The sequence below is a fragment of the Sipha flava genome, unplaced genomic scaffold (assembly GCF_003268045.1).
Source record: "Sipha flava isolate LNK unplaced genomic scaffold, YSA_version1 181_pilon_pilon, whole genome shotgun sequence".
In the NCBI taxonomy this organism is placed as follows: Eukaryota; Metazoa; Arthropoda; class Insecta; order Hemiptera; family Aphididae; genus Sipha; species Sipha flava.
Genome location: NW_020272220.1, coordinates 942,900 through 1,014,988, shown reverse-complemented (window position 1 = coordinate 1,014,988; position 72,089 = coordinate 942,900). Strand labels below are relative to the sequence as shown.

Genomic DNA, 72,089 nt, shown 5'->3' with positions numbered 1-72,089 from the left:
TATATTGTAAAATGTTGATTGTTTAGAATATACTAAAATAATATAATTGTATACCTAAGATAATGTTACTTAATTACAGACGAATTGTATGGACTGTGAATAATACATACTGCATTATGTGTTGTATTGTAATATAATACAACTGTATAGTCACTTAAGACTTTACCAATACTGTCAGAAATTTTGGCCACTCAAATATATATTTTAACAACAGTAACAGAACAGAAATAAAATAAAAATCTATAAAAAAAATCAACTCTATAATAAAGATTAAAACCATAAATATAAGTTCCTTTGATGATAACAATTGCATACCAATTAGAATAATGACTTGACACAAAAAAAAAGTCTAAATCAGTCATAGAAAATCTTGTACATACAGTATTAGAGTCCTAGAGACCAAGATCAATAAGAGAATAGTTATTTGTTTCGCGAGAGAATACATTTGTAACGATTCCTTAGTCTCCCACCTAACTCGTTGGACTTGTATAAGCTTTTAACAGACTTGGCATGCCCATGTAAACAAGTGAAAATGTCAAATGTATTGCACTAAATATGTTGAAAACGGTATCATCGTTCACAGCATAATAATCACTAACATATTTCATTGTATGTACACGCCATATTGTAAGTAAACAATACACATATGTGACCTTTTGTTTATACGTAAATGTATGCCGGAGCTTGATTATACATTGAAACGCAAAAGCCACGACGCAGCAAATAACCTATAACGCCTAGATTATGCCTCTTCACAATGTCCCAGGATCCTAGGATTTAACGTTACAGTGGAAGGCTTAAGTTTCCAAAGCCGTGGAAAAAATGAATAGAGACTCGACTTATTAATACAACTGTGCAACACACACGACAATTACGCGATGGTACAGGCATAGGAAAAGGGATTTTGGAGCTCCACCAGGTTAGAATAACGAATAATTGAAATATTGAAATCTCGAAAGATGGATTGGAGAGAACGTGAGTTCCCAGACCACCATCGGGCCTGGCGATGTCGTTCAAGTGAACGCGTATCGAGCCCATAGCCGGAGGAGAACAAGATTCGACCGCAAATCTGGTACGAGTCCGACCGATACAACGATAAAGATATATTACCTATCGCGGCGGCATGCGAACGCCAACAAAAAACACTGGGCGCACACTTACCGTGGTGTTGTGTTCGGTTGCGCGCGCGACTGGATGACTCAACAATCGGACGACGATGACGAGAACTGTAACATTCGGAACGACGACGGCAAAATATTGGATTTGCGCGAAAGAACAAACGGTGACGATAAGGCGCACACGACTGCAGCGGGAAGCGTCTACCTGGGACGCGAAGTATTGATTGATAAAAGAGCGGGACGACGGATAAGGGTGCGCGGGTCGGCGTGTTAAGTGGTGGTTGATGGGCGGGCACCAGTGGTGCGGTGGTGTCCTTGAAAGCGGCGAGCGAGAGTGACCGTGTGGGAGAGTACGACGAAAACAGATGACGGTCGCGCTAATTGTGCACAAGCTATTCGAACGACCGTGCTAGCCGGTCAAAAAAACATATCGTTCGGTTGGTGACGTTTTGTCGCTAAACTTCCCAACGACCAGGCTACTATTCTTCGGCGGCGACAGGTCGTCGAATCGACGAGAATACCTTTCACCCGCCGCGAATACAAGCTCTGGGCGACGTTAACAATTATGATCGGTTTCGCAGCATTCCGTTTAAGCCGATTAACGAAACCTATTATTATTATTGATATTGATAAAATTACTTTTACTTACTACACCGAGTATCGTTTTTTGAAATCCCTGGTACAATAGTTCTTCGTTTGCGAACTTGCGTGACCACCGAAAACACCCTTCCTCACGATTCATCCCGTGGGAACTGGAAACTGTCAGAATGTGGGTATACAGCTAACTTGTGTGAAATGAAACAAAATTATTATGGCCCAACTGCAGTACCAACGAAATGATAATGAATGTTAAAATGTTTTAAAAGGTATTATTGACGGAGAATTCGATTATTTTTCGAAACCGCGGAATAATGTTAAGCGATAACAAGTTGTAGATTAATTACGTCTCGGACTATAACCATAAAACATGTAATTTACGCTATAACTGTGGCTGTAGAATTTAGATAATCTACAGTCGTAATTATTTCGCGGAGTTGATTTCTTAATATCTGTACTCCGATAGCTTTCGTTTAAAATTAAAATTTCGTTTTTGAGCAACACAATTTAAAATATCTAAATTACACGCAGACATCATTACGTCTGCTGGACACTGACAACTTCAAAGTCCATTGAAATATCCTAATATCGAAAATTGCTCGGATATAATATTTATTATTCGTTAAATCGTCTCATATAATGGTAATCACTAAACTACATTCTAAAATTATATTTTTTTTCTCAAAACTATAAGTATGTATACAGAAGTGTATAGAATACTAAATTGAAATAAATGTATACATATACCTATTATTACAATTGATTTGTGTTCTAGTAATTTATATATGCATATATTTTTATTTCATAATGTTGTAAATGAAAATTCCAAAATTTTTAACACATTTTCTTGCATATATCAATATTTTACCATTTTACTATTATGATTATTGGTACTAAATTATTGTATAATATATAAATATGTATGTATTATTCTATAATATAGATGAGCAACTGGCGGCTCATGTACTTTTTTTTATCTGGCCCGTGCTACATTTTAAAATTACTTCATAACATTTCAGTGTTTATCGATATTTCAATTTATCACTTTGATCGTAAAATATAAATAGGTACTTATCGGTTATCGTCAAATTATCATAAAATAAGTATTACAAGTAATTAATCATATTTAAAAAAATAAAATTATACAATCTATTTACAGATTATATAAAAACATATTTATTATCATGGGCGTAGCTAAAATTTGAATCAGGGAGGGGCAAAAACATAAAATGATTAGTGTTAAACTCGTAATACAAATAATCTACAGATAGACCATTGGATAACACATAAAACGTCAAAACGATTACACGTGTAGATATCACTCGGTCCCACTAAACTATTTTTAAAATTATATCTTATTTATTTTTTGATTTTAATGTAAGACGCACGTTTGGTATAAACAAATATAATTCAGTTTGAGGCACAGGGGTGGGCAAGTGCCCCCCTTCCCCACCCTCGCAACACCCATGTTTATTATTATTAATAAAAACAGATAAAATTGTCAACTGTCGAAAAAAAAGAAAATTTGATTAATTATAAAACTATTAACTACTTATTTAAAATAATAAAATTTGAGTGAAACGTTTTTTAAATATATAAAAGCAGAATTTATTTTTTCATTGAATTTTTTTCTATAATCTTTTTTGAGTGTATTTACGCTATTCAATGAATAGTATTCATTAACACATAAGTATTAATTTGAAATTATTTTAAAACATTGATAAATTTATGTATGTTTGGCTTCAGTAAAAAAGATGAATTAAATTTGGAATGAAATACTAAACATGCGTTTGTTGTTCGTTATACACTAGACGAATATTGTGTCCACATACTTGGAGGAAATTGAGTATTTTCAGATATATAACTGTCTATTATGTTGTTAAGGCAAACACAAAATTAACGATATGAACGCTTTATTAAAAATGCAATGAGCGTCATGCTCGTTAAGTTTTTTAAGCCGTAATAAATATTATACTTAGTATATAATATGCAAGTTAATAATATTCTCGAACAAATTCACAATAATACTGAAATTGTTTTATTTAATTTCGGGGGTGTTTGAACACCCAAAACCCGCCTCCCTTACCTACGCTCATGATTGTAACACAAAATATTTATGGACGTATCTCGGTCATGGCTATTATAGCAGGTAAGAAGAATAATATGGTCATAGACCTAAATGAATTAATCATTTAAAATTAATATTTTGTATGCAATTTTTTATGTGAATGAATCAAAGCCCCAGTGCCGCAAAAACCGGGTGTGCAATGTGCCGCGCACATGGGCCCCAAGGCTTACATACATTTGGGGATCCCCTAGTCCCAGCCTAAAATAAACTACACTTTACAAATACACAATTATTTGATAATATTATATTATTATTATTATTATTATTGTTTTTTATTATTTAATATTTTATATTTTAGAGTTATAATATTTATTTAACAATGAGTCCATTGAGTATTTGAGTAGGCATACAACATACCTACCTAAACTACTTAAACAAATTTACTACATAAATATGTAGTGAAGTATAATATACAACAGTTGTAGGTATTTAATTTGATATATATATATATATACATATATCATACACTAACCGATGTGAAACGTGTTTTAAAACCTAAAAAAATTGATACTTATAAATAAGACGTACAACAAAAATAAATCTTAGGAAGTGGCCTAATATAATTTCTGCACACGGGCCTCCTATTTTGTAGTTGTGGCACTGCACAACCCTTCAAGATTTTCTCGATCACTCGACTATCTTATAAGGTCTCAGACTCTTGAAATACGAAGTGTTCTAGTGTTTACACTGAAATATCTCAAATATAGTACCAAATCGAAGAAATTTGACGCTCGAAGCTAATAAAAATGGAGTGCCCTTACGTAAATGAATATTCAGAGCGTGTTCATAACTTTTTTATTTTTCATAAACTTATGAGTGCCTTTATCAGTGGCGCACGCGGGGGGGTTAAGAGGTTTTACCCCTCCCCCCTGAAATTTTCTCTGATGTCTAGGTTAAAATTTACAAATTTTACAAGTTTGAAATATGAAGAGCTAGTATTGAATACCTACTAATATCATTGATTATAAAATAGTCTATTCTATTATCAATGCTATTATTTAAGTCAAAATATATTAAGAATTTGCATAATTATGTTAATTGTAAAATGTGTTATATTTTAATCTTGACCCCCCCCCCCCTTCCCCGAAAAAAATCCTGTGTGCGCCACTGGATTTATACTAATAGCCCCTTGGGCAAGCTTACCCACTTGTCCTCCTCTAGATCCAGCACTAAATGGTGTTGCCTGTTCCGACTCAGGTGCGTGATAAACGACAATAATAAATAACCATTATTATTATTATCGATGGATCATACTATAGTTGCAAACGAAATTCGTATAAAATAGACCGTAATCATAACTGAACTAATATCAATAAATTAATCGGCATCTGAACGGAATTTATGTTTTAGAGTGACCGCACACTGGTAAAGCAAAATTGACTGAAGAAATTTATATCATATTTAATCATTTTGCTTTCAATCATAATAAAGCATTACCTACACTAGATCATAGTCGTGCGCAGACATTTGTTGCAGGGTGGGCCAGGCGAATAGTGATTAAGATACTTGAACTTTGAAGGAAGAAACAATTAAAAGTTTCATACTTTAATTTACCTAATCGGTATCACCCAATATTGAAAGAATAAAATATTTAAACATTCATATAATAAAAAAAAATGTATTATTTTTTTTTAAGTTTAAAAGAAAAATATATTAATTGTACACCGTTTTTGTACATAATTGTAAAAATATAATATATATGTACCTATATAAAATAATATAAAAAAAATATTCTTATATTATTGCACATATATGAGGTGTCTCAAAAAAAAAAAAAAACGCAGGATAGAAATCTACTTATAAATTAAATTTATTTATTTTAAAAAAACATATCCAATATATCATTCTCTTCAGGAAAAATTAAGGTTTAACAGTGAAAAACAAAATCGGGCATATGATCCTCTCTATTAGCCCCACATGCATAGGCGGAAATTGGAGGGGGGCTTGAGAGGACTAAACCCTCCAGAAATGTTAAGTACAGGTCTTAGCCCTCCTAACCCTAAAAATTGTTAAGTGACTGAAAATACAATAATTATTATAATTGTAAAATGCATTTTTAATAACTGGATTAAAAAAATAATATTCTGTGATAAAAATTAAATCAAATTCGTAAGGTTTTACAAGCTTATTGTCATGATTTGGAACGATCTTAATTAATGTAATATTAATAATATGTAATAATACGTAGGTTAGCATTTTATTATTTTATAATTCGTAGATTATATGTAATAATACCTATGTTGGTTGTTTAATTTATTTAATTAATAATTTCTGTTTAAAATACCTACTCCAAAAATGTTTAAGAGAAGGCACCTAATTGTTTTTTTTTGGTTGAATTGTTGAATATGTAAAATTGTCAAACTTTGTAAATTGCCTTGTTGAAATAAATAATTGCATACATGGGTACTTATTGGTGTAATAAGCAAATAATGCTCAGTCCCCCACTAATTTCACCAAATTTCCATTTATGCCCACAGGTGATTATTTTTTCCATACAATTTACCATCACTCGATTACACATTGTCCTATGAAGATCGTTGAGGACACGACGAATTTTTTGCCTAAGTTCCAAGATATTTTGAACTTAGTTTTTAACTATAATACTGTTTAACAATGTTTTACTCTTTCAGTGTGCGATCGACCTTGCGGTGTATTTCTCATAACTTGTGTCGCTCTCTAGCGATGGATTCGGTACACACGGTGTGTACTACAATCCTGGGCAAAACATGAAGATATCGCCGGTTTGTGCTACATAGTTCGTAATGTTATCCGCACCGGAGTGCCGAATACTCGAGAATCGCATGACGCACGCTCAGAAACCGAACAGTGATAAAAACAAATGAAAATTTACAGTTAATTATCGGCAACAACACTCGATATTACGACATAAACGAATGATCATTTCCGACGTGTCTGTTCGTCCGCAAACGTCAGGTTGTCGGTCGTCCGCGATATACTTAAGTCTCCCATTGTAGTATTTACGATTTGCGTTTAGTAGCAGTGCAACGACCGCGATCCAATAAACGCAGGATCGTCGTCGTTGAAACATGTCTGATCGTGCATCGTTGAGCTGATATACCGTGGTGTAAGGTGTCCGCCAATATGACCAAGCCGGAGTTCAAGCCTGAGCAGCATAAAAAGTATTTCCGCCGCTCACTGGACCTGTTGCCCGGCGAGTCTGCAGTATTCGATTACTCGCGGCTCACCATTCTATATTTCGCTCTCATTGGCTTGGACATACTAGACGGTCTGGACTCGTTGGGCGACAGTCGCAAAAAAGACATCGTCGAATGGGTGTACAGGCTGCAGCTTGTGCCCAGTGACCACTGTCCAGTACACAAGTGCGGGTTCATGGGATCTACCACAGTTATTCATTTGAAGAACCATCCGAATCGTGACAAGTTCTGTGAAAGCAATGTAGCCATGACGTATATGGCATTGTGTATTCTTGTCACCCTAGGCGATGACTTGAGCCGTGTGGACAAATCGGCTGTTCTCCGAGGTGTTGCATCTCTGCAAAAACCTGATGGCAGTTTTAAGAGCAACTATGAGCACGGTGAAAGTGATTTACGGTTTGTGTACTGTTCACTGGCCATTTGCAATATACTAGATGACTCGTCGACCATTAACGTAAATAATGCCATCAAATTCATTTCAAATTGTTTCAACTACGATGGAGCGTTTGGTCAAAACCCAGGAACTGAATCCCATGGTGGTTCCACTTACTGTGCAATCGCTTCTTTATCTTTATTAGACCAATTAAATTCTGTACTGGATGAAAACAAATCAAAAATATTAGAACGTTGGGCAGTTAATCGACAAACCAATGGTGGTTTCCAAGGAAGACCCAATAAGGATCCAGACACTTGTTATTCTTTCTGGTTAGGTGCTACTCTCAGTATTATGGGATCACTAAATAGGATAAACAAAGACAGGAATAGGGATTTTGTTCTGAATAATGCCAATTTTATAACTGGCGGATTTAGCAAAAATATGGATTCAATACCTGATCCAATGCATACCTGCTTAAGCCTATGTGGATTGAGTTTGATTGGTGAAGAAAAACTAAACCCAATCAATCCATCTCTTAATATTACTGTAAGAGCAGCCAACTACTTAAAACAAATCCAATTGAGAAATATGTAACTGAAGAATAATGTCAAGTACAATTATTGCATATAAGATCAATCATGTGTTTACAAGAGATACTTTATGATTTATTTAATTTTAAATAATCAATTTAAGCAATGACTGATATGCGTATATAATTTACAAATATTTTTTCAATTGAAATTTTTTTTTTTGATATTATCCGAAAAGTTGATTATTGAATATTTTCCATTTATATATTATTTATGTTGTGATTAAATGATATAAAATAAACATCTAAAACATGATAATATATTTAATGTTTATACATTATTTTATGTTTTTTCATTAGTTGTATTGCGATATGATTATTAACTACTAACATTAAATATATTGTATTATTATGAAATTACGACCAGTAGTTATGTACAAACATTAAAAAAAGGCTAAATATTAATAACAGCAAACAATATATTTTTTAAAATAATTATATACATTTTTAATTTAATACAATCTTATCACTAGTACGAGTAATAAGTTGATAATGAACAGCTTATTAAAAATTTCAGATCAGCTGAAATATGAAGTTAGAAACAGTATAGCTGATAACCTATCAATTTTAAAAGATTTGAGAATAATTTTATTTTATTTTAGAAAACTCCTTCAAAAGTTATCATACAATCTTTAATTTTTTTATTTATGCAAAGGGATTTCATATTATTTTGTTTGTTCACGTAACATTTTCAAATTTTTAATTATGAATTTAGCAGCATTAACGAAAGCTAGTAAGTAATATTAACATAATATTTTATACTAAGATAAATTGTATCTAAAAGTAAATATAACATTTCACTTTTTCAAATATTTTTTTGTTCTTGTTCTTATCGATTTATAAGAATTATTTTAGAATTAATACTCTTAGTAATAAAGATATTGGTGTGATAAAATTTTTATTAATCATCAATAACAATGATGTATCAATTACTATGTATGTATTAATTTACATGTTCTACTGTATGATTAATGATGTTATAAAGGTTTCGTTTTAATAATAAGTATTAAGTGATTAATTATATACTTAAATATTTATCTCTACTTTATATTATTATACTCTATTTATATTATTTATAAACTCAGTAAAAAGGAAAATGGTTAGTTTTATTTATACATTTATTTATATAGGTAATACATTGTTGAGATCGTCTACTCGAGTACCCCTACGAGTGGTGGCACGTACAAATTATGTAAATGTGAATAGGGATGCAGAATTTGAAAATTTGAGTTGGGGAGCCATGACTGATCAAGCTATTTCTTATGCGTTTCTTACAGAAATTTATAGAGGTAATTATAAACTATTAAAAATATGAATGTATATTTATTATAATTTATGATACATTTAAATAATATAAATAATGTAATTCATTTTCCAATGTAATCAGATAAAACAAAATATCTAAAATGTTTTAATGAAATATAGTTTTTTAGTTTTGTTATTTATTATAGAAAAAGTTTTTTTAAAATAAATTAAATTTCTTAGGTGCTGCTGTGTCATTGGCTCATTTCTTCAAAGAGCCAGCAACTATAAATTATCCATTCGAGAAAGGCCCTTTGTCACCACGTTTCCGTGGAGAACATGCTCTTAGACGTTATCCATCTGGTGAAGAAAGATGTATTGCGTGTAAACTGTGCGAAGCTATTTGTCCAGCTCAAGTAAAATTATTTCATAATTTACCATTACTATTTGATACATTTATTGATTTATATAGGCAATTACTATTGAAGCTGAAGAAAGAGCTGATGGTAGTCGTCGTACTACACGTTATGATATTGATATGACTAAATGTATCTATTGTGGTTTTTGCCAAGAAGCATGTCCAGTAGATGCTATTGTTGAAGTAATATTTAATTTTAATGTTCAATAAATTCATAGATTAATATATTATAAAATATTTTATTTAGGGTCCAAATTTTGAATACTCAACTGAAACTCATGAAGAACTCTTGTATAATAAAGAGAAGTTATTAAATAATGGTGATAAATGGGAATCAGAAATTGCTGCAAATATACATGCTGATCATCTTTATCGTTAATATTATTAATGAACATAGCAATTATAAGTGTTTTAGAATTTTTTTTTTTTTTTTTCATGAAACAGATGTTTAATAAAAACAATACTTGCTAATATATTAGATTCTGACTATATGCAATATATATTGTACATGGTTTTTATTTTTTATTCTTAAAAAAACATTTACTATTATTATAAATAGAATAATTGACTAAAATAATAATTGAATCATAGAAATACAAAACTTTCATGATTAGAAATTATAATCAGCTTGTTTATTTTTGTACAATAAATTGAAATACATAAATAAATATATGAGAATATATACTAGAATATTCTGTTTTTTTAAAAAGTGCTATGTAATAACTAACCTAGCATATTATACTACTTATAAAAAAAGTTAAAATTGTGTAATTTCATAAATTTGATTATTTGTCATTCTAATAAACAACAGTAGATTTAGGTAGGTATTTAATTTTTATGATTTGTTATGACTTATTATCAAAACTTATAATGTAGTATATTCTTATAAAATTAAAATTAAAATCATGATTTAACTATATACACATTACTTTTATTTATTCAACTATTTAACCCAATAGTAGTGGATTTTAATTCATATTGTGGAAGTATCAAAAATTAAAATATTGGATGCATTTGGTTACAATATAACTTCCCCCAAAATGTCTCTTATTTTGTAAAATATACAATAATTTTAAAACATAGGTTTAATGTTGTATCATGTTACCATTACACAGTTTTCACAGTTTCCATAAATTAAATAATAGCACATTTTATGTTTAAACTTATATTTAATTGATTTATTAAAATTTAAAACCCTCTCAATTATTTTTCTGGTTATGCCACTACATCAACATAAATAGTAAAAACTAATTAAATAAATAATTAATTATCTTAAGAAGGAAAACTAATAGCTGATGAATAAAAAGCGAAAAGAAAAAATGCAGTAACAAATAAACAAATATCTTTAATATCAATATTTATAAATTATTTTTTATACTTATAACTTTTGTAAAAGTAAACCAATCAAAATAAAAAAAATAAAAATTCAAATTAGTGATGATTTTTAAATTCAACAAATACATCTTAGCTTTTTTGTAATGATTTATTAATGATAATAATGATATATATATATATAATAAATAATGATTTGATTTTTAACTTTTTTTCAACATAAAATAATAAAGTAGGTACCATTAGATTGTCTAGCCTCATAGTAGTGCGTAAATATGATTTTACTCTTTTTACCAAAAAAAAAAAAAAATTTAATGGTGTTGTAATTGGTAGGTAAAGTTTTTATCTTTGAAATAATTTTGAATGTTTCAACAAAAGCGATACATTTCTGTCTGTTTTGTTGCTGTAATGTCCAAAATGTTGTTATTAAATAGTGCTACCAATATTAAAAATGTCAATATAAAAATTAAAATACAATCTAATTGTAATCATATTAATAATCTTGTATTATTTCAGCAGGGCACATGCTAATTGGAACTATTTTAAAATAAGGATACATACCCCTTCCTACCTCTGATTAAAACCATTATAAAATTAGAGCCTATATCCATATTAGTTAAGTTCTCACAGAACTATTTAAAGTTTAATATATATATTATCGAATTATCTCTCTGTACCGATATAAACATAGTAACCAAAAACATAATAGACTAAGCAATTTGTATATTAAAGAACTTTAAAAGTTTTATGAAATAAAATAATATTGTTAGTAGTAGCAATATAATTAAAATAACTAATTTAACTTCAACTAATTTTTTGCTCGTGAAAATTCATTAACGTAAACAGGTATGTAGCTTTAGCTGTTGCATCTTCAGGGATTGCTGCTACGCTCCTCAATGATGGAAGGACAGTATATTCTACTTTCAAGTTACCTTTTAATATCAATCCTCAGGAAAAATCGGTTTGCTCCTTTAGAAAAAATAGTGCTATTACAAAGGTGCTTCTAAAAACAGTGATTATTTTTTGAGATAAATGTACAATGTGTAATAGAGGTATTTTAGAAACTGTAAACATAACTTTATAAGATCTGAGATAATTTCCAAAAATTATGGGAGGAGTAACATTTGTATTGTGTGAGGATTTTTGTCAGACCTTACCTAATTCGCGCAGATATTATAAGAGCATTTTTAAGAAAGTCTGTCTTGTCATGTTAAAGTTTTTAATATAAATACAAATATGCGAACCATGTTGTCGTCGAAATCCAGTGATATTAACTTTGCGTCTCTTTTAATAGATGTTGGTAATGGAAATATACAATCTGAAGATAGTTATATCAAATTAAATTATGAACTCGGTACTCAAATTCATACATTAAATCAGGGTGGTCCAACCCGCGGCCCTCGAAGCTTTCTTTTTGCCCTACTCCATAGAAGACTTATAAAAACAGTTATAATAATATTATAATAAAATTTTCATACGATTGTATACTTTTTATGTTTTTTTCAGGGGCGTAATTTCAATGAAAAAACCGGAGGTGCTGAAGCCCTTCTATCTTTTTCATGTTCTTTAATTGTTATAGACACCTGCAACCCGTACAATTCAACAGTTACTAAAATATTTGGTAAATATATGAATATTTCTAGATTTAAATTGTTCACTTTGATTTTATAAATAAATATATTTTTATTGCGTGTATAACAAATTGCCTATTTGTAAACACAAATGTTTCATCACATGATCACTTTTAGATTCTAACTGAAGCGAAGGGTATAATGATTTTATAATGATGTTTGTATCTTATTTTTTTAACACTCTTTAGGATGGAAATACTGGTCCAAAAGTTCTTTCTAGGACCTTTTTTAGATTTTAAATTGGCATGCGGTGGTACTTTAAATAGGTCATTTTTAAAATCTTAAGAGTTTTTCCAGGCGTGAAAAAAAACTATATATAAAAAAATGTATATATTTATACAATAAAAACTCTGTTTTTCTATACATAATGAGTAATGTGTATTTAAATGTAAATTAACATAAACATATTTGGGGATGCTAATTTCGAAAATGGGAGTGCTAAGCAAACCTCCCTCCCCCCCCCGAAATTGCGCCTATGGTTTTTTCTATAAATGCAATGAGTAACGTCCAAAACTACGATTGAATTCAGTTCACTACATACATAAGTAGTTAACGTGTTTATATAGCAGCCATAGCGAATCCGATTTTTAGTGGTGGGAGATCGTGGAAATCATTATTATTATTATAGTCATTTTTAGGCGGTTATTATTGACTGCAGATTTTACTGGATAATAGTATCATTTTTTTTTGCGGCCTTTAGTGTTTTTATAAAAATGGAAATTTGGCCGCCAACTACCATAGGTTGGACCACCCTGCCTTAAATTATCTAATAAATAACGGTTATCCAGATATAAAAAATATACCCTCAAAAAATATTGAGTGGTTGTGTGAAAGAGCGATAATAACACCTATAAATTCAGTTGCAGTCGAAATATAAAAAAAACATTTTAGACCAATGACTCAAACTGGGGGTTACGACCTCTTAAGAATCACCAATATATAATATAATTAGTTAGGTGTTTTTATAAATATCATTATGATAATTATTGTTGAGAATTACAATTGATAATAGTTTAGTATTTTCAATAATAACGTTATATAAATCATATTAATTTATTACTACTTTTTAATGTTATCATAATAAAAGGATCACTCAAAATCTTGGTGATATTATAGTGGGTCACGGCTTCAAAAATATTGAGAACCGCTGTTTTAGACAAATATCAATCTGAATGCAAAATATTCCATTCAATCGATAGTGTAGTAAATTATGATGATAACATACACTATCCTCAAGAGTGTTTAAACAGTTTAAATCCAACAGGTATTCCGCCTTACCAATTAGTTATAAAAATGTTGTGCTCCGATAATACTACTAAAAAAATTTAGATCCTCCAAAGTTTTGTAATAGAACGAGATTACAAATAATAGGCTTTAAAAATAATATAATAGAAACTTTTTCACGGGCGGAGAAAATAAAATAATTTTTAATAATTTAAAAAGTAATTTTAAAAAAATTTAAAAAAAACATAAATAAATTTTAAAAAATCCCAAAAAAATTAAATAAAAAATTAGTTAAATTAAATATATATGATACAATTTCTTTCAAAATTGTTCACGGATGAAGCCGGGTTATTCGGCTACTATATACGAGTATACATATATCGTATATATCGTACATATACGGCGGCTCACCGAAAAAATTAACGCTACGTAATACGTAATCATACGAGTGTAAATAAAATTAAAATAATTATTATTACGTGTCATATTTATTGTTTTTTATTTTATTGTTCATGTATTTTAATAATACAAATCAATAAATATATTGTTGTTTTGGGCACTCATAAGGCAATGAAATCATTGAAAATAAATATCTTTGTACATTAAATCAACATATATAAAATGTAATATGTACAATATAATATTATACATGCATAATAATTATAATTTTATATTGGGAATTATTTTAGTGTTTTAAATACATTATTGTCATAATACTAGAGGTAGATTCCTAACAGGAAACCGGAAATCCGATAGCAGATGGCAGTTGGGCAGCAGTAAATTACTATACCTATTGTGTTACTACAGGCGACAGGTGAGTGCATTCGTGCGTTGACTCTTGAGTGGTTGGATGTGTGTACTAACATCACTAAATTCGTTTTCGATTTTATTCGTCATACACATTTCGAGAGTGCGACGCCAAACTTGATTTTAAATATTTCGTTTAATACCATTAAATTTCTAGTGATTTTTATTATTTATACCGATTCTAGATCATTTAAATTTTTAAGTGATTTAACAAATCTGATGATGGACGAAGACATACGATACCAACGTCTTCCACAATCGTTTTCAGTCAGAGAGCTCGGTTCTTCCGAAGCCAAAGGTTTATGGGGAATAAAACACACGCGGAAACCGGTCGACTTTATGGTGGCTAAAGCAAAAACTTCACCAAATCCATTACCACCTCAAGTTGAGCTTCGAATTACTGAAGGCGGATGCGAGATTATTGGAAACAAATTTAAAAAAAAATTCCCTATACACACAGTTTCTTATGGAGTTCAAGTATGAATAATCTTTTGCAAACATTTTTTCTCTCTTATACATGAATAACCAAGTGCTGTATCTTAAAAATAACATAGGATTTGGTTTATACAAGAGTTTTCTGTATGATTGTCGTTAAAGAACAAATTAGTACAGACAGAAAACCATTTGATTGTGTAGCGTTTGTTTGTGAGAGCCGTCAAGCAGCAAGAAATTTAACTTATGCTCTAGCAACAGCATTTCAAGTAATTTATTTAACATTAATTGTATGCCTAAATTTTAATAGATAAAATATTTGATTTCTGAAGTGGACCTAGAATTGATTCATTTCTTATTTTTCAAATTGACTTATAACATTAAATTCGTTTGTATAAGTACTTGAAATATATGCAATTTTATATTTGTAAACTCATAATTTTTTTTTTTTTACTATTTGATTTTATTTATGTAGGCTTATAGCAGAAAAGTACGTAATACTGGAGCGTCTAAATCTCGTTTTGCAATTGATTTAAGAACATCTGATGAACTAGAAATGGATCTTAAAAAAATCGATTCCGAGGCTTAATGTTTTCCAGTTGTTTATTTTAATTTAAAGTTAACTGTCGTTTGTTAAGAATATTGTTTATAAGAGTTGTATAATTTGCAAATTTATACGTTAAAAATATACATATGTATTTATTAAAGTACACAAAACAGATTTTTAACTTATAATACATAATTAATAAGTATTAATATATTTAAATGAATTTATATTATTGTTATGAATTATATGCAGGCAATAATTATCTTCATTCATGTATGTATTAAATGTATTAATTATTGTTAGGAAACGGATTGATATGTGCAAAAGATCCTCAAAATATGCTTTCAAAAGTGCTGTTATATTCTAAAAAATATGCACTTATAATTAAATAAAAAAAATTTTTTTTTAATCATGTAAACATTTTACAAATATTGTAATACGAAATTGAACCATCGGTTTTTAAAATATCCTTATGCTCGTTAACATATGTCTATAAACGACTCTTAATTATTGTTTTTACTTTGGGCATTTAAAAGCTACGAACGAATAAAAAAAAATCACTTAACACAAAAACTGCTACAGGTTTATTCGTAAAAATATACGCACGAATGCATACACTGACTGGTCGGTTTCCATAATTCCGTCAAGTTCAAGCGTTCAACTTTATCATATGAATTTATTTATATTAATATAATTTGTATATACTTGTACAGTGGCGTTTATAGGTTTTAATTTCGGGGGGGGGGGGGGGGGGGTATCATGTATAATTGAGAAACTCAATTTTTTTATTGATTTATAATTTCAAAAAAATATAAAAACTACAGTTTAATAAACAATTTTTTATTAGTCACTCAAAATTCACCACATATTTTCTTAAAAGAATAAAAATATTTTATGAATATACAATTTTAAATTATCGCATAAGCAATATTCTCAGTGTCGCAACAAATTTTCGAAATAACTCCTAGCCTTAAGACCTATTAATGTCAAAAATAACAATTTTTAACAATGGTGTTTTTCATTTCGGGGGAGGGGCTCGGCCCCTCCACCATAAATACTCCCTTGTACTCGTATGTTACATACGAGTTTGTTATTTTATTTTTGGCTATAACGACAGGTTTACATTTTATCTATATTATGTGGCTGTGAACGTGAAAATATGAGGTAAATCAAATATATGTGCCATAAATAAAAATATGCACTATAAAATTACAAATATGCATGTAATATGCAAAATAAAATTAATGTTATTTCAATAAAAATGATCTGAATCGAAGGCAATTCTCGTCAGATTTCAAAAAACTTAATACAATACATGTAGGTATGCATTTGAATATAAATTCGTTCCCTAATTATTATGTATAAATAAATTGTAAATATTATTATAAATCATATTTTACTATAGATATAAAGTTGGTACATTTAGTAAAAATATAAATACCTAGTGTTGACGCGGAAAGCATATGGGTTCAATTAAAACAATAAAATTATGTAAGCATTAATTATAGAATTTTTGGAGCATTATAATATATGTTGCGAAATTTAGACATTTTAATTAGTATTTTTTGACAACAATAACACTATATACTTTATATTACTGTGTATGTTCGATTTAATTTTCTTCATATTCTCCTATAATGAAAACTGAATACTTGCTTTCCTTTTACATTCTATAAATAATTTACGATAACCGATAGTGTACCTAGAAACAATTAGGTATTTTCCTTTTTGCCCTGTCCCGAATTGTTCTATGATTACGTATATTGACCGATGCAAAAAAAAATGTTAACTTTTAAAATAAATTTACTTAACATCAAACAAAAACTACGTACATGTGCTGTAAATAAAAATTAAATTGCCTACATTTGTCAAATATGCATTTTGCTCAGAAAATATGCAATTACATTTTTTTATATTTCAATCCGTTATGACTTAAAACAAATGTACTTATACCTGTACCTATACTTAGACTATTCTGTTATCATTATTAAACAATAAGCAAATGCAATAAGTCTGAACCCTAGTTATATATAATAATAATGTATTTTTGTATTAGCTAATAAATATTTAAATTACAAAATGCAATTACAAAATACTTAATTTTTTTTTCATATCAAAATAAAAAAAAGGTCATTCAATATAATGTATTAGTATAGGGATTTCAAAATCTGACAACCCTACCTAATACTATTATCCAGTTCGAAGACATAAAAGACGAAGGACGAACTTTCACCACTATTATTTAAATAATGAATTTATAAATTATACAATAACACTCTGTTTTTCTGTACATAATAAGGTAGGTATATTCACATGAAAAAATTTGAAGGTGCTATTTTGAAACTGGGGGTGCAAAGTACACCTAACCCCCTTTCCTCCAAATTGCGTCTATGATTACATGCAAAAAGTAAATAAGTACCAATTATGTCCAATAGAGTAATTGTTATTTTGTATCATAAAACATAATATAATAATATGTCTATGCTGTATATCTATAACCACGTTCTTAGATGGTACCTTATAAAGGTGCGTCTACACGATGGGCCAAACGCAAACGAACGCGAATCTAGACAAACTTGCCGTTCGTTCGCCTTCGTTCTGAATACTACTGTTTGTGTCTAAATTGAACAGCGAATTTACTGTTAGTTAAAATTCGGTTGCATTCGGTTACAGTTTAGTTTACTTGTAGGATTTACTTTTTTCTTAGTGAGTTTTAATTTTTATAAATTATTTTCTATTTTTATCTCCAAATTCGCGCTCGTTCGTGTTCGGTCCATAGTGTGGACGCGCCTTAGACCGTGTCTAAAACTAAGTCTCTTATTCTCTTTTCCATGAGGTACTCTGTGAGATTATAAGAATTATGATAATGATTATCACTTATCAGTTTGTTATTACTTGATTACATGTATTATCCGGCACTCCGGTTTCCTTTTCTACGTATAGAAACGTTATTACAAATATAAACAGTTATTAGTTCCAACACTGTTGTAATATATTTCTTCAATTTAATAATCATTTTAGTGCATTTAAATAAACTAACAATATGGTATGTATTTTTAAATTTATTTTTCATTAGATAATATCCTTTATTTTATTACTTATATTTTAATGTCTCATAATATTTTATCACATTATTTTGTTACAGTTACCTCTATCATTATTAAAAACTGCCCAGAATCATCCGATGGTAAACATTTTATTGTATAAACTATTAATGTATTTGTCATTTTTAGGTTCTAATTCAGTTTTTGAAAAAAGTATTACATAATATGTTTAACAGTGGTTGTGTTTGTTGAAGTTACAATTTAAAATATAAATGCTTTTTCATTTATACGTTGTGAAGTATTTTATTTTAATATATTAGTAACAAGTTTTACATTTTGAACAATATTTTTCAATAAACATAAAAATAATTTTAAAATATTAGAAACAAACAAACTTGGGATTATATTTAAAATAATAATAATAATAACAATAACAATTATGACTAAAACATTATGACATTAATATGATTAAAATACATTTTTTTTCTATTTTATTAGTTGATCTTAAGTAGTAGTATTTATTCCTGTACATTAAGTACCTTTAATGGTATAAAATATAATAATTTAAATTTCATATTATTAAATGTATTATAAAACCATTTTTTTTTTACAGTTGGTTGAATTAAAAAATGGTGAAACATACAATGGGCACTTAGTGACTTGTGATAGTTGGATGAATATCAATTTACGAGAAGTGATCTGCACCTCAAAAGTATGTATAGCTACTAGAAATAATATTTTGAAACTTATTTGTTGACAACAAGATTTACAAATTTTTACTGTAGAGAAATGTTTATCAATGAGTGGTAAAATAAATACTTTTTATATTTTATTCTACTAAAATGTTTAAAAATGTACATCCTAAGAAAAAAAAATTTCAATAATATACAAATTAATTACATTTTTTATCAAACTTATTTCTAGTGTAATACTTAAACTAATTTACTATATTTAGCTTATTTTATATAATTATTTAATTTAATTAATTTAAAAAAATACCAGTTATTTAGATAAATTACACTCCAAAAACAAAAAGTAATGTAGTTAAAGATAAATCGGGAAAAATCTTATTTGAAAATGAAAAAGTTGCAGAAAGATGGAAAAAGTATATTGAAAAATTGTATAAAGGAGATGAGATTGAAGATGAGGAAACATTGAAAGTGAAGAGATGTCAATATATATTAATTGGGGCCACAAATAACCAGAGAAGAGTTATATGAAGCATTGATAGATCTAAGGAATAAAAAAGCAACAGGAATAGATAAAATACCAACAGAAGTACTAAAGAACCTAGAAAATTCAGCAACAAAAAAGATTTTTAATGTCATCACCGATTGTTATGAAAAAGGAAATATCCCTAACGACTTTGTCACAAGTAAATGCATTACATTACCTAAAAAGAGGATTGCAAGTGAATGCTTTAACTACAGGACAATTTCCATCCTATATCATGCATCAAAAATACTTCTAAATGATATAAAACATAGGTTGAAGAATTAAGTAGAAAACCAAATAGGAGATGATCAATTTGGTTTCAAGAAGGAAAGAGGGACAAGATAAGCAATACTAGCACTATGTCAAATTCTTGATAGAAGATTAAATGTAAATAGGAATACATAAGCCACTTTCATAGACCTAGAGAAAGCGTTTGATAAAATAAATTGGATGTGTTTATTTAGAATGCTGAAAAACTGATTGGAGAGATAGAAGACTTATTTTAAAACTGTATAAAGCTCAGACAACTATAATTTATATTTATGGAGCAAAACAAGCAAAAATTAGAAAAGGAGTCAGGCAAGGATGCCCACTATCACCATATTTATTTAATATTTTCATTGAAGCATCATTAAATGAACCGAAAAATAAGACAGGAAGAATAAAGATCAATGGATAAAGGATTTTCTACATCCAATTTCCAGATGACATTGTTCTGCTAGCTAAGTCTCAAAATTATATGATTAAAATGCTCAACACCTTAGCGGATATATTCGATAAGTACCAACTGAAGATCAATGGGCAAAAAACAAAAAAAATGTTGATAAGTAAGATTAATAGCAAAAATAAAGTAAATATAAAACTAAGAAACAACCATATACAACAAGTTAATGAGTTTTGTTTTTTGGGAAGCTTAATTATGAATAGAAACCAAGTAACGGCTGACATAAAGAGGAGGATAGCTCTTGCCAAGCAAGTTTTCCTCAAAAAGTATAATATATTTAGTAACAGACACCTTAAACTAAAAACTCGTAAAAATGTTATTAAAACTTTTGTATGGAGTGTCTTATGTTATAGATGTGAGACATGAGCAACAAATACTTAAAAAGATAAGAACTACCTACAAGCAATGGAAATATGGCTGTGGAGGAAGATGTTAAAGACCAATTGGATGGAATGAAAATCAAACGAAAAAGTTTTAAATGAAATAAGAAAAAAAAGAAGTCTAATAACAAACATAATGGAGAGAAAAATCAAATGAATTGGGTATCTTATTCGACACAATGATTTTCTTAATAACATATTTGAAGGAAAAATAATGGGACGAAGACCAAGAGGAAGACTTAGAGCTAATTATTTTCATGACATAAAAGAGAAGATGGATTGCGTATCTTACAAAAAATTAAAAGAAGCTGCAAAGGACTGACACACATGGCTATTTCGACAAGGCATTGCCTTTAGATCATGATGAAAATAGATTCGAGAACTAGTTATACATAGCATTATGAGTTAATGACTATGGATTTATCTGTAGATAATAACTATGTATTTTTATTTCTTTATTTTATATTTATATTTATATTTATATTTGATTTATATTATGACCTTAATTATGTTTATTTGTATACCAGCCATACAAAATAAAATTGGCACTAGAAGTACAGCAGTCACTCGATAATTCGAAAAACTCCATAAATCGAACTAAAAACTTAGTCCCCTGAGAAAACCTCTATAATTAGAAGAAAATACATGTATTCCAGTCCCCTCAATAATTCGAAATGTCTGTTGGGGGGACTCAATCTTCAATTCGAATTTTTTTTTCTAGAACCTAAAATTCGAATTTCCTTTAACGCGGTTATACGTATGTTCATACGTATAAAGTATATTCATATGTACATATATTTGACGTACTCGTAATGAAATTTATAACGACGGCAATTAAATATCGTAGTTTATACATTTTATCGCACCTTACCTACCTAATCTAGACTTTAATCGTATAATTTATCATTTTTATGTCAACATTACGAAAATTTTTCGAGCATTCTGAAATGGACGAAAAAGGATGCGATACAATTTTCAGTGCTATCAGTAAGTTAGATAACGTTACGGACCAGATTGTGGCCAAAAATTTAACACAAAAAAAAAAGAACAGATTTCTTTAAAATCTAAAATATAATAATATAATAAATAAATGTAAAATATAATATAATATGTATAATAAATAAATGTAATATAAACATATAATTTTTCACCTTTCTTTAATTTGAATTAATTTTTTCCCTTCGATTATACGAATACTCGGTAAATCGAAAACCTCTTTATATCGAATTTTTAGCTCAGTCCCTGAATTTTGAATTATCGAGCGACTACTGTATATTCCTGAATGTAAATGTGTCAATTTGATTATATAGATCAGTGACTCCAATACTGTGAGGCAAGCCTTCCATGAGAGTCATAAGCACTTATTTATATTGTATATTGCACTACCATTTATTTATTTTAAAGATTGATAATGATTTCCTTATATTTAAATAATAAAAAATATTTTATTGGAAGGTGTGATTAATTTATTTTTATTTTGAGGATTTGTGATTAAAAAAAGTTTGAGAACCGCTAATATAGATTGTTAAACATAATATAGTATAAGTGTAAAATCTATGTAATATGAATTAGTTATCAAAACTGAAAAAAATTATTTATTAATAAATATTTTTCACATTATACAATTATAAATAATTAAACAAATGATCATTCATTTTATTTATGTACCTACCTACATATTAATTAATGACTTTTGTTTTATTTTAGGATGGAGATAGATTTTGGAGGCTTCCAGAATGTTATATCAGAGGTAGTATGATTAAGTATTTGAGAATACCAGATGAAATATTTGATATGGTGAAAGAAGATATTGTTGTTAACAAAGCCCGAGGTCGTACTGATAACCAGAAAAATCGTGCTCCAAGAGGTGCTAGACAAGGTAAAATGACTAGCACTTTTTAAGTTTGAATGTATTTTACAAACATTGGTTCATATAGTTTAATTTTTACTTTGATGAGTATTTACTGACTGAAAAAAATTAAAGTTAATTTATTTACATAAATAATTTTTGAATGAACATACTTTTGTTTAGAATCAAATTATGTTTAATTTAGGTTAATACATTTATAATATTTTAGGGTTTGGTGGACGAGGAGCTGGTGGTAACAACCGAGGTGCTGGACAACAAAGAGGTGGACCTAATAAGTTTAGGGGTGCAAAATGAGTTTTATATTTTATATTTAAGTTGTATTTATATAAAATGTGTATATTTATATTCAGTAATGTACTAATGTTTAAAAATTCTCATGTGATTCTTCTAATAAAACTACATCATCTGCATATGATAGTAATCCTATTGATGAATTTTGTAGTTTATAGCCTTGTTGGTTTATATTACTTTCCCTTATTACTTTTTCTAAAACTAGGTTAAATAAGATAGATGATAGGACATCGCTTTATCTTAAACCAGATTTTACTTATACCAGATCCGAAATCGGGCTACTAATCTTAACTTTTACTTTTGTTTCCATTACACTTATCATAATTAGATTTATTAGATTATTGAGGAATTTGAACTCCTAAAGTATTTTCTATATGCTTTTTCTATGTAAATAGAGCCATATGCTTTTTGGAAATTAATGATAAGGACGTGTACTCCCTTATCAAATTCCTAAGTTTTTGAAAGACTATCCTTTATCACACCATCTGTCGATTTTAATAACCTAACTTTTTTTTCAATATATTTAGTTCCAGCCACACTTTTCTGAAAAATACTAAACTCAATTTTTTTATTTAATCTATAAGTTTTGGATCATTTTTGTTGGTGTTTTATTAAAAGAAAGACTAACTATGATTAACTATCATTGTATCAATTAAATTTAAAATTAAATTAACCATTACTTATAAATTATTAGTAACTATAACCTAAATACCATAATGTTCAGTTCTTGACTTGGCAAAATTAAAAGTGGACTCTGTTTACTTTTAAAAAAGAACGTCCCCAAAACTTGTGAAGCGTTATAATTATAACGTAATAATAGTAGGAGATGCTAAAATTTTGGAAAATTAGTTGGGGTAATGCGTCCCTCCTCCCCTCTTCAAGTCAATCACTAATAATATATTGATGCAAGAGAAAATTATATCCTTTATCTTTCTATGAAGTTGAATATCCATTTCCTGCCTTTTTTTTATATAAGCAACCTGTCACTGAAAAATTTAAATTTTGTTTTGTTGGTCAATGTCAATACTCGTATCGAGGATCTCCCTCAAATATGTATTTTTGTGTAGCAGTATAGATAACCTCAATTATGGATTTTTTTTTTATTTACCACAAAGTAACAAAGTATGTTACCATAAACGAAGTAATTTGTTTTTTATTGTAATCTTAATATAATTAGTATTAGATTAAAATAATTTTATTTCAGTCATTAATATCAAATAGCTTTTTTCTTAAATCTATGATTGAATCCCATCATTGTTCTATATATATATATTTCAATCAAAATATTTTATTAAAATTATAAACTTAAAATAAATTTAATAAATTTGAATTATAAAGTTCTCGTTGGGAAGCATGTTTAATCAAGACTTAAACATGCCAATTTGAGAATAATTTTAATAGATAGGTATGTAAAGTTTTTATTTTAATACAATAATATATTATTGTGAATTACTATAAACACACTGTCCACATTTTTACACTCAATGGAAAAATTGTATATCTTAATACACGCATTGCCTGAAAAATGCGTTAAATATCAATTTAGGTGGAATTTAAATGTTAGTCCATATAAGAATTAATGTATTAGGTATTTTATCAATAGGCTAATTACCGATTGAGAAAATTACTATTAGGAAGATTACAAGATGGTGAGTAAATAATAATTAACCTCATTATTATTAAACTATCATAATACTATAAATTTCTTAGCCATCCGATCGAGGCCTGTATAAAGGTCAGATTTTAAGGTAAATACATTTTTAGCCCGGGAAAACATTGTGAAAAACCCGCAGCACCGGAAAAACTGACACATGGCTCATGGAAAATGTAATATTTATATAGAGATTACTGAAAAAAGTTTGCTAAACAGACGGTAATAAGGTCTAACGGAAAAAAAACGAAATCGTTAAACAGCTGCAGCGAATCGACCAAAACGCGAGGTAAACAGATGAGTTTTTTGGTAGATTATAATATTAAAACACAGTTTCGTATCGAAGTGAGCAAATTATCAAAAATGAATAGTTCACAACTGGGTATAGACGTAAAATATTATTTAGTCTTTGGATGTATTATTTATGTATGCTCAGAATATTTACGAAACCGTTAACACTGTCCTTGTCACTTTTTTTTTGGTCAATGATACTGTTAATAATCTGATGGACAACTGACTACTAATTTGCAGTCAGTAATCACATTAGAACTATTATATTTTTAAGGAATCTATAGTGTATATATATATATATGCCGTTTTTTATCTGAATATTATTAATATATGTTTATAGTGGCGACAAATTTAAAAAATATACAAAAAAATAAAATGTAATATTTACTATTGTACCTATAAGGTATTTATATAGTTTTTGTACATTTTTACTACGATTGTAATGAATTAAAATAAAAAAAAACAATATTCTAATTTTTCTAATCCAAATAAAACAAAAATTTTTCTTGCAAGTTATCCGTAGACATATATTGATCGAAATCTGAAACTATGAATCATTTATTAAAGGACATATTTACTTTGTTCAAATTTTGTAAGGACATATTTACTAACGAAATTTGAATATAAAAACCGCTTTTGCATAACTTCCGATTCTATGTAATATGTGTTGACCTTACAAATAAACGTAATATTATACGATAATATTAAATTCATTGAAATAAATTTGATAGTTAAGGCTATTAATTTTAATGTAGTTACTTGCAATTCTATTATCATATGCATAATTTAATTTTACATTTTTGTACCTATAGGTTATACATTAATAATGTATAATATATATATATATAATAATTTTTAATATTTATTATTTACATTATATTTTTATACTGAATTTAGTAAGCAATGTGCATATGTTTAACCAATTGTAGGGATATCGGTACAATATTTCTTACTTAGTTGAAGAATTAACGAATACTTAAAAGTAAATAAATATTTTCAAGGGTATTAATAAGAAAAAAAAAATAGTGTGTATCTACGTCCACTAAGACCAGCAACTGAAAATACGCACTATAACCTTAGATAAAAATATAATTTAATCTGTGACATAACCACAGACATAATACATGTTAACTCCAAATAGTGTGGTTTTCGAACAAATTTAATGATTACGCTATGACAAATAATGGGCAAAACCGACGCGTGAACTACGAAAAGTTAAATTACTTACAAACTACTGTATAACTTCAATCTATTGTACTTTCAAAAAGTTGATATTAAAAGCCAATACGATGCATTAATATCTAACACATATTTTTGAAATATAGAAAAATGCAACCTTAAAAATTGCCGATGAGTTGTCACCGATTCTAAGAAAATAAGGTCGATGACTCAGCGTGCGTAATATGTACTGTTCAGGCGTTCCCGGAGGATTTTTTTTTTGGGAGGAGCTTACAGCACTAGCTGTAAATATTTGAAATATGTACTATCCATCGTATTTTCCCACCAAAACGTTAAAATGTGAAGTATAATTTTTATGGCAGTGATCTCAAATTCAAATTACTAACGGGCTGTATATATTTGCGTAAAAGGTTCGCGGGCGAAACTTTTTTTTTTTTTTTTGCTCATTTTAATATTAAATCTAAAATAACAAAATAAATTAAGACAAAATGTATTTCTCTATGACAAAAACTGACATTGTACTGTGTATTGATTTTTTTTTTTAATAAGTAATTATAATAATTTATTTTTATTTTCGAGCAGCATTTGATACTTGACAATTCTTTTTTCGTATCAGGCTGTCGAAAAATAAAATATTTTATAAAAGGAAAAATAAAAAATCAAAGAAATTCATTACGGGCCACATCGAAATGGCTCGTGGCCCGCGTGTTTGAGACCACTGTTTTATGGGATTTCGGGAGCGTTATCGAGCCGCATTACCACGGCATACAAACATGCGTAAACCCTATAGCACGGAAATCGAACACCATTTAGGGAAAAACTAAAAACTTGGTCATAGTACACGGCAGCGATCATTATCAAGGCATGCCGGAAAAGTTGGATTTTCGTTTGACTCGTACGTACGTTTGTAGACGCGTAACACACGGTCGGTTGAAACGGCACGGAATACCCTTCGAAATGCAGCCGCGTCTTCTGCACGTACGGCAGTGACGAGTGCCAACTATAATATTATTAGATTTTTGGGGAGGAAAAAAAAAAAAAGAAAAGGAAAAAAAAGGGCACTCGCTTGGCTTTGCGTGCCGTGGACTCGAGGCGGCGGCGGTAGATGAGCGGGTCGAACGTGCGTTTTTACCAGTCCACGAGGTACGTTTCGGGTACCCTCGACCCGTGTGCGTGTGCAGCACGTCGTGTTCACCGACATACGAAGACGTGCGTGCGCGGTAAACGTAACATGGCAACGCGTTGATATTATTGTGCATTAGTGTGTAAAAGCGCCTCTACATATTATTATGTGCGCACGGTACATTATATATTATGAATTAACTGTCCTGCGTGTTCCGCCGGTTTCGTGATGGATGACGGGCTAAGGGGTGGTGGGGGGAAAAAAATAGGTATAATTTTCCTCGAAATCGTTCTCACGGGTAGGAGTGAAAGAAAAACGAAAAAAAAAATAAACAAATAAAGGACGTTGTTTACGCCGCGGCGGCCGTCACCGCCACCGACCGGTTTGTCCTTGATGGGTAAAAAGTATCGTTCGCCTCGCCCTCGTGTACCGTCTCGCCCGTTAAACCCCGCCGTTCCGCTCGTGACTGGGACAATGGAACGCGGCCGACAGTGCTGCCAACCACCGTGACGTACAGTGTTGCGTGTGTGTGTGTGTTGCACTGCGGGCCGCCCGTGTGGTGCGTGCGATTCGCTCGCGTTCCATGCCAATCGCGAAGGAGATCCCCCCGACCCTGAGCGTCACCATTCGTGAAAATGTGTAGTAATGTTGTGTTTTTTTATTTTTTTATTCCCGTCTATCGACGGGTTTGATATTTTGATATTATCTCGTCCGACGCTATCATCATCACGGTAGTTTTTTCAACAATAAAGTAATGTTACGGTGTGATGTAATAAAATCCGATCCGCAGTAATAGTTACAATAATAATATTAATATTAGTAATAATAATAATTAACAGTAACAGTTAAGATTGTTGAAAGTAATGAATTAATATTATACCTATACATTATATTGTTTTGTTATAACGCGAAATGGAGAAATCGAAAAACGTTGTAGGTGGTTTCGGTGTTATCGTGATATCGGACAATTATTGTTTATGACATCGATACTGGTACGTCGCTCGTTGTGGTGCGCACGGTTTTTTTAAATTTTTATTTCCTCGTAATTCGTCGCTACCCGTATTTCGCCCTCGAAAGAAAATAATTCGAATCTAATTGGCGTGTTGTTGGGTCGATGAGGATTGCTGGCCGTGTGGAAATAGGACTGTCGCACGCAGATCGTTACGCCGTTAGCAAGTAATGTTAATGTATTTTACGTAGTTATTTCTATTTTAGAAAATATTTGTTATCTCGTCGGACATGTCGATCGTTTCCGTTCCAATCGAAATGTGTTTTTAAACGACGTCAGCCGATTCAAAAAAATGTTTATCAAATATTTATATTTATTGCCATTATGTCGTAATAATATTATCCACAGGTTGTTATTCTTTGTGTGTTCATGAGTTTACATTAGATTACCCATTTAATTGTTTTGACATCACATTTTTTACAAATAGGTCGATTTTATACTTGGTATGTACATGTTTAAAACTGTATCATACCTATTAACCCGCCCATTAATAATTTAGCCAGTGCAATTATTGTAAAGGATAAAGAAAGTTTTAGGTTTATGTGAGTAATAATCATATTTTACATATTGTTATCAATGATTTTTTTACAAATTATACTCGAGTACTAAGTATTTTTGTTTACTTAATTGTATTAAATTTCTGTCACTGCTTAATATATATTCGCTTTACTGTTAGATACATTTTTTTAAATGTTATTATTTTGAAAAGTATCCAATTAAATTTGTTTCTAATGAGAAAAAATCAGCCTTTAGGTTTGATTTAATAATTATAGTAATCAAAGTTCATTTCTTTTGATTTTTTCTTATTATTTTAGTCATTAAATCCACTGATATTTTTTAAATTAATTTTATGAACTAATAGGTAAGATTTTTTGCAATCATACATGCTGCCCATTAGACAATATAATTTTCTCATCAGCTGATTTTAACCTCAATAAGAATTTTAAAATCAATGTCTTTTGTCTACTAAGCTTATTGGTTTTATCAAACATTTGATTATTCTGTATACTTATACATAATAATATATTGTTTAATGAATATAGTTATTTTTTTTTTTTAAATGTTAATGGTTTTTAATTATCAATGTTCAAATTTTGTTTGTAATTTTTTTAAATATTTAAGTTTCTTATCATGCCTAAATTATTTATGTTTCTTAAAAACTTGTGATTGTTTAATCTATTTTACTAATTATTTATTTTGTATCCAATTAAAAACATTGTGATCATAATTGATTTCTGTGGTAAAAAAAAATGCTAAACAAAAGTAAGGGTTATAGGCTCATATGCATTATTTTATTTAAGGTTGTTTCAAAATCTTTTTTTAGAAGAATAATTAATATATTTTTGCATTCAAGATTTTAAAATTATTATCTATTATTTTCTTATGATATTAGGTAGATTTGGTTATGTTTTAAAAACATGTATAAAAGTTGAATTGGATTTTGATGTTTAATGTGATGTTATGTGATATTATTTTGGAAGGCTAGTCTCATATGTGATTTTTATATTTAACTTTTATATTATTAAAAGTATTGGTATGTAGTATATTTAATAAAAAATATATTATATTTTAGAAATTGTTCTTAAATTTTATAATATAGTATTTAAATATAAAGTTAAAAACTGAGATATTTTGAAGCAATAGCTGTTTAAAATTCTAATTTGTGCAACAAAATATTTATTATTATGATGTCATGTGATATTTATTTATTATATTTTATTTTAGATATGAACGGTGGTGTAGAAATTGTGGTGACAGAAAAGTCTGGGGAAAAACGTTTGGTTACTGTCCAAGGAGCAACTGTTGAAGGATCAGATGACCGACGGTAAGAAATTTTTATAAAATGTTTTTTAAATTACAGTCTTAATTTTTATAATTATTTAATATTTTGTTTTTTGTATTTATTGTCATCTCAGTTCAAGACAGCAATAACTCGAAAATATTCAGAATTGAGTTATCTACATGATATTATTTGCAAAATTACAATAATTTCGATACTGTAATGCAATAACTTTTTAGTTGCATCATTCATCTCTAGAGGTCGTTTATTTCATTCTAGAACCAGTAGTTCATAATTTGATTTATTGCAATCTTGAACTGAGGCGTCGATATGATTCTCTAATTGACAAAATGTTTATGATTTTAGCACCTTTAAATTTAAACAAATAATAAAAATAATCATTATAAGAAATTGTATAAACATATTGTAATACAATCTGGTAATGATGGTAGTTAATTTTTGTTTTGATAATATGCATGATGCTAAGTTAAGGTAATCTCTTCAGCATAATATATTAATAATTTACAAGTAATTTGATATCTATAATATGTATTAATTATTGTTAATTTTAATATGAATTAAAGTTAAACTATTAAAAACATTTATTTTTATAGTTTTCTAATAATTTGTTTAGAATACATTTTTTTTTAATTAAATTAAACTTGTTTTTACAAATGTTTTCAATTTATTAATAATGCTATAACAATGAATATAAAAAGTATCTGTACAAAAAATATTTTAATAATTATAATTATTATTTATGTTTTTATTTTTAATTAATATTAATATTGTAAATTATGTACTTTTTTAGGGTCCATGAAAATATTGGATATGGAATATTTGTTCAAGGATTAAATGGGGTAAGCAGCTTAACTTAATGATAGAAAATTCATTATTTTTTTTTAAATTTATGCTTTTAGTTTTAAGTGCTTATAAAATATTTTATTTATTAAATATATTTTAATTTGATAAATATTATAAATATAATTTTGTCGAATATTTTTTTAGGATTTAGCCCATTTATTGTTGGACCAAGAAGAAGTTGGTACTATGACTGTTGAACATTTAGCCAAAATAATTAATGGCCAACAAGAAATAAGTGTAGCTGGTCAAATTCAATTAAATAACTTAAAAATTGAAAATGTGGATATATCTAATCAAGAAGGTGGTGCAGCAGAAATTTATGTTGCTGAAGGTAAGGATTCAATGGCAATTGATATGGCTAATGAAGCTGTTGAAACTTGTCAAAGTCTCATGCGACCTGACCCAATGGACGAGTTGCAATGTCAAAAATGTGGTAAAAGATTTGCTGACATAAATACCTTAAAATCTCATGACACAACTCACGGAGGTCATAACGTAGAATGTAAATTTTTATGTACGGTTTGTGGAGAAAAATTTGATAAAGCAAATGCATTGAGTGCACATTTGGTTCAACATCGTAATATTAAGTTGCACCACTGTGAAGTTTGTGGATTAGTATTTTCTGATGACCAAGCATTAAAAGAACACGCTCAAGTACACTCTCGCCAGAAACTGCACCCTTGTCAAAAGTAAGGTTTTATTTACTTATACACTTTTTATATGTTTTGAGTTATTTATTTATTTTATTTATATTTTTTTAGATGTGATAAGAAATTCCCCTCAAGTTATAGATTATTTCGTCATATGACTGTTCATACAGAAAATCCTCCATTTATTTGTGATCAGTGTGGTATAACTGTGGCAAATAAAAGTGATTTAAAACTTCACATCATGAAACATACTGGTAGTGCTGTGTATACTTGTACAGAGTGTGACAAGAGCTTTCTTAAGCCATCTTGTTTGCAACGTCATTCAAGTGTTCATACTGGCGAACGACCGTTGCATTGTAAAACTTGTAACATGACATTTACTTATTCTAGTAATTTGTGTGGACATTTAATAGCTAGTTCTAAAGCAAAGCCCCATCCATGTACTATGTGTGAAAAATCATTTAGGCGTCCATCTGATTTAGAACGTCACATGATGATACATACTGGTGAACGTCCATTTGTTTGTCAAGTATGCTCTATGTCATTTATTACAAACTATAATTTGAAAGTGCATTCAATGATTCATAATGGTGGTTTGCCATATCCATGTACATCTTGTGATAAAGCATTTAGCAAACCTTCGGAATTGCAAAGACATAAATTGGTGCATTCAAGAGAAAAACCATTTTCATGTGTCAAATGTGAAGCGACATTCACAAATCAAAGTAATCTTAAAGCTCATATGATAACACACACAGGTCGAAAACCTTTTCCTTGCCGTATTTGCAATAAGGGATTTACTCGTCCATCAGATGTTAAGCGTCATATGCTTACACATACTGGTTGTCGTCCATTTGCATGTGATGTATGTGGTTTGGCCTTTGCTGACTCATCCAATTTAAAAAAACATTCATTAACCCACTCAAAAGATGATCAAAAACTTACGTTACAACATCAGTGTCCATCATGCTGTATATCTTTTTTTTCATTTGAGCAGCTCAATGAACACATGATATCTGGAAATTGTACCAACAATAGTGGTCAAGCAGAACCCAAGTATTCATGTAAAGAATGTGGTGCTACGTTCAATCATGCCTTACATCTACAGGAGCATGCCATCATGCATTCCAATCATCGGTCTGTGCACAGGTGTGATGTGTGCAATAAAACTTTTATTCAAGAATCATTTTTGATTGCTCATAAGGCTTCTCATACGGAGTCTCGGCCCCATCGATGTGACATTTGTTTAAAAAGGTTTAAGAGCACATCTCATTTGAAAAATCATGTTATGATTCATTCAGGTGTTAAGCCCTTTGAGTGCACTGTTTGTAACAAGTCATTTTTAAAATTAGCTTCGTTGAGACGACATTATGCTACTCACGATCGAGTAAATTTCTCATCTGCTGTTTGCCATCAGTGTGGAAAATCATTTTTGAATCAAGAATATTTGAAAAAACATAGTGTAGTTCATACTGATGCGTAGTATATTATAAATCAATATGTATTGAAAAAACTATGTTTTGTTTTTATCATTATTGAATATTGGTTTGTACATTTTTGTAAATATAGAAAACATTTATTTTTAATAATTTTAAGACAAATATCATTTATTCTTTATTGCTTTTATAGTTTCAATATAATTGTATTGTTGATTTTAAATCTAAAAACTTATCGAACACTATTATATAATATTTTAGTTCTTATGCAATTATAATAAACAGAGATTTTATAATAAGAAAATTACATATTTTTCAATTTTAACATTCAATATTCTAATTTTGTATGAATAATATTGTGCATTGTAAATAAAATTAATGAATTTGTAAAGATTATAATTTACTGAATTGCCACAAGTTCCGATTATGTACTTTTTTTTAAATAAAATAGGCTGTAAACTATTTACACCAAATGTAATTCATCTTAAACTTAAATATAAACAAAAACATTATTTTATTTGAAATAATTATTTTTATTTTTAGTATTAACTTTATATACTAATTTAATTTTAGCTTTTTAGAATATAGAAATAACAGACTTAATGATGACTGCACATATCTTTTGTTCTTCCCCTAGTTAAATTATATAAAATGATCACTTATTAGAATTTATAATACTCTATGACTGATGGTTTATTTTCTTCAGTATATTCAGTTTAAAATTTTGGACTTTCAATATTAAATTCATTTTTATAGTCCGGATCTTATATCAAGGTATATATGTTTATGTGCAACTTATTTTAGTATGTGAATTGTAAATAATACGCTAAGCAATATATAATTTTTCTTTTTTTAATTAATAGGAAACTTTTATGTATATAAATTAACTAAAAATATTTGTATGCCAGTTATACATACTATATATAATATATATATATATATAGGCTTGTATTTTAGTTTTTTTTGTAATATATAAAAACTTTTTTTAGCATTGTCATATTTTGAATTGGACTGTACAAAATTATATTTTAAATTAATTTTTATTTACAACTTCAAACATATATTTATGTTAAAAAAAAAAATATATATATATATATTTACAGGAAAATCAAAGTTCTGCAATGCAATGAATACATATACTAATGATCACAAGAAAAATTATGATTTGTGTATAATTTATAAATTGTACGCACACTATATCGTAATGCACGCTAAACACTTGCAAGTCTCTAGTTTAAATGTCATTGTATTTTTTTTTTTTTTTTATCACCATTCAGTCATGAAATGTATTTTAATTTTCATGGTTGAGGTTATACTAAAATAAAAAATTAATTGCTTATAAACCCAGGTTTCCTTGTTTGCGACGAAGTGTTGGGGTGCCAGGTTCCCATTTACCTGGTGTAATAATTTCAATCCTGGAAAAATGTATTTTGAGTTAAAAACAATTGTCATATGGTGAATGATGGTATGATTACTTTCTGATGCTAGCCAATTGTTTACGTTCTTCTTCAAGTTTCCGTGCCTTCATTTCCTCTTGGGCTATTCTCATGGAGCCCTCCATTTCCTGCAATGTTTCCATGGTTTGTCGTTTGGCTGATCCTGATTTACCAGTTTCCTTCACAGTGAAGAACATAGGGCCTAATTCAGCTAACCAGTGACCGTCTACAGCTGTCACTGTTTGCATGTATTCCTATTAAGTTATGAAAATTATAAACTTATCAAAATATCATTTATTAAATGTAGTTTTAAACATGTATACATTTAATCAAAATCAAAAACATTTAACAAAACGTTTATAACAGATTTTATGACTATTATAAGAATTAAAATAAATAAAATTATTACCTCATATTACATAATTTCATTTTAGTTCAAATATAAATAATGTTAAAAAATTATCAATTATGCATCAAATGAACAAGAAGTATGAACTTGAGTTTATAGACAAAAACATTCACAAAGTTGTATATATTTTATTGATATTTACCTTAGATGTCATTATAAGTTCATGATAAACTACATAGTCAGGCGTAAAGCCCATGCCAAACAAAGCTGATGTAGGATGTAAATGACAAGGCATGCCGGTACGACAGTTTACATATTCTCCGATACCTTTCAACCTTGCTGCTTGGTGGAAATATGCTGAAGAAATTAATTAAATCAATAACACATACATAATACAATGGGGAACATTTTTTTTTCTCATCACTAACCCGAACAAATGCATTTGCGTATAATATCCCAATCTGTACCGCAAGATATGATTTCCATTTTTTGTTGAACCATAATATCTTTTAGTTGTTGTCTGACTTCACGAACCTTACGCATGGCTTTTATGTGTATGAAATGTTCATTACACCACGATGCTGAGTAACTATAAATATTTGACAAAATAATTGCATATATAATCAACATTTTATCATAACAACTTACTTGTTTTGCTTCCATTGGTTATAAACATTCAACATCGTTAAATGATCAGATTCGGGTACTTGGAATTTTTCTCGAACACTATCAGAATCTTCTTCACGGCCTTTAGGTCGGTAGAAAATAGAGGGAACGGATAACATGGAAACTATAAAATAACATTAAAATTAATTTGATTTTCTAAAACATAAATTACACTATAAAATACATTCTGATAATAATTTATTACCAATGATTAGTACATCTGCTGTACACTTCATTGCAGCCGACACAATTAACATTTTACACTGAGGAGGATCTAATGGAAATTCAGCCATCTGACGTCCAAGGGACGTCAATTCTCCAGTATTGTCTAGAGCACCAAGTACCCATAACTGATATAAAGAATTTAATATATTATCCTAAAAAAAAAAAAAAATTGATAAAAATCATTTACTTATATGATTTTCATATTGTAGAAAATAATACTTGTGGTGGAGGATCCATGAAATGGAATTGAAGCAAATCTTGCACTCCCAATGATTTCAATAACAATACAGTGTTAGCTAAATTGGTCCTTTGAATTTCAGGAACCGTGCCCATAAGCAAATCATCTTTGTATTGTCTCTCAGTGTATAGTCTTTAATTTTAATACCATATTGATTTTAATTCAATTTTTTTTAGCAGTTATTTAATTTCAAATTTTCATACACAATTATATTTTGACTAGATAGATATTAACTATAAGACTCATTATACCTGAAACATTGACCAGGGCCAGTACGACCTGCTCTACCACTTCTTTGGTTAGCGTTGGCTTGACTGATGGGATAGATTTGCAATGCATCCATACCAATTCGAGGATTGTAAACTTTCATTTTACAATAACCAGTATCAACAACAAATTTTATTCCATCGACTATAATAAAAAATATGTGCGCATTTGATAAAATGACTAAATGATCATTTATAATTATATTAATTATTCAAATAAACTAAAATTATTAGTCAGCATACATTTTATAGATATATACACAGTTGGTATAAAATCATTAATTACCTGTTAACGAAGTTTCTGCAATATTTGTAGCAACAACACACTTTCTCAATCCATCACTTGATTTCTGAAAAATTTTAGCTTGTAAATCTGAAGGCAGTTGAGAATAAATTGGAAGCACTAATAACTGTGGGGCATCAGCTATTTCATTTAATCTTTCTGCCAGTGTTTCACATGTAACTTCAATGTCCTCTTGACCAGGCATGAATATTAAGATATCACCTAATAAATATAAATAATAGTTATTGCAAATTTTAAATATTTATTTAACTTGAAAATATTAAATTGTTAAGCTTTCCTTCATGAGGTTGTAAATGTATTTGTAATGCCTGTTTTACAGCAGCTTCAACATAATCTTCACATGGATTTTTGCTGAACATTACTTCAACAGGGAAAGTTCGACCCGGAATGTTGAATGTTGGAACATTACCGAAAAACAGAGAGAACTTGGATGCGTCCATAGTCGCTGATGTCACAATCAATTTGAGATCAGTACGTCTAGTTACTACCTGGTTAATGTTATATTATAATGGTTAAAAAACTATGGTGAATTTGGAAATTAAAATGTATTATATTTTTACTTCTCTTAGCAGACCAAATAGAACATCTGTGTTCAATGATCTTTCATGAGCTTCATCCATAATAACAGCACTGTAATTGTCTAGATCTGGATCTCTCAATGATTCTCGAAGTAATATACCATCAGTCATATATTTTATAACAGTTTTCTATAAAAGTTAGCCAGAAATTTAGACAATTATTTATATATAATATTATATTATGAATAATATTTTTATTTAAAATATTTGATGTTGTACAAACCTCAGAAGTGCAGTCTTCAAAACGAATTGCATATCCTACTTCTTCTCCAAGTTTGGTGTTCATTTCATCTGAAACACGCTTGGCCACTGACATGGCAGCAACTCTTCTAGGTTGAGTACAGCCAATCATACCAAACTTGCTATATCCTTCTTCATGAAGGTACTGGGTTAGTTGAGTAGTTTTACCACTACCTGTTTCACCAATTACAATGACGATGTTATTTTCTCGGATGACATTTAGTAGTTCTTGTCTGGCTGCAAACACAGGCAAGTACTGCCGCTGTTGTAAATATGTTTTTTTTCTAGCAAAATCACTACTGGCTTCTGGAGTGTTTTTAATATGTTCAGCAAACTGCTGGTCAGTTTTATAATCTGTTTCTCCTTCTTCATCAATCCGTTCATCTTTATCATCTTCTTTCTTTTTGACCCCCATTATATTTCCTATAGCAGTACCTGCTACTTCCCAATGTTTTTTTTGCGCGCGTTTTCTTTCTTTTTGTTCTCGAAAAGTTCGAACCAGCATTGAACCTTTTCTGGCAACTATAGCTATATCTGAAGTTGGATCTTTAACTGGTATAACAGGCTCTGGTTGTTTGGTGAATACAATACGGCCGTCCAAAAAGGGGGGTACAATATTATGTACTAAGAGATGAACTCTAGCTTCATTATCTTCATCAAAGTCTTCGTCTAAGTCAACAGATACTACTACACCACTAGTCAACATACGATTACGTTCCCACAGTTCATTATCCTGAAATAAATAATAAATTAGTACCAACATTTTTTTAATAGAAATTTTACATACTTTATTAATTTGTCTTTGCTGTGCGGACATTCGTTTCTTTTTACTCTGGGCCAATTGTTGTTCTTTTTTTTTAGCATATGATTCACTGACATCACTGAATGGATTATTAGTTTCATCAACACCTTCATCTAAATTATACCATTGCCTGTCTAATCGATTTTGAGCTTCTTCCCATTCATCACGATCAGTTTCACTAGCCCATAAAAAGTCATTTTCTACAATATAAAATTAATTGTACTCACTATTGTATTTATTTAACACTTAAAATTATAATTATAAATTCTAAGTTAAAAGTGATCACTATTAAAATTTTTTTTTTCAAACTACAAATGATAATAACAACATAAAATTATATAATTTTTGTAACCCACAAATCTTATAATAAAAAAACAATTAAACGTTATACAATTGTACCTTTTCCTGGTTTGGGTGTAGCTCCAGAAGCACGATGGCTATCCCATTTGTTGTATTTATAAGCTGGTGTAAACCTAGGAGTTCTAGTTGGATCATCATCAATACTTCTTTTGGGCGTTGGCATGTCCCAAGTAGATGATTTATACATAGACATATGATCATCTTCATCCCAAGCAGTTCTAAACATGAAAAATTAGACTTTTTTTAGCATAAAAAATAAATAACTAGAATTTTAAGGATTGTGCACATAAAAAAAAAATACTTTCATCAATACAGTAAACAGTCTTCTTTTTCTCCCAACTATTTGGGGTTAACCTCCTTTGTCCTAAACCTCACTAGCCTTGATTTTTTACATCCCCTACGCACACATCAACAGCCCTCATATCATTTTCAATCGCATTCAACTATCTCTTTTTTGGGCTTCCTCTTACTTTTTTCTCTTCGACGTTCGTTTTCATAACCACTCTTTTTTTAATACAGCAAACAGTATATAAATAAATATTTAGACTCAGTAAATGTTACTTTTTATAAGTTATATTTTATTTTATACTTGTTTTAGGTCATACGGACATGTACTTAAGGTTATTTAACTGTTATTTTCTCAAAAGTTGCATGGAAAAAATTAATAATTATTTTAAATAAAATATTGTAATAAGAAAATTTAAAATTATACATTATGCTTTAAAAATAATAATAAAATATTTAAATTTCATACATTGATGATAAAAATAAGAAACAAAAATTTTACTCTAACCAATAGTACTTTATTTAAAATTAAAAATAATTTATTATTATTATAATAAAACTCAAATTTTAACAGTAATAAGAGTTACTTATATAGTGAATACTTTAAAATTATACAAATACATAATATTAGACATATGGTACTTACTAAATTTTTTACATGAATATTGTTGTAAATAAATCTGTAATACAAGACTAACCTTGATGGTGTATCTCTAACTCTGATATTAGGAGTTAAAGGTTCATCTTTACGTCTAATTGATGGTGTTCTACTTGACTGATGATCATGGTGACTTCTAGGATGGTTTTTATATGGCTCATTTCGCCTATTCCTCTTGTCATATCTATCAGCTAAAAAAAAAGATATTTAATTAACTAAATATATAAAATAATATATACATATATATATATATATATATATACTACTCACAATTTCTTTTCTCATGGTGACGATCTCGTTTATTTTTCGAATCTGAAGTAGAATAATGTACACCACGGTTATGAGGTTTTTTCAATTTTTCAAGCTTTTCAATAGCTTGTTTTGATAACCCTCCAGTATATGTTGGAGTTTCTTCATGAGCAGATCGATAATGTCTATACAATTTAAATTATTTGAAATTAATAATTAAAACTTACTATTAAGTCAAATAGTACCGTTTTTTGCTTTTGTGTTTTAAATCATCAATTGAAGAAGCATTTTCAACCTTTTGTCCTTCATCATCAATATCTGCAAATGGTTGTAATTTTGACTTTCTGTTTTTTTCTTCTTCTCGATCCAACCGTTTTTGAACTAAAAAATCACAGAATTTAATAAGTTTCTTTAAGGAAATAATTTAAAATAATCAATAAAATAGAACAATTACTTGCTAATTTGTCTAACCCTAGAAGTGAACCCTTAGGTAAGTCAGGTATTTTAAATTGAAACTGTTCAGCAGGTTTTGGCTTTTTTTTAATGATCAAACCACCTTCTGTGTTATTGTAACCGGACAATTTGTGTACACCATCTTCATCATCAGACATTTCAAATGAATTTAATAAAATATAAAAATGACAAATAACTTAATTTTTCAAAGTGTTTCACAACGTTATTAAATTTCAAACGAAAACCAACAAAACAATATGAAACGAATTTTTATCAAATCTTATCAATTTAAATAATATTTTGGAATCTTGTTTTTTGATAGAGATTGGATTTGTTTCTATTTTCCTTGCTTCGGAACTAACGTTGATATAAAAGACTGCGATCCTAAATTTACGGGTCTGTTTATACGCAATCGATTAGACCAACATCGTCGTTATCATTTTGTTGTTATCGAAAGTAAAATTATTATTATAAATATAATTTTATCATCAATTATAAATTTATAATAAATGAATTACATTATTTTATTTGTTACATTGTAATATTAAGATATACCATCTTCACTCTTTACATGGAATGTATGTTCTAATTCTAACTTTTTTATTTTGTTTTCAGTATATATATTTTAAGCAGTAGAAAGTCTATTATAAATATGCTTGACTAGTGTCGCAACTACAATTTTTGGGTCCCAGGGTGACTGAGATTTACTGCCCTATTTTTTAACATGTCATACACTTGTTAATGGTTTCATTTTCCGACTCCTTTTTCTCCTAGTAATTCAAATATACATCAATATGTATATTAAAGCATATTTTAAAATTCACAAATTCATATAGCACATCAATAAATAAGAATTCAAAATTTTAGAATGACAACCCAATTTAATTACAAACACATAGAGGTCAACTAAAGTTGTTATGCAATGTACATCCTCCAAACCAATCAATAAAATAAACAAAATAACAACAAAACTTAATAAGTTAATTTTTTATCATTTTTAAAAATTGAAAGTTTAAACAATTATTTAAATTAGTTGAGCAAATAGGAAACAATGTATACTAAAAGTAGTAAAAATGTATACTAAATGAACTGTAATGTATTGTTTAGGCACCTATATTACAGTTTTAAATTCTTTATAGTACTACTGTTACTCAACTATTAATTTTAATTGCAGGCCGCATCAATGTTCCTGTACCTACCCATCCTTAAATTAAAAGATAAAGCACGTCTAAATTATAAATAAATAAATACAGGGAAAACAATAAATATTGAGAACAACTTGACTGCCTACATTATTCAACAATACAATTTTGAGTTTATATCTTAATTTACATTGTAACAAATAAAATAATGTAATTCGTTTATTATAAATTTATAATTGATGACAAAATTATATTTATAATAACAATTTTATTTTTGATAACAACAAAATGATAACGACGGTGTTGGTCTAATCGACTGCGTATAGACCTTAGATCATATACAATCTATGTATATGATCTAAGGTATAGACAGACCCTAAATTTACCACTATTATCACATTTACCCCTGATTAATTCAAAATCTATTAATTGCTCAATGTTTTGGATTCCTTCAAAACAATATAATTTTTAGTTCGATGGTTCTATTTCATATTTACTGATACAGTGGAGGAAGTTAAACTCTGTCCTACGAACAGGGGCGTTTCGAAGGGGGGGTTGGGATTCAAATCCCTTCCAACATTTTAACAAGTATTAAATTACTTACTAAATTACTACCGAGATTAACCTAACTAAACCAATTCTAGCAAGAGTTCCCCAAGCGTCTAAAATCGGGCCTATTCTGTTTAATTTGTTTATCTCGAACATCCCACAGTCTCCCCACACTAACATGCCACTCTGCCCTAGGCGTGCGCACAGAGGGCGCAGAGGGTGCTCCGGCATCCCCGGACCTTTCCTTACAACAGCCTAACCTAACGTCTTGTCCAACGTGAACGTGACGAAAAAATTATCAATCATATAAAAATAGATTAGATTGTCTATCGTACGCGATAAACGGTGCACGATTTGAAAATCAAATCGTTTTGTTTTTGGTCGTGCATCATCAATGACATTTTTAGTTGACTTAATTAAAAAAAATAAACATTAAAAATTAAAATTCGAAAAGTGCTATAGCAGTTTATAAACATAGACGTCTACCGTACCACCATCGCACAACTTACTTAAAAACACACTGCACGTCGGAAAACCAAAAAAATCGAAATATGGCCAGCCGCAAATTCGCGTTCACATAGGACATTGTTAGATATTATATATAGACGTTTGATTAGTGTTGTGGGAAATTTATTGAAGTTAGAATTAAATAACAGTTTTTCAAATATTTTATCTAAATTATTCAATATACCAATTGATGAAATGGAAGCAGAAATTAAAATTCTCAAACATATGCCTAATGTACCAAATGGTTAAGGTACATTCAGTGAATTTGTATATGTGTGGTTGGACTGGTTAAAAGAGAGTGGACGTTTAGACATTTTTAACAACACATAATTAATATTAAAAATATTTACCATAATACCAGTAACAAATTGTACATGCGAAAGGATATTTTCAAAACTAATTATTGTAAAAAATAAACTTAGATGTACTATGGACCAAGATAGACTAAAATCATTATTACTAATATTCACAGAACAAGAATTAGCTTGTAAACTAGATTTTAATGAAATTATTAACGAATTCAATAATTTTATTTCTTTTAAACGTCGATTATTATTATAAGATCGTATATCTGTTGACATATTGTTATGTAATATTTATTAAAAAAATAATTATTTAAAAAATTATTTTTTTGCATTTTATATAAATATACTTATAATGGCTTTCAAAATTAATGTGGGACCCTATTTTTAGTGTGCACCCCTGGAACCAAAAGTCTGCGCACGCCTATGTTTCTTTCTACCATTAACCAATATTTAAAACCAATGTTTGAAAAAAAAAAAATATTCTATAATGCTATGTGGTACAGTAAATAATTTACTGTACCACATTACATGAAAACAGACTATAATTATTATGGTTTATTTTCTATTCAAAAATTTTTCAAAAAATCACAGACACGGCGAGATTTTTGATAAGTATTTGAATGGTGGGTGATTATCATTTGTTTGTAAAATGTCAATTAGCTCTGTAATTTTAAATTCACCTAGCCACTGGTATTTAAGGGTTACCTGACCTTGCAATTTATCACTCACAGTAAAATGTATTAACACGGAAGCAGCCATCGTAACTCTAGAAGAGTTTTTTCACAATGATTCAACTGTTGCGATCACTAACCCCTAAAACATATACTGAATAGTTTACGGAATCCATTTTCAAACCAATGATGACAACTCTTCGCTTATTTCTAATGTTTATAGAAGTGATAAATGATAAATTATATGACTAGAGTCAAATGCAAAAATTTGAGAAATTAAAATAAATTTAAGAACATTAAATCATGATCGGATAAACCAAAGGATAATTTAATATACTATCACCGTCGTTATTTTTCGATGTTAAAATTACATATTATTAGAGATGGGCAAAAATTTTCAAACATCGATGTTTCGATGTATCGATACATAGAAACTTAAAACATCGATGTTGTTGATACATCGGATTTCCTAGAAAAACATCGATGTTTTTTCGACGTTTTAACATACATTTTTTTCAGAACATGGAAAAACTTAAATAAACAAAAAAAGTCTTAGAATTCAGTATATTATTTGTAACAATAACTTTTATAGACAAAAGTCTACAAAAGGATCTATTATAGAAATGGGAATCATGGTTCATATAAGTGACCCGATTACGTTCGCCGGTTCGCGTACTCGAGTTTAGTGTTTACCCTGCGTCCTTGCTAGTAGCTAGTAGGCACTAGGTAGTAGCTACTAGCTACTAATTACTACTAGTATACTTCTATTATAGTCCTATGACCTATAAGTCCTATACTGCTTATTTCCTTATCAATTTATTGTCATTAAATTGATAATACTATTTGTCTAATATATTTAATTAAATATTAAATGGTATTAAATAAATTAATAGTTACATATTTTAGATATTTAAAAAATGTTATGTCTAAACTCTAAGTAGGTATACAATATACATTATACAATATTATGCATTTTTGTTTTGAATTAAACATTAATGCATGAGTAATAACAAAAAACAATTTGATATTTTTTAATAATATACTTTATTGTCTGACTCTGTACATAATTAACTGACTAACCTAACGTCCTAACCATAAAGTCTCATCTAAAGACTGTAAAAATAACAGTTGATTTAAATGCTTGGATGTTAATCGATTCCGTTGTTTGTTTAATGTTAATCCTGCCTATGAAAACATGTGTGATAACTTTAGCTGCGAGAAAAAAATTGTAATACAAAAATTTCAAAAACATCGATAAAACATCGAAGCAAAACATCGACATTGTCTTCGATGTATCGATGACTAAACATCGATGTTAAAACATCGATGTTTTTTGCCCACCTCTACATATTATACTCATACTGAATAAGTGTACTTAAATTAAATTACGCTAACACTCAATAAATATTATTATATAAACTATTATATATTATATAATACTAATCACGTTGCTAACAGTACAGACATTTGATCACATATTTTAGTTATACGATCTTTTGATGAAATACATTTCTGAATGGTAATAAATTATTCCATTTGATCTAAATTGTTTTCTAAAAATGGTTATATGAATTTAAATGAATCTGTACTTATTGATCTAAATTTTGTCAGGCGTCTAAAAGGGATAAAAAATGTTTAGGAACAGCTAAATACCGTCGTTCGGATACTGCCAGTCCAAAAGAGTTACATTTATTTGGTTTTTATTTAGTTTCTAAATTTAATTTCAAGTTGTGTTTTTTTTTAAACAATGGCCATTAATAATATTGATTAAACAACTGGCTTTAAATGTTACCAGACAAATATATCGCAACTAAACTATAACTACGAACCAAGCGAATTCGATATCATTCAACATTGTTGATGCTTTAGGTGAACATATTTTCAAAAATAATTTTCCTGATTCATACTCGTATATCAAAACTATTAAAATAATGGGATCCATAACGAGGTAAACGGAACTAAACGATAATATCATAAAATTAACATCGTAACGATTTTGTTCCTCTGCCGCGCAAAGCTATCACGTCTGACGTGAGACCGAATGCCCCACCGGGCATGTATAACGCGTTTTGTTTTTTCAGTTCCGATCACCGTTGCGCTTCCGAACGCTGTTGCAGTTCTGACGCGACAACGGAAAGGGAAATATGGCATTTTATGGTGTTTTGCGTCATCTGCGGGTGGCCAAAGATTTGGACCGCAATGACAGAAGATGACTATGGTGAGTACGGTTGAATTTCTCGATTCGCGCGAGATTCCGAGGATAGTAGATCTACTTCAGTTTTCATATGTGTCTCATACTTTTAACGCTTTAGCTCACCGTGGTTTTGCGCATCGGAGATGCATTGCCGGAGCACTAAGATGGGGACGACGAGACGGACGACAGATCCATGTTGATCGTCTTTGCTGCCCTAAGGCCACAGCCGAAACTGTCACGCAGACGGACGAAGTGTCTGTCACCAACGGAGATTCAGTTTACCGCACTCCAGTGGCCACTCGTGACGTCGCGTGTGGCCATTTCGAAATATCGTATGCGGATGGATACACCCAGGCTAGTCCGGCCACTAGCGATGCTGCGTCCGGTGATCAAACCCTTTACGTGGACAAATCCGCTCAGGTCGATGTGACTATGTGCCAGATCGCTTCAGGCGTCGACGTTGAGTGCGTAAACGGTCCCGCACGTTCGTGTAACGTGATGGTGGAAAAAAGGGCGCGGACGATGGCCGATGAAATGGCACAATTGGTCGATGCACAGATAACATTGGGATTGCCTGCAGCCTTGGCACCGACGGCCGATAGTACCTCTGGCCCCAGCATGGAATATCGCTCGTCAAAAGCTGAAACCCAGGTGAGGATGATTATAATGCCGACCGATTTAGGGCAGGTTTCTAGTAGTTAACTGTTCCGTGATAAATGTGCGACACGAAAAGAGAAAATAAAAATCATTGAGTATCTCGAAAAACTAATAAGATGACGGTAAAAATTTGTGTGGAGGAGGGCATCTTAGCAATGTATACTATGGTGACCATATATTTGAAAAAAAGGGACAAATATATTCTCTAAAAAAAAATATCACATTTTTTTAACTTCTATATTATATATATATATATATATGTCTCGTACATGAGTTAACTGTACATATGTATATAGGTACAATATGACATGTCTTATGTTTATCGCTAATTTTATTATACGTTAATACTCCAGTACACATTATACGAAGACGGTTATTTATAACTTCAATTTAGAGTAGTGAACATTAAAAAAAAAAAAAAAAAATTAACATGTAAAAATATTTAAAATCTTACTACAAACGCACGTGTAAAATATCGATTGAAAGCATAAGCACTCACTCACGTCCATAGATATTAAACTGATTCAATTGTTATTCTCTCAGGAGTCAACATTGAACCAAACTTATAAATATTGGAAACTGCGGTTTTCGCTATTCTCAAGGTTTGACGAGGGAATTATGCTCGACGAGGGTAAGTTATAATATAACATACGCGAATTCATTTTCTAACGATGTGAATCTTTTTCCACGCGATTACGCAGCCAGTATGTACTCCGTTTGCCCAGAGGTACTGGCACAGCATATTGCCAAGCGGTGCACTTCGTTCGGCACGGTCTTGGACCCGTTTTGTGGTGCCGGGGGGGAATGTTATACAGCTGGCATTGATTTGTGATCACGGTAAGCTTGTTCATACTATTATTGAACAGTATTATAATTCAACGCAATAATACGATACGTTGATGTCTTTTTTTTAGTTATCGCCATCGACTTGGATCCAAAAAAAATAGCTTTGGCCAAGAAAAATGCAGAGGTTTACGGAGTGGCCCACCGGATAGATTTCAGGGTGGGAAATTCTTTTTCGGTGGCCACTAACCTCAGGGTGGACGCCGTTGTCACCTCACCACCATGGGGCGGTCCAGGATACGAAAGGCGAGCAAAGTTTGACGCCAGAGACCTTTGTGGACGTGACACGGGTGGCATGGCAGCTATTATTCGGATGGCACGTGCAGTTGCGCCCAGAGTGGTTCTGCACGTACCAAAGAATATAGATAAAGACCAAGTACGCGTTACGCGATACTTAACATAATAATAATATAACAACATGTGACGTATACAATACTTAATATCGATCCCCGGGACAGCGAAAATGTCATATTTTGGTTAAAAACAGATACTAGTTATACGATATTTTCAAATATTTACTGCATGTGATAAGTGATATTATATAAGCCTGTTGCCTTAGATTAAAATAAATAAATAAATAAATTTAATTGAATAATACATTTTATTTTTGTTTCATTTTTCCGTGCACCGCAGTGTTTGCAGATAGCAATGGACGAGGGGTTCAGTCGAATACAGTACGAAAGTGTATCGATTGACAAAAAGCCGAACTGTCTGAACCTCTATCTAACAAGAGTACGTATTACAATACTATTATAATTTCTGCTATAAGTATTTTATCATCCACGGACGACGTTGAAATTCTATGTATCCACGTTATTAAAAGTACCTAAGACATATCCAAAGCGCGTTAATTTCGACTTTCATTTCATAGTCCTATAGTAAAATTCCAAGCTATTTTTTGTACTAACTCGTTTCAATTGTTTTAAAAGTAACAACGACTATTTTATGTTGACAATGTGTTATCGTTTTTAGAACGACACTCACGCACGAGGAATACCAGTTCAAACTTTAAAATCGGTGCAACTGGATAATCCATGTGACTAAAAAACTTTCAGTGTATATACTTATAAATCGGTGACACTTATGCACATTTTGTTTTCTCTTTCTTAGCGTTAAACAGACAACAAAAAATCGAACGTCTTCGTACAGAGAATAAGTTCATGTACATGACGTATTTAAATAAGGTTGCACGATTCTTCGAAACAAATCATGTATAAATGTATCAGATTATTGAATATATAAGGCACAACGTAAGCTAAATGAACGAGGAACAACATATTTTGTTATTATTATTAATCAAAAATAATTTTTTTTGCAGATCATTTTCGTCCTACCAAAATACGAAAATTACAACTTGGCTATTTTTACTTTTCCATATTTACAATTTTGACACAAAATATTTACTAAAAAATTCCATGTTAATGGATATTACTTTACTTTTTCCATTTTTTTTTTTTTTGAATAATATACTATTTTTTTGTAAACTAATGTGTTTGTATTTATAATTTCCATTTACACTGCTGTTTCTCAGATCATTTGATCGTGTATGCTTTTTGAGAGCATAACGGGGAAAAAACTGTAAAAAACTTAAAATTTCAACTCTCATCCCTATAGAGGGAATTTATATGCATTAATAACCCACCAAATATGCGCTAAAAATCTCTTACATTCACAAGTATATGTACTAATGTATTAAAATATACATTAGAGAAAAAAAATATGCAATCAAAATTTAGAAGAAAAAAATATAATTTAATTTAATTTTTGAACATTTAATTAAAATATTACATAAAAAAAATTACATTTAAAATTATGTAACCTTACATAATTGTAATTTAATTCTAATCAATTAAGCACCATGAATTTGACAAATATCTTTAAGAACATTTATAAGCAACAAATGTCTGTATCAATGACAGCAATAATGATCTTATTATATCTAATGTATATTGTCTACCACGATATAAAGTAGATGGAAAAAAGTTTACTGAATTTTTAGTTACCAGATTCATTGCTGGAGGAGATTATAATGCTGAACACACTTTCTGGGGATCGAGATTGATCTCCACTAAAGGGTGTGATTTGTTCAAATCTACTAACAAAATTAAAGCATAATTTATCTCAACTAGAAAATCTACTTTCTGGCCTACTGACCGAAATAAATTACCTGATTTAATTGACTTCTATGTAATGAAAGGAGTTTCATCAATTTATACAGAAGTATAAAATCTAATAGAGCTAACGTCAGATCACATCCTCGCGCTTCTTCAATGTAATAGTAAAACAAAAAAAAACTTCCACAATAAATAAAAGATCGAATCTATTCAGAAGTACACTTGATAAAATGATAACTCTTTCCACTCGACTAAAAACAATATTCGACATTGAAACTACGATAGAAAAATTTACCAGCGACATTATTAATGCCGCGGAAATAGTAACTCCGATGGTTGGAAGTGGTAGTAACCAGATTACATATCCACTAGAAATAAGAAATTTAGCTCAACAAAAACGTCGAGCGAGAAGAGCAAGGCATAGTATACATTCATGAATAGATACAATCGAACGGAGCCGTCTATGCATAATACTTCATGATAAAATCAAATAAATGAAATATGAAATCTTAAAATCGTACTAAAGTGGTCTCTCTGTTACAGATAAAACCGATTATTCGTTATGGAAAGTCACAAGACACATAAAGAGACTTCATGCTCAGATATCACCTATCCGCAAGGAAGGTACCTGGGCTCGCAGTGAACAAGAAAAAGCCTAAGTATATGCTAGACACCTCGAAAGTGTATTCTTACTAAACGCCATGCATTTTGAGTAGAGGTGTAATGTATATTCGAATAATTGAATTACTCGAATTATTTGAATATTTGACTTCGAATATGTTCACCGTAAATAATTCTAATATACGAATATTTGAATATTGGAACATTCGAATATCAGTATTCGATGCTATAATACCTATTATTATTAAATGTTTTGTGTTGCTCGAAAACTTTTTTATTTATTTTTTTTTATTTTTAAATTGTACAATCTATAAATATTTTATTTTTACAATAAGCACAAATGATATTTGAGTAAGTAATACAATAATATTAAATTAAGCGCGAAAACTTAAACAAATAATTTTCGTTACGTATTGTATTGTAGCATCGAATACTGATATTCGAATAGTCGAATAATTCCCATCACTGATTCTGAGCTTGATAATATGCAATGCCAACAGCTCAATGTACCACGTAATAAAATTAATAATCTTCCCGAGACCGGTAGGATCCCTATTATTAGTTAATATCGTGATAAATATTATGCTGTTATCTAAATATTCTTCGATATATTTATTTTTATATTTTTTCTAAATTCCATAAACTTGTTATCGAATATCGCATTTTACAAAAACATTTTTGTGGTTTTGAATATCAAAATTAACTTAATTGGGATAGATTAAAAAATAACACGTTAATTTCAAGTTAATCTGTAAGGATATGAATTAAGTTAATTTATCAGTAATGAAATAAGTTAAGTTATTAAGTTAAATTAACTTAACTTTCAACTTAAATTTTAACTTATTAACTCGTTAATGTCCAGGCTTGGTGTTTAGTATACTGTTTATTTTGAATTTATTCAATTTGTGTTCAATCAGTTGCGGTTCTGGCATTAAAATTTTGAGGAGGCAACAATTTTGTTCCTATCCATCTGGACTTATTAAAGCGAATCGCACAGTCCTAAAAACTCATTTAATTTGTTTAAATACAATTTTTTTCTTTAAAAATCTGTCAGAGAAAGGTTTCATTTTCACTCTAACACATAATTAAATGCTAACTACTAAGTTACAATTTTGCATTACTGGTAGGTATATTGTATTTAAATTATAATTATAATATTAAAATACTATATACATCTATAATTTATACAAAACTGAGACACAAACCCTATAAAGTGTCTTTTTAGTTTTGAGTTACAAATAGTTGAATATTTACAAAATTGATGCAAAAGAAAAATTTCAAAAAAATTTATTGACCTAAATAATAACAATTTTTAGTTTCTAAATTGACTAGTGTCTTCCTAGTAAAAATCAGCATAGCCTAATGTAATCCAAACAGAATTTGACTGACTCAATAAAATGCATGGTCAACAGAATAACCTCTGTAAATAAAAACTTCCACATATCCAAGGATGTTTAGTATAAACGTTGGAATTGAAAGACCTACAAAATACTTTTGAGCCAATTTTGTCTGCAGACAAATACGTCAGAGAAGGAGTTGGTTTACCTTGCCTAAGTAAGTCGTTTTTGTCACATGTACTCCAACGTCTGTAATAGTGTTCTAAAAGGAATACAATCGGATCATAAATTGGATTCATTTTTAAAAAATATGAAAAAACAACTTGAAACAAAAAAATACTGATCACTTTAATAACTTTAATTTGAAATTAGAATGCTTTATTTTGTTCTCAGAAGTCACAACTCACAGTACGAACTACCTAATCGTCTACCTAAACAAATACAACAGAAAATAAAACAATTGAATAATTATTCTAATCTTTTATATTACAAAAAGTTATAGTACAAAATAATAAACATATTACAATTGATATTTGATAATAACTCATTTAGTGATAACGTGGAATAAAGTAGGGATTAAATAATCATAATATGATTTAAAGAATAATAATATAACTTGTACACACAAAACATGGAAAACGCCTAAACTCTGTTTGTATCCAAAAGTTAGAATAATAATTATCGGTCAGCCGCTGTGAGTCACAGCCTGTGACGTTTTCTGACGGAGGCAACGGTAGTGTGCAGTCTCCGCGGAGAATCGCGCATGCGCTATTAGCATATTTTATGTGCGTTTGTGTGTGTAAGCTTGTATACACATGTAACGTATCGATAACTGTGACAGCGATTGCCTCCTGAGAAAGTGGGGAACCACTGACACGGGATGTATGGAGGGACAGCCGTAGCCTAGTTTATTGTATAGTAATACAGTATGTCAAATTATTAGTATATTACTATAAACAATATTATATTTGCCTGTTGTGCACATTGCACACGGCAGTGCGGCACGCCGCACTTAGGCATTCTCTTACCCATGAGTTGATGAGTACCACGGACTTGAAAGATCGAGACCGCGCACGATATACTCCATAGTCCGTTCAATACATAATTTAAATTTATATTTATCTTTATTAATTTCCCTTTTATTAACGTGTCTATGCTTGAAATTATAAGCAAAACATATTTAATAATTTAAATAACATTAACCGTGTAGTTTCTTGTACTTTCAAGGGAGGCACTGCCTCCCTTGCCTCCCAGGGAAAACCGCCACTGGTTTTTATAAATAGGTTCTGTAAAGTATTAAATATACAGACAATAAAATTATAAGTATTTATTTAATTAGATTTATATTATTATTCCTTTAAACCTATTGATAGGTAACTTATAGCCCCTCTCTCTCTCCTAGTAGACATCTCCTTTTTTCATTCCTATCCACTTTGGGTTATCTCACTCCCGATTCAAATCTTATCCTTAACTATCGCTCTACCCATGTCATCAACTCCATCATTAATTTTATCATTTCCGCTGGTTTCGTAATTTGATTTGTATGTTTTTTATAAATTTGCATCTTTTCACTACATAACTGTATTACTGTAATGTCCCCAATAATAGCAAATTAAAAAAATAAGAAAAAAAAAGTAACTTATAGTCTATAGGATAAGTAAATAAATTAATGTTTTTAATTGTTTGTAATGTTATTATTTAATTGGGTAAATTGAAACGTTTCATGTTCTTTGTTTATCATCATTATTCACTACTTACATGTTTTGTTCCGAAAAAATATTTTATTGATAGTCTATCGTCCATAAATATTAAATTTTAAATATATAGGTAACCATAATTTTTTAAATATTATGAAGTCGGCAAATTTAATCAGTCGCCCCACCCTTTCAAAAGTTGAAATGACGCCCCTGTTATAGTCTTTTTTTACTATAGGTAAATAATAATATGTATACGTTACACGATTACATGTTATACAATTGACGACCGTGAAAGTGTCGTAGTTCGTAGAATAGACACTTTTTGCTTGTTTCGTGGAATGAACAAGTGATATGCTTAATTCATGAGCATAATAAAAAAATATCCTTTTCATGAAATTCGATAAATAATGCTTAATTCATGAATCGGACAACAGCTAGTTTTATAGAACTAGGCTATTCCTAATAAATTACACGTAATACTTACAGTTTTTGGGTATCTATCATCGATATTTAAATCAGGAAAAATGAAAAAATGTATGGATACAATTATTTTTGAATGCTATTATAATATTATGGAAGTATAATGGTATACAACAGTATTTAGGAACTGGCGGCTCCTGGACCGCATCCGGCTTCCACTTATCTTTTATATGGCCCGCATACAATTCCAAAACTAGGAAATTTCATTGAATATCATATCAATTTTTGGCTGCATCCGAATTGGTTCCCATACCTAAAAATTGACATCCGAATTGGTTCCCGACATTCCAGGCAACAAACATCCAAATTGGTTCCCAATAAATACTTTCGAAAAGGGCGAAATCCAATCTAATTATATTTGTTATTTAATATTATTATTTTACTAACATTTTGAAATTTCCCATCTTTATAAGTACCAAGGTGGATTGATAAGTACGAATTTCGGAATGGATAAGATGAAATAAATTATCATTTAGATAAAAATCGTGATAAAACGGGCGTTATATTATCGATATTGACGGATATCTAGTCGTACTTATAAGTCAGTACGGCATTCAGTAATTCGCCGTAATAACCGCAAAGTGTTTGTATTAGTGATTGTATTTGTGTTTTAATATCTTCGAATATGGAATTTATGTACAGTGAAAAAAATAAAAAACTTATTGTATTGTTTGTTATAAATTTTTACCTCAATAATACAAAAAATGATAAGAATAATACTTAAAAATAAATTGACGAATTAATATTATGTTTATTATATTATTATAAGAATATCATTATACAAATTAAAGTGAAAAAAAAATCAATGTTATATATACATACAGTCCTAAGTCTGTATAAAATGGGAAGGAAAAAAGAAAATATTTTGACCCGGGAACCAACTCGGATATACCCTTCGTATCAATCCGGGAACCAATTCGGACGTTTCGGAACCAATTCGGACACTCTGCAATTTTTTGTATTGTCTGGCCCGTGAACCCTATTTAGTTTATATATGTGGCCTTAGGGCCAAAAATGTTGCCAACCACAGATATAGAATAAGTATATATATATATAATTATATTAATTAACGATGACACTGCCTAAGACAGTGGTTCTCAACTGGTGTGCCACGATATCAACGAGATGTGCCGCGAAAAATGTCTGGTTTAAAAATATTGAAAACGGAATATATTTTATTTCTTTACATTTATTTATCTGTACAGATAAATGATACGTGTATAGATTAAAATTATTTAGTTTTATAACTGTACAGTTCGGAAATAAATTGAAAATACCGATTGATAAAACTGAATATCTTAGCGTGTAGCCAAAGTTTTTGGTGTCAAGTGCATGAGTGTGCCGCGAAAACTTGTAATGTATAATAGTGTTTTGTGAACAAAAAAAGGTTGAGAACCACTGGCATAAGGAGTTATAAGATTGTACATTTGATTCCAAATTGTAATATAAAATATTCATTAATTACTTATGTTATAATGGTTATAACTGGTAGGTAGCTAAAATAGTTGAAATTGGAAATAATATCAAAATAAATTTCGAACACATGATAAAACCCTACAAACGGATTAGTAGTGCAAAAAAATCTAACTAAATTAACGACTTGTAACTTTATATTTATATTATGCAATAATGTATATTATTACAGTGAACATTTTAGTAACCATTGTGAATCCGCATTCTCACAAGATGCAAAATGGATAGTAGATAGTAAATACTACATTGTAAAGATAGGTATTGTATTTTTATTTTTTACTTACACTAGAAGTAGGAAAAATATGGGGTTTGTCATACATTTCTAAAATAAGACATTCCAAATAAATATAAAATTATTTTTATTAATTTTTGAATTTTTTCAATATTTTATACTCCAAAAATATAAAATTATTATTAATAATAATAAAACTTAAAATATTTAATATTACACTTATTTTCGATAAAATGTAGGGTTTTGTTTTGTTCACTAATATTGAAAAGTTAAGTTAGGTTGGAATTTTGATGTTTTCTCTCTTAAAATGCAATAAAGGTGCACATCAGTTAACTGCGATGTATGAACTGATTGTGTACGTATTATTCGTAACAATATTCGTTATATTGAATACATGGAGCCATTTTCATCACAATGTTTTTTAAAGTAGAAAAATCTCCTTGAGAAAGTTTTTAATATAACTGTAAGAAGTTATTTTGTTTCATTTTTTGGTAATCATCATTATACAAAAATTTGTTTTCAATTCAATTAGTTTAAGTTGAAGATAAGTATTGACATAATTTTTGCCAATATTAAATTTATTATCAAATAAAAGCAAACATTTTTAATGTAGTTATTAACATCTAAAAATTTTTTTGCAATTTATTTTTAATATTTCTATAAATAAATTAGTTAGATTGAGTTTGATTCTTTTACTTTTGGAAGTTTTAAAATATCTGAAGTCACTATATTCAGTCTGATTAATAAATATTTGTTCGATATAGTTGTGATTATTAGTATTTTTATATAAATTGGTGCTCGAAGATTGAAAATTGTTCACTGAAGTGGCCCGCCGAAGAAAAAAAAGGTTGAGCTTCACCGACTTATAGTGATTTATTGCAAAATCAACTACACTAAATTACATCCGAAAAAACTATTCCAGAAGCCCAAAGGGTTATAACTAAAAGATATTTTTATTGTGTGAAGAATAGTGTTATAAGAATAAGATGTTAGATCGCACTCAAGGGTAAAATTCAATCTAAATCATAATGACTATTTTAATTCAAAATAAATAATTTTGTATGTGTAGACTTCAAGGAAAATTTAAGTTAGGTGAATTAAATATGTAGTAGAAATGTAGAATTATGTAGTATAAGACACATAATATTCAAATGTATAAGTATAATTAAACATAAATTCTTAATAAAATTATTGTTTTGTGTGTATATAGTTAAAACCAAATAATATAAAACCAATAAATTAATTTATTAATAAATACTATTATATACTAAGATTTTAATAAAAATAGAATTCTTCTGGTAAAATTGTAAAATTTTTAAGTTTTTATGTAAATAAAATTACTTTCTGATAGTATATGTAGTAGGTAGTATTAAGAAACTTTTTTAATAATTTATTTGCCGACTAAATTAAATTTGCATTATTCGATTTTTAATTGTATTACTTTTAGTAATTCAATTATGTAAGAATTTTTCACTAGGCTTCTTTCATTTATCCATATACGATATATAAATAAAAAGGTGGGGGAAGGGTATGACACCATCATCCACATCCTTGGTCTATGGAGTAGTAAGTGATATGTTTAACTCATTTTTGGTAAGGGCAAAAATGTGTATTAGGTACTTTCATAAGTAGTTTTATGTAACCCACCAAAAAAATAATATTTAATATTTATAGAATATGCCTATATTTTTATAGATATTCGTAATTCGTATGTACTTAATCGGTTGATTTATTATACTCCGATGGTGTAGTCTAAAAAAGTTACAATATTTAATATACACTTCTTACTTGTATTATTAAATCCAGTATTGGCCGTACCCACTTTCCCACCATCACATTTTAAAAGAGCAATTTCCCTATAATAATAACTTCTCCACGCAACTAGGATGTAAGGTATAATACATTACATTTATATATTTTAGCCTATATGCTTTACACTTTTTTTTTCAATATTATTTTTTCGAACTGTGTACAATTTATTTTATAACTCATAGTTTAATATGCCATAGGAAATAGTATAAAACACTTAAAGTTATACTTATTCATTAAACAATTAAATATATATATATATATATAGTATTTTATACTCATATATCTCTACGGTTAATTTAATTAATATAAAATCAATATGAAATGAAATTAGTATGTAATTTAAAAACTTTATTTTTTCTGCAATAACTAACACTAAGAAAAGTTAATGAAATAAAGGTATGAATTATATTATTTAATTATTCATTTTTTTTTCTTACTGTACGATTACGTCGGCTAGTCTACTATAATTGATCGTCTACATTGAATATACATTTATTTACATCTAGTATTTTTCTCAGTTTAATTATATAAACATTTGAATTACTTAATACATTATTTTTTAATAGTTTAGGTTGGATTCAACTGTATACTTTTTTATTATGATATATTTTAAGAAATGAGAAAGAGTAATTTAATGTTAAAACACATTAATATTACATTTTATTTATAAATCATTATACAAATTATAACATATTATAAATAGACGAAATACGCGACTTTTCATTGTTAAGTTGTCTCGTGAAAAATACTTTTGATCTTAGCGTAATTAAAAGCCAAAAAGGTTACGGGTTTTTAATTTTAAAGCAATTTATTTACCATAATTTATCACGATTATAATTACGTTAGACTTGAGTACTTCTGACTTTATGTTCCATTTTTATTAAATAAAATATATAGTAAAATATAAAAATGTTTTAATAATAAAGTTTTTACTATAATAATAAGTATATAAATACATATATACATACAAAAAAAAATTAATTTTTACGAAGTATGGCTTTTATTATGACTTATAAGCTTTTGAATTCTGAATTTGAAAATAATATTTGAAGTCTCAGAATTTAATTAGAACGTAAACTTTTTTTGATATTTCATTGAATTCTTTATAGTATGAGTTAATAAACACATTACACAGAGTGATATGTTTGATATTTAATAAACGTTTTGATATTTTTCGAGTTTTAATTTACAAAATCCAGTGTTTCACTAAAATACTAACACGAAATATTTCCATTCAGTAACCTTGGATTAAATTGGGGATTTTTTCAAAGAGCTAGGGAATACTAAAATACACATTTTATGATCATTTTCGAATTTTTAATTCTTTTGTTGTGCCAATGTGCAATAAAACTTACATTTTTTTAATGTCAACACCTATTTTCAATATCAGATTTCAATAGAACTATATTTTTAAAGCAAATTTGATGAACAAACTTTTTTCATACCTTAAAAATTGACTAAATTACAGCAATCCTAAATTTAAACAAAAGAGATTTTTGCTAAATTTCAAATTTAAAAATCAAGTGGTGTCAAATTTGGTAAACAAGTTATTAAATTATATATTATAATTTTTTTTTGAATTTAATTTGCCTTTATCGTAAACATTACAGCAATGCAATTCGATTAGTTATGCATAGAATTTAAGTAGTTAAAAATATTTTTTAAATTTAAGGTAAAATAAAAAAAAAATAAATAAATAAATAAAAATATATATGTATACAATTAAATAAGGTAGCCGGAGTAATCGGTGATATTAATGATGGAATTAATGATAGGAGTGGAGCGGGAGTTGAGGAGAAGGTTAGAGTCGGGAGTTATATAGCTAAAGGAAGATGGAAGAATGAAAAAAGAAGTTGTCTACTATGAAGAAAGGAAGGATATTTAAATATAATGTGATTTTTTTTTTTTTTTTTTAATTTGCCTTTGTTCGCACATTACAGCAAATAATGTGATTAAAATCACATATTGATTTTTCGTGAGGACTAGTACACACTAGAGAAGAATTAAAGGAAAGGTTAAAAGTATGGTGGGGAAGGAGACTGTGCTCAATACGGAGGTGGATGAATCCTACGATTAGGTTACATGGAACCTATAACGCGTCGGAATTCAAAAAGATTGTTTGGGACAAGGTTATTCTTTGCCAGAAATTAGTTCAAACGAGTTTTAATAATAGATTTAACAATTTTGCAAAGAGTGGACGATAAGGCAATAGGTCTGTGAGCGCCAGAAGGAGAGTTGGACTTAGGAATAGGAATGACATGGTATTGCTTTCAAGAATCAAGTATCGTGCCTGAAACCCAGATATCATTATGGATACTTAAAAGACGGGTAGTAGCTTTGTTAGAGACATTTCAAAGGACAATTATTGAGATTATATCCAGGCCAAAGGCTAATGAAGAACGTGAGAAAATTGCACAGGAAAGTTCTTTAGGACTGAAAAGCGCAGTGAGAACATGATGATTGGGGTTCAGATTGTTTGGTATTGATAAGATTTGCGGGCAGGATTCTTCAAGTGAGGAAACATAAGGAAGTGATATCATATTACAAAAAGAAGAAAACCAGTTCTCGTTGAGCGAGATATTGAGATGGTTTACACAATTTTTTCAATGTTTTTGCGGTGACCCATAGGTATTGAATAGAGGTGAATAATACAGTGTAAAACAAAAAATCAACCAGGAATTGTTTTTAGCAGTTTTAGGAATACGTTAAGTTTTTGAGTTGATATTTTGGTAGAGAAGAAAGTCACGCTTGGAGCTAGAAGACTTGAATGTTTTGAAAGCATCAGAACGGATTCGGATAGCATTGGTACAAGACGGATTTCACCATATAGGCGAAGTGGATGGGAATTTGGAAGAGGTTGGTTTAATAGGAATAACGTGATTAGAAGCGGTGGACAGAAAAGTAACGAAATTGTCATAATTATCTTTAGGGAATTAGAGAATGAACAGGAGTTGGTAAGTGAATCTTAGTATGATGGAAAGAGAGGTCAATCAGCCTTGAAGATTATGAATTTGGGGACAGTGGTACTCGGCTGATTTGAAGACAAGAGCATTGGAGTTATAGAGACATGTTCAATAACTACAGAAAAAATGATCGCTGCCGTGATGATTATCAAGAAGAGACCAGGAAAGAGTCTAGAGTTAGACAAAATGATAACATGGAGCGGAACAATTTTATTCAAAGCAAAAGTTGCTTGCGGGTTGGGTTGCCTAGCCTTTGAGCCGGGTTAATCAATCGATTGGTGTATATTATTCGCGGCTATCGAGACATTATTTTCATGCCAGTGTTACATAATAAATGCATAGATTGCGTGCGCGTGTTACCGGAGATTATGGTGGAGACTTATTAGTGGAAGTTTTCAGTTTTTTGTGGTGGACAGAGAATGGGAGACGACGCTTTGTTCTTCAGCGGCGTTGAATTAAGATGACGTTCCGGCGAGAGAGGGGTGAAGTGATTATGTTCGTTGCCGAGTGAAGGCGGCATGCCGAGACCAGAAATAGTGACGTTAAGGCTCCCCGATGTGAAGATAAACGTAACGATGTAAGATAAGAAAATATAAATACATATTTAATTAATATTCGATGGACTAAGATAAGTGAGTAGGCATCAATTACGTACGTGCTTGTCAACTGAAAAATCACGACTACGGAATTGAAAATTATTTTGACGAGTGTGATTTAAAATTGTCGAAAAAAATATAGAATGTTACGAGAATTTATTGAAATGGACAAGCAAAACAGTTATTGAAGTTTTGTTAATTATTATAAATAAGAAACAATACTGTATCAAGTAACGATTTTTTTTTTCTAATACGAAACAGACTTTTTTTTCGACAAAAAAGTTTAATCGCTGGGTGTGTGTACAGTAAAAAATATGTGTGGTGGAACTCTGTACATATAATTCATAAAAAGTGCTCCGAATGATAGTGTCCGCTTTCGTTTTCGATCTGGAATCGTTATTTATTTTATTTTTTAAATTTTCCTTCTCTTTCTTTATCTTTCTAATAATTTTACTGTGAGAATAAAATGTCCGGGTGATCACATGTTTGAACCAATGACTCATATAATAAATGTGTGCAAAAAACGTCTTATTCGAAACAAAATCCGTCAGCTGCGCGTTTTGTTGTTTTGGCCTACGAAATTATTCGTGTATTATATTCCTTGGGCGTCGCTGCTGTGACCTTGATGTCGGTCCAGAATCGCCCCCTCACCGATTGACCGAAATAAAATGTTTAAAAATGTTTCGGGGAGGCAAAAAGTGAAGTATAAGCCGAATGTGTGTAATATACATATACATATATATATATAGAGTGTGTGAGAGAGAAAAAGAAAGAGAGAGGGAGAGAGAAAGGAAGGAGAGAGAGAGAGAGAGAGAGAGGGAGAGAAAGATAAACCAGAAGACACTATAATTTGTGCAAACGTTCATGCGTCATGATATATATATATATTATAATAATAATATATGTGCTTGCGTATAAATTTTTTCTCGTCCGTATTAATTTTAGTATCTGACCGCATTTTCTCATCGCATTCTATCGTCAGTCGTCTTAACGTTTGGATAATGCACGTCAATATCCGTTCACACATTGATGCTATTTTTATTTTTATTTTCATTCCATTATGTTTTTTACACGTGCGCGTGTGTCCGTTGTTGTTGTCTGTAACGTCGACTGGACAATAAGTCATGATACGATTGAGTTGTTTTCGCACCCCCGACCACTCGAGCGACGTTCGATTATTGACTAAAACGATCATAGCACAACACTTCAGAGTTGAATTCGGCCATTTAAATTCGTCGAAATATCGCCTTTGCCAGTATGTATTTTATATTCACGACCACTTATAGGTACGTGCCATTCAAAAAAAAAAAAAAAAAAAAGAAGAAGAACGTGAAGGATTAAAACTGTGTTTTTTGTTCTTCAATTTTATATTTGATTGTACATATATTATACTATCTCGATTTAATGCACGCGATAGCAGTTTATATAATAAAGGACGTCGTCGTCACCGTTGTCGACAACCGCCGATATGGAGCATTAGTTCCGAGCAAACAAAATGATAAGCCAATACTTACATATCATCGTTATACGAACCGGGTTCGCGCACGAGCTTTATCATGTTTTTTCTTTCTTTTCTTTTTAATTATATTTTTTTACTTCTTGCCACCGGAAAATTTTCTTTTCATGTATTTTTCGTGTGTACATTGTTCGTGCGTTTCATTTGACTGCACAATAATTTGAAATTAAATAGTGTCACATATATTTATGTATAAATACAATTTTCGCACAATTATTATGTTAAAAGTTTATTGATTTTTTTTTCTAACTTCTCGTGTTTATATTTTATTAATAAAATTTTTTGGTTTCGTCATCGGAGAAAACGTTCTTGTGGGTTTGTCTTTTTCCGCTTTGCTGCCGAAGGGTAATTACGATTTGACAGCAAAGTGAAAGGGACTGATTCATTGAGAATAATACTGCAATATAGAACTTGGAATATAATGTAAAAATGATAATTTTCATTACAACGGCCAGTCGACCGCAGTATACGTAACTGTAAGTAACTATTTAAATTATAAATGTAATATGAATCGCGTGTCATTTTATTACTTGTACTATGTGTAATTATCAAAGAAAATGGTGTTTGATAAATGTTTTATATATTTATATTAAGAATATCAATCGTCTTAATATATAATTAACCTAATTACTTATGTATAAAGAATCTTTATTATGATTTTTAAAAAAAAAAAAATCTTATCATATTTTATAGTAAATTACCCATAGATTTAGGATGTTAATAGTCATTGTAATGGAAGTAATAACAGCGTAAACGTTTCCTTATAATAATTAGTGATATACTTACTAAAAATTACATTTTTAAATTATATTAATTTGATAAGTATTTTTCTTGTAAATTTATGAAATATAGAAAGGTAGTATGTATGTATCCTATATTTCCTTTAATTTTTTATTTATTATGATACATTGAATTTAAATATATATTAATTTAGAGTCTTAGGTATTGAAATAATAAATTTAATTTAAAAATATATGTTTAAAGAATTATACAAGTAAAAAATACGTTTACCTAGTTTGTGTAAAGAGTATTTATATATTTTTATAATAAATTTCTAGTTGAATTACCCGGTCTCATATGGGGGATATTTTATTATTTTAGATTAGAAACTGACATAAATTCCTAACCTAAAAAAATCAAGTTGAAAAAAGCATAAAATATTTGTACTCGTATATTCGAATGTTACTGATTTTTATTAATTCTTAATGTTTAAAAATGTACATAAATATTAATTGTTGGTTAATAAAATTAACATATTAAACAAATCAAATATTTCCTAGGTGATTTTTAAAAAATACTTTCTTATTGCATATTTAGAATTTAAGAGGAACCACTATTTCAAATTTAAAGTTTGTACGTTTAGTATTGTTTGAGAAATAGCAATCAGTGAGTGAATGGCATTTGACTTTATTATATATGTAGATAATATAGACGAGATAGAAAATATATACTAATTTACATTTAAGTATTTGATTAATTTTATTAATTTAAATAATATGATATGTAATGCGTAAGAGTAATAATTTGTGCATTTAGCAAATGTACAATTTGCTGTGCAACATTTAAATTTATATATTATTTATTTATAGTTAGTTGTAAAAAAAAGTTTTGCCAATTTAATTTAATTTAAATTGTAGGTAGATAAAATATAATTTTATGTTTTTATGTCAATGTAGTTGTAGAATCAAACAAGATATTAATATTTGTTAAATTATTTATATTGTTAATCTTGTGGCTTATCATCACTAATGATAAAATACAACTATACTGACATTAATACCGTGTGATATTGTTATCTTTTACTCTTTAAATACATAATAATATGATAATATGGCAAATATTATAATAGACTGTTGATATTATATGTATTAAACTAGTCTAAACCATAGATTATATTATATTATGTTTATATTGACCTATTATGGACATCATTAATAACCTGCCAACAGCTTGAATACATTTTTTTATTAATTTGAAAATAACAATTTAACTATTATAATTTGAAATTAACACCACGGCAAGATTTTTTAATTATTTAAGTTTCTGATTCAAGAGTGGTTGAATATATTTGTGCACATCAGATAAACTTGAACCTAGCGTATTAACTGTGAGCCTAGAGTTTTTTTTAACACCTCAATGGATCGAATTACTCGTATGAAACTATCAATTTTTTTTTTTTTTTAAATTTAATGATCCAGATAACTTAAATATTACATTTCCCACTTTTATATAGGTTCGAAAAATTGTGACTCGACTGTAAATCTGTAGCTTTATTCTTATTTTGCAGAAACTTCTCCTTGTATAATTTATTTTTAAATGTAAAATTTTGTCTTTTGAATTTGGATTTTATAAATGAAAATAAAAACTTATTATTCAAATTCACATCATATAATACATAAAAATTGCAAAAACGAATAAACATAATTTTAAAATAACACATATCTAAGCATTTTTAGCACACTGTAATATAATGAAATATGTTCTTGTGGTTGGATTTAATTTTTTAAGGGTTTATTAAAATTTTTACAAAAATATTTGTTGACTTACTTCAATTTTTCGGTATGACACTATGCAGTAATTTTATTTATGCAGAAAATATGATTATTTTTTCATTTATCTGGAAATTTAATCGTTCATTATTTTGGTTTACTAGACTATTTTGTTTTGTAAATTGGGAAACAAAAATTATAGAGTTAAACTTAATTATAGAGTTAAATTTATTGTTGTTGGCTGTTACCATCTGAAAAATAAAAATACTATTTTATTTTATATTACCATATTACTACCATAACCAACCATATTACCATACTAGTACTCATATTTGTTTTTATTAATATTTATTTTTCTCATAGTATAAACGAACACTTGTTAATGTTTTTATTATTTAATAACCCATCGACGTTTTGGCATAGGGTTAAGAATTATTAAAATTACTTTTATAAAATAATTTTTATTATAAATATCCATATTATATATAATGTTTTATTTACGAATCCATGATTATTAATGGAATGGTTTTAAATATACTTCTAGAGGTAAATATAAAAATAGTGATAAAATACGTGGCTTTTATATAATACAAAAATTAATGGACTTGGAAACTATTCATTTAGATTATTATTTACTCTAAAACTATTTTTAAAGGAATATTAAAATGTTATTAATTTTGCATATATTCTCGTGAGATGATTCATTATTTCACTATCCACTAATTCACTTATAAATATGTAGTTCATTAAACAGCAAATATATTGTATATTATACATTGTATATTATAATTGTATATTTAATATACAATTTTTTCTTAAAAATGGCTATATTATATTTAAACAATTTATTAGAAAAATAAATGACAAATCAGAAATATTTACATATTAATATAAAGTAAATAAAATTAACTGTTTACAGCCATAAATACATAAGTATCAAGTTCATTTTAATAACAAATGGCTGTTAGGTAGTATTTTTTTTTAATTTAAAACTTTTCAACGGAACACTTTATTATAACGTTATAGTTTTATTTATGTTAGTATGGGAATTAGTCAAATTAAACGATTATTTTTTGATCAATGGCCAATAATGTAATACCCGTTCCACGCTTAAAATAAACGAATATACGTTAAAATGTCTATTTGTAACCAAATGTTGGCGTACTTATATGCATTGAAGATATAATAAAGGACTACCGAAAGTCAAAGGCCAGTTATTATAAGTAAATATTTACTCATGTCATTAGAAAATAAGTACTCAGTCATAAATATTATTTTTTAATAACAACTTAAAACATTAATTTATTAATAAGTGTAATTTTGTATGTATATACGTAATTTATGAAAGAATATCTTATTGTTTGCGAAGTCATCGTAATTTGTGTCGTTTATTTAATTTTTGTTTGATCAAATTTTATCAGTTATAGATTCATCAACATTTCTTAGCATTGAATCATTCGTTTATATTTTATGTATATAAAAACGTTTGTTTTAGTGTGTGTACTGTTAATATTAAATACTAGATTTATTTTCCAAACAGCGTGTATGTGGTTCTTAGTGGTTCAAAGGCATGAAGGATCTTGAATAAAATGAAGAGCCATCCACTGTCCATAGTTTAATTTCATCAAATGCTTCTAAATTTTGAATGGGTGACCTGTTTGGAATTTCTAACCAACATTATTGGGTTGCACATTCTTATCTTTGTCGAGATCAAAGTGAAGATTTTAGAGAGGATCAAGGGAATAGAATAAGCGTTGACTAGTTTGTGAAAAAATATATGAATCCCAAATTGTAAAATGTAATAATGTATAATTTATATGTTCACAAAATGTTCTGTTTAATTCGTGTTTAAAATATTAATAAATATCGGTATGATAATACAATAATGATTTATTTAAATCACATTCATAATTATTTACATTTTTAATTTGATTATGATTTGAAAATGTAATCCAATGATTTTGATTTTATAATAGTTATTATAATTTATAGATTATAAATAATTTATAGATACTGCGATCATGACATTTTTTTTTTAAGAAATTTAAGGTTTAGATTTTTTTTAATTTAAAACGATATAACTATTGTAACTTTTCATCGATTAAATATATTTTTTAAAAAAAATCTTAGTCTAGTGAAAACTGTTAAGGATGGATAAAACGAGTATAATAAAGTTTTGTATTCGTGTAAATTTATACAGATTTTTCAGTACGTTATAATATTTAACAAGTCCAAGTATCAAATTTCCATCTTGGATAGGTTTCCACATTATCATCTTAAACTGTATAGTAAGTCATAAGAAAGCGTGAGTATATTTGATTTACCGTCCGGAAAATGTAAGAAAACTTAGCTTTTAAAAGGACGCCCTCGGTATAAAGACAGACAAAGGTTTTTAATCAATGAGTGTATAGATTTAACGTTAAATAATTGACTACAAAAGAAAAAACGAGTGATGTAATAAGTTTCTGTAATTGAGTATAATCACAAATTTCAAATAGTTTTCTCGAGACAAACTTTGTAGCTATTAATACTGTTAGTGTCTTGTTCAATTATACAAGTTTAAACATAAATGAGTAAACATTGAGACATTTTGCAGTGCAATCCTAGGCCAATGTACGATGGGCATATGTTAACCAAAAATTGAGTTGCTTGCCAAAAATCTCACGACAACAAGCCAGTATGTCAGTAAGATTTTTATTTTTAGGAATGAAAAACGAGAACAAAACTAAAATTACGATCACTAAGAGTATAACGTTTACTTTCGTGTTTGTATGATTATTTTAACCCAAGTACATTTGATTATCGAAATAAGAGTGTAAATGGTTCATTCATTCTCGTATATTCCATGAAAACACACAATTAGTAAATTATATTGCAAAAAATGATTAAATAAGTACACTATTTTGGATTGGTTTACTTTTTATTTGTTTTATTAATTCGGAAATTTATTACAGTTGTTTAATCATTTCGTAAAATCGAGCTTACATTTGATAAAAATTTATAAAAGTGACTCAAAATACAAAATCAAGTTGTTATACCAACCAATATATTAAATGTTTATTGTATGATTGTATGTAGATATATATAATATATAAACACTAGTATATATCTTTATGGGTATGATATTCGTGGCAAACAATAAATGTGTTTATTTACGAGATGATGTATATTACACATGTAATATAAGAGAGGTATGGCATATCTTTATTTTGAATTCGATATCAAAATTCGGTAATCTGAGATTTTAATATAACGTAATCCAAACGTATTTTATTTTTAAATTTATAGTTTTTGAAATATATATTATTTTATTCGAAATCTGAATGATATTGTATCAGTGTGTCACCTTCTGACATGGGTTGACAAGTCTTGACATTTTAAAATGTTATCTTTAGTAAGGTACTAAAATTTTAATATCTTACCGGATGGGGTAGTAAAACATTTATAAAAATTCGGATTTGTTTCCATATTTAATTTGGGTTTGATTTAAAAGCACATAAGATCAATAATTGTATTTGTAGTCTCACAAACTCGCTGATATATTTCAAGCCACTTTCATCTAAGAAATTGTTTTTAGACATGATATTTGTTCTATAATCTAAATTATTTTAGCTCAAAAATTTATGGGATGACTATAATATGTAATGTTACAATATAAAATATAGATTGGATTTAAACAGAAATTATATTTTTAAAGATATTTCAAAAATATCACGAAACTTTAGTAAATTTAACTAATAATTTTGTACAAAACTTTCATAATTACTGGATAAATTAAGTAAAATTTAAAGGAGATTTAAAATTTGATATTAGTTATATTTAACATAAAACATCCTTTGTTCATCCATTTTTCCAGGAATAGTTCCTTTTTTGTTACGTATGTTTTCATTTTAAAATACAAATAAATTAAATTTATTTTTAATTGAGAAATATTTAAAAATTGATAATATAAAAGAAAAGCCATTTTTCTATAACATAAAATGTGTTGAATTAATTTCAGTTTAAATATATTTAATAATAATCATATATGATTCGGTTGATAATAGTCTATGATTAATTGTTTCATTAACTTCTAAATATATTAGTGATGAAAAGGGCTTGGGAGTTAAAGCAGTTGCTTATTTTTACGAATTGACTTAAAATGTAGCAGAGTGCTATAAAAATTTATATTAAGTTATAACACGTACAATTATGATTTTTGAAAGTGCCTTTTTTTGCTTTTTTTCAGCAATTTTTTTTAAAAAAAATGCTTATTTCTAGTTTTTTTGATTATTTTTGCCTATTTGACCAGTTTTTTTATTATGTTCTAATAGTTTTTTCCTGCTAAGTCGTTTTTGATAGAATTAAAATTAAAAATAATTTTTATCTTATCTACGTTGTCACGTAGTTTGTCGTCGTCCAAGACATCGTTGTAGGGTTAAAAAAGATATTCCAACGCTGAAAATAGAACTGAGTGTCAAACGTCAGAATGATCAAGAACAGAGAGAACAGTTTACATTTTATTTTTCAGAAAAATCCATTAGAAAATCTACAAAATCTGAAAGTGAAGATTTATTTTTATTTTGTTTGATTTTTTAGTTAGAATTTTATAGTTTTTTTTTTTATAAATATTTTTGCTTAATTTAAAATTTTTTAAATGCTTATTTTAGTGCTTATAATGATGTTTTTAAGCGCTTATTTTAATGATTTTAAGTGTTATTAGTCCCGAGCCCTGGTTATGATAAAGTTTAGTGATCCCTTAATTATCTAAATCTCATCAAATAATAATTTTTTTCTTATTCTTCGTATCCCCTTTTCTTTTCTATTTATTCTCTTATTTTCCATATTTAACTTATCGTATAACCAAAATTCTATTTATTTAATTCTGTGATCCTTCTTTTTCATCATGATTAGTCATTTTATAATGTGTGATATTTCACTAAGTACATTGTTAAGTAATTATGAATATATAAATATATGAATGCCGTATATAATATCTGACGATCTCAGCAACTTGCATGTTTCTCATAACAAGTAACACTTTCTTAAACAATTATTTTAGATAATGAAGTTTTTTTTCGAATTCTAAATAAAACTACTTAATGAAAAAAAAAAACTGTGAACAATTTTATTTGTCAAGAGATTGTTACAAGGTTGATACTAAGTTGTAAATTGTTCGATAAAAAAAAAAAAAAGTTTTATTTGTTTCTTTGGGATTTATTTCATAGTATAAGCAAATATAAATAAATTATAATAAGATTAAGTATATAAAATAATTTTATTTTCTTGAAAATGTTAAATTAAGTTTTATTACGGTTAAATAAAAATACTAGTATTATTTTTAATACGTAAGATAAAATATAATAACTGTTAATATTTTTTTTTGATTCATAAAATCTTTTGTACTTGCGATTTTAGTTGACTAACGAAAAAAAAAAAAGTTTTCAACCACTGAATTATAGATGAGATGTTTATGAACGAAAGCACACAACGGTTATGATTTCCATTCGTTTTATTAAAAAAAAAAAAAAAAAATATATCGCTTTTAAACCGCACGCAAGACACATAGATAAGCGTCATGTTTACAGATGCATATCGTTTTTGTTCGAGAATTATATCCGAAAAATGTTACCGTTAAAAAGTACTTTGCTGTTTAATATTTATTAGCGACGTTTGTATACATGATGAAATAATTAATAAGAAGTACGACACATTTAAAATTCGCCATCCTTCAGCCATTAATAATAATAATGTACGAGTAGAGTTTCGATGAGTATAGGTAGGTTAGGATTTTTTTGAACAACAGTCGGAAGACTTCTCTCGCAGGCTAAGGGCGCTCGGGGTGTATAAGCCGGCATCCTTACCTCATGTTTACGGTGATACTGATGTATCACGTGTGTTCGCTTCCAGTCGTTCGTCCCTGTTCCTCTTCGGCTGTAGGATATTTTTCCCCGTAACGCATCGATGACGTCTCATGGGGCTTCCACGTGTCTTGTTCGACCGGAGTCGAGGCAGGAAAAGAAAAAAAAAAAACGAAAAAAAAAATCGAAAACGTAGTCCACTGGGACAAACAGTGGCGTGCAAATGGTTTCTTAGGCTCGGTGCGATATCAGGCACCACGTAAACGTTACTGTTTGACTCGTGGTCGCGCAGGATTCCCGTATGCCACGAATGGGAAAACGGTAAGACACATTTTTCTTCCGTACCTATAACATTTACGTTATGCACATGTTATGCGCACCTGACCGATCGTGTTTTCGTTCTTTTTGATAAACCTCGTGTCTAGTGTTCGGATATTTATGCAGTATAATCCTAAAAAACGACCAACTATATTTTCATAATAGACACAAAAAAACGTAAATTATGCATTTCAACTCGGAAAAACCCCCAAAGTAAGCAAATTAAAATTTATTTTATCTTAAGTGTTAAAGATGTATATGTATGTATTTTACTTTTTTAATTTTTTTTTTTTTTTTTTTTTTATTGAAAATAACTGCCCGGTGGCTAGAGCAATTTATTTCACAAAGAGTATTTACAAGGATGTTTTTGATTATTAAAAATACATTATGGATGAGTATATAATATACGTTTTTACTATTCTATACATTTTTATGTAAGGTCTGTTTCCCTGAGGAATTTGAGACCATTAATAATACAGGTGTTTAAATTTTTCTCTAAATGGTAGCTCAATTTGTATTTCAGACGTAGTGGCTCGTACTTCTTGCATTTAGTTAGAATGTTTTTGACCGTTAGAGGATAGTTACAGGTTGGGCATGTAGGTGGATCTTTTTTCTCCATCTAGAAAATATATGTTAATCTAGTATGGCCTATTCTGATCCTATTTATGGCCACTTCTTCTTTTCTAGTGAATGCACTGTTACGTCATAGATGGATATGTTTTTTAATTTTTCCTAATTTGAAGCTAGATATTTCCCATTCATTTTACCATATTTGAGAATTTTTTGTTTTATTATCAGTTTGAAGTTAGATATTGCATATACATGGCAATTAATTGCATCTACTGACGTAATAACTTTTTTAGCAAGTTTATCGGCTGTTTCATTTCCAGTGATTTCTGTGTGGCTTGGCATCCACATTATTACATGTTAAAGTTTTCTTTTTGTAGTTTGTATATTTGGTTCTGGATTTTTCTGGCAGAATCATTTGGTTTATAAGAATTTTGGATAATCCTGAAAGTACTGAGAGAATCACTAAAAATTATAACTTTTTGTATACTTTTATTTTTAATAAGGTTGTGGGCTTGAATTATAGCTTGTGCTTCGGCGATATATACGGAACAGTCATTGGGCAATCTTATCAATATTTCTGTTTCTTGACATACCACTGCTACGCTAACTCATTTATCAGATTTGGAACCATCTGTGAACAATTTTGTGTTATCATCATATTTATCTTTTATTTACAAAAATTTTTTTTTGAAGTATATTCATTTCTGAATTTATGTTTATTTCGACTATCCAAGGAGGGATTAAGGAGTTTTCGTTATTTATTATTCAAACGTGAGAGACATTTTTTTTTTTTTTTTTATACCTACACTCTTCATGTTTTCCATTATTTTTAGATTATTCGAAGCTATTTTGGTTGTTGTTGATATAACATTTTGTAGACTGGATATGGAAAGATTGAATTTTAGCTATATTGTATATGCTAATATATGG

General features: G+C 28.9%; 7 protein-coding genes across 7 annotated transcripts; 6 read left to right on the top strand and 1 right to left on the bottom strand.

Moving 5' to 3' along the window:
- Positions 1–6,594: 6,594 nt before the first annotated feature.
- Positions 6,595–8,101, top strand: LOC112680899 (geranylgeranyl transferase type-1 subunit beta). The gene has a single exon (XM_025551135.1). It carries the CDS (start codon positions 6,946–6,948, stop codon positions 7,987–7,989), a length of 1,044 nt encoding a protein of 347 aa, XP_025406920.1. The 5' UTR covers positions 6,595–6,945; the 3' UTR covers positions 7,990–8,101.
- A 461-nt stretch (positions 8,102–8,562) lies between these two features.
- On the top strand, positions 8,563–10,158 carry LOC112680898 (NADH-ubiquinone oxidoreductase subunit 8). The gene is made up of 5 exons (XM_025551134.1): positions 8,563–8,717; positions 9,115–9,273; positions 9,470–9,642; positions 9,699–9,827; positions 9,892–10,158. Exons 1-5 carry the CDS (start codon positions 8,690–8,692, stop codon positions 10,021–10,023), a joined length of 621 nt encoding a protein of 206 aa, XP_025406919.1. The 5' UTR covers positions 8,563–8,689; the 3' UTR covers positions 10,024–10,158.
- A 4,482-nt stretch (positions 10,159–14,640) lies between these two features.
- LOC112680877 lies at positions 14,641–15,777 on the top strand. Its single transcript, XM_025551101.1, has 3 exons — positions 14,641–15,115; positions 15,193–15,339; positions 15,546–15,777. Exons 1-3 carry the CDS (start codon positions 14,858–14,860, stop codon positions 15,657–15,659), a joined length of 519 nt encoding a protein of 172 aa, XP_025406886.1. The 5' UTR covers positions 14,641–14,857; the 3' UTR covers positions 15,660–15,777.
- Positions 15,778–18,515: 2,738 nt separating this feature from the next.
- On the top strand, positions 18,516–23,284 carry LOC112680874 (U6 snRNA-associated Sm-like protein LSm4). Its single transcript, XM_025551098.1, has 5 exons — positions 18,516–18,663; positions 18,763–18,804; positions 19,275–19,373; positions 22,688–22,859; positions 23,059–23,284. The coding sequence occupies exons 1-5, from the start codon at positions 18,661–18,663 to the stop codon at positions 23,142–23,144; spliced, it is 402 nt and encodes a 133-aa protein (XP_025406883.1). The 5' UTR covers positions 18,516–18,660; the 3' UTR covers positions 23,145–23,284.
- Positions 23,285–27,972: 4,688 nt separating this feature from the next.
- On the top strand, positions 27,973–33,213 carry LOC112680907 (zinc finger protein 883-like). The gene is made up of 5 exons (XM_025551146.1): positions 27,973–28,561; positions 30,120–30,219; positions 30,986–31,034; positions 31,183–31,727; positions 31,800–33,213. Exons 2-5 carry the CDS (start codon positions 30,122–30,124, stop codon positions 33,169–33,171), a joined length of 2,064 nt encoding a protein of 687 aa, XP_025406931.1. The 5' UTR covers positions 27,973–28,561; positions 30,120–30,121; the 3' UTR covers positions 33,172–33,213.
- A 972-nt stretch (positions 33,214–34,185) lies between these two features.
- On the bottom strand, positions 34,186–40,583 carry LOC112680906 (pre-mRNA-splicing factor ATP-dependent RNA helicase PRP16). The gene is made up of 18 exons (XM_025551145.1): positions 40,235–40,583; positions 40,026–40,161; positions 39,802–39,965; positions 39,572–39,722; positions 38,628–38,806; positions 38,214–38,428; positions 37,410–38,159; positions 37,169–37,315; positions 36,886–37,096; positions 36,591–36,809; positions 36,290–36,449; positions 36,020–36,170; positions 35,781–35,952; positions 35,558–35,699; positions 35,338–35,498; positions 35,112–35,266; positions 34,600–34,814; positions 34,186–34,539 (listed from the first exon to the last, which is right to left on the bottom strand). Exons 1-18 carry the CDS (start codon positions 40,389–40,391, stop codon positions 34,461–34,463), a joined length of 3,564 nt encoding a protein of 1,187 aa, XP_025406930.1. The 5' UTR covers positions 40,392–40,583; the 3' UTR covers positions 34,186–34,460.
- A 4,840-nt stretch (positions 40,584–45,423) lies between these two features.
- LOC112680885 lies at positions 45,424–48,490 on the top strand. The gene is made up of 8 exons (XM_025551108.1): positions 45,424–45,625; positions 45,720–46,252; positions 46,960–47,095; positions 47,173–47,477; positions 47,735–47,833; positions 48,074–48,137; positions 48,212–48,351; positions 48,420–48,490. Exons 1-7 carry the CDS (start codon positions 45,463–45,465, stop codon positions 48,316–48,318), a joined length of 1,407 nt encoding a protein of 468 aa, XP_025406893.1. The 5' UTR covers positions 45,424–45,462; the 3' UTR covers positions 48,319–48,351; positions 48,420–48,490.
- The last annotated feature ends 23,599 nt before the right edge of the window (positions 48,491–72,089 follow it).

What these genes read in the sequence shown, in the direction of transcription:
- LOC112680899 (XM_025551135.1), top strand. Translation starts at nt 6,946, where the DNA reads ATGACCAAGCCGGAGTTCAAGCCTGAGCAGCATAAAAAGTATTTCCGC.
- LOC112680898 (XM_025551134.1), top strand. Translation starts at nt 8,690, where the DNA reads ATGAATTTAGCAGCATTAACGAAAGCTA. An exon ending in TCTTACAGAAATTTATAGAG is followed by an intron (nt 9,274 to 9,469) that starts GTAATTATAAAC and finishes TAAATTTCTTAG; the next exon opens with GTGCTGCTGTGTCATTGGCT. An exon ending in AAGCTATTTGTCCAGCTCAA is followed by an intron (nt 9,643 to 9,698) that starts GTAAAATTATTT and finishes TGATTTATATAG; the next exon opens with GCAATTACTATTGAAGCTGA.
- LOC112680877 (XM_025551101.1), top strand. Translation starts at nt 14,858, where the DNA reads ATGATGGACGAAGACATACGATACCAACGTCTTCCACAATCGTTTTCA. An exon ending in CAGTTTCTTATGGAGTTCAA is followed by an intron (nt 15,116 to 15,192) that starts GTATGAATAATC and finishes AAAATAACATAG; the next exon opens with GATTTGGTTTATACAAGAGT. An exon ending in CTCTAGCAACAGCATTTCAA is followed by an intron (nt 15,340 to 15,545) that starts GTAATTTATTTA and finishes TTATTTATGTAG; the next exon opens with GCTTATAGCAGAAAAGTACG.
- LOC112680874 (XM_025551098.1), top strand. An exon ending in CTGCCCAGAATCATCCGATG is followed by an intron (nt 18,805 to 19,274) that starts GTAAACATTTTA and finishes TTTTTTTTACAG; the next exon opens with TTGGTTGAATTAAAAAATGG. An exon ending in AAGTGATCTGCACCTCAAAA is followed by an intron (nt 19,374 to 22,687) that starts GTATGTATAGCT and finishes GTTTTATTTTAG; the next exon opens with GATGGAGATAGATTTTGGAG.
- LOC112680907 (XM_025551146.1), top strand. Translation starts at nt 30,122, where the DNA reads ATGAACGGTGGTGTAGAAATTGTGGTGACAGAAAAGTCTGGGGAAAAA. An exon ending in GAAGGATCAGATGACCGACG is followed by an intron (nt 30,220 to 30,985) that starts GTAAGAAATTTT and finishes GTACTTTTTTAG; the next exon opens with GGTCCATGAAAATATTGGAT. An exon ending in AAACTGCACCCTTGTCAAAA is followed by an intron (nt 31,728 to 31,799) that starts GTAAGGTTTTAT and finishes ATATTTTTTTAG; the next exon opens with ATGTGATAAGAAATTCCCCT.
- LOC112680906 (XM_025551145.1), bottom strand. Translation starts at nt 40,391, where the DNA reads ATGTCTGATGATGAAGATGGTGTACACAAATTGTCCGGTTACAATAAC. An exon ending in TCATGGATCCTCCACCACAA is followed by an intron (nt 35,953 to 36,019) that starts GTATTATTTTCT and finishes TTTTTTTTTTAG; the next exon opens with GATAATATATTAAATTCTTT. An exon ending in ACGCAAATGCATTTGTTCGG is followed by an intron (nt 35,267 to 35,337) that starts GTTAGTGATGAG and finishes TAATTTCTTCAG; the next exon opens with CATATTTCCACCAAGCAGCA.
- LOC112680885 (XM_025551108.1), top strand. Translation starts at nt 45,463, where the DNA reads ATGTATAACGCGTTTTGTTTTTTCAGTTCCGATCACCGTTGCGCTTCC. An exon ending in AATGACAGAAGATGACTATG is followed by an intron (nt 45,626 to 45,719) that starts GTGAGTACGGTT and finishes TTAACGCTTTAG; the next exon opens with CTCACCGTGGTTTTGCGCAT. An exon ending in GGTGCAACTGGATAATCCAT is followed by an intron (nt 48,138 to 48,211) that starts GTGACTAAAAAA and finishes TCTCTTTCTTAG; the next exon opens with CGTTAAACAGACAACAAAAA.